Source organism: Amblyomma maculatum, chromosome 1 (genome assembly GCF_055883805.1).
Source record: "Amblyomma maculatum isolate TAMU_Amacu chromosome 1, ASM5588380v1, whole genome shotgun sequence".
Classification (NCBI taxonomy): Eukaryota; Metazoa; Arthropoda; class Arachnida; order Ixodida; family Ixodidae; genus Amblyomma; species Amblyomma maculatum.
In genome coordinates, this window is record NC_139344.1 from 9,706,607 (window position 1) to 9,778,695 (window position 72,089).

At 45.0% G+C, this 72,089-nt stretch overlaps 1 protein-coding gene across 1 annotated transcript; it reads left to right on the plus strand.

Annotated features, from left to right (window-relative positions):
• Nucleotides 1-2,845: 2,845 nt before the first annotated feature.
• Nucleotides 2,846-55,096, plus strand: LOC146201625 (nose resistant to fluoxetine protein 6-like). The gene is made up of 14 exons (XM_084598817.1): nt 2,846-3,152; nt 11,045-11,256; nt 14,650-14,761; nt 19,434-19,518; nt 24,941-25,104; nt 26,162-26,255; nt 33,884-33,970; nt 35,103-35,268; nt 42,648-42,730; nt 49,902-50,009; nt 51,650-51,785; nt 52,635-52,824; nt 53,026-53,168; nt 54,746-55,096. The coding sequence occupies exons 1-14, from the start codon at nt 2,846-2,848 to the stop codon at nt 54,971-54,973; spliced, it is 2,115 nt and encodes a 704-aa protein (XP_084454943.1). The 3' UTR covers nt 54,974-55,096.
• Nucleotides 55,097-72,089: the final 16,993 nt, after the last annotated feature.

Consider the following 72,089-nt stretch of genomic DNA (forward strand, 5'->3'; position numbering starts at 1 on the left):
AGAAGTCCCATCTTTTACGCTACGCTGTACTGATCCCTTAGGGTCACGTTGGATTTAATCGAAATTTCAGACCCAGGCTTTATGATGCATATAATTATGCTTCATTCACATGACCGACTTGACAGCTAGAATGAAGACGAGGCGTATAAGCGCACGCTATCATCGTGTTCGTCCCTAGCTGCTCTGAAGCAATTTCTGCTCTTGTCAACACCCCTGAAGCTATGCTACATTAGTTTGGTCAAGACGTGCGGACAGCACAGCTTGCGTAATTTTGCACAGCGTTCACTAGGTATTCATATATCGGTTGGGAAATTTGGGTAGGGTAACTTAAACATAATGATTTAGCTCGATAGTTGCAATGCGCTAACAAGATCAGAAATAAGCGTTCCTTTTTCAGAGATGCAAAAAAAAAAACAAAAAAAAAAAAACAGAGTTTGCTTTTTTATTGTGGTAGTTGCTCAGATTAGGTGAACTTGAGCCGTGTACTCAGAGGGCGTCAGAATGCGTCAGATAGACGGTGTTCAAAGCATTCAATGCTGCACTGCGGACATTCTGGCTTCATTCGAAGAACGGAAATATGCTTCCCAATTACACATGCTCCTGCTATGTGTGATCTCTTTTGACGGTTTACATTTTTCCGTGGTTCAAATGTTCTTCCCATGTCGAATGGCTTGATCTTTGAAACGGTAACTATATTTGAATAACTGCATTAATAAGAGTGTAAACCAGCCCTAGCACTCTTAAAGGATTGTCAAGAATACTGCGTGAGATTTCGTCCTGTAGCATCTAGAAGTTAATTATTTTGAACGTTTCACGCAGGTGGCATAGGGGCATAAGCCGGAAGAAATATTATTTCTTAATAATGGAATATTGTACCAACCACATACGTCCTCGGGAAAAGTTGAAGTATTTGCACGAACCAGATTTGTGGTCGTGTGTTGTAGCCAAATGGTTGAAGTTAAGTGCAAAAACCTGATACACTCATCCGATAAAACTTGTTTTCGAGGAATGAGTCGCACGATTTGACAGGCTGCATAATGGCAACTAGAAAGGGGCAAGTAACAAGTGTCGCAAGGACGAGGGATAAACTCGATCTCCGTTGTCGAGTGCAACAATACAAATGCAGCATGCTGCATTTGTATTTTTTTCTCCACATCATTCAGCTGCTGTGACATGTAATTGTAGCAGGTTTGTTAAGTTTTAAGGGCCAGGTGTCATATAGCTTTTGAAAAACAAAAAGAATAATGTCCAAGGGCTCTGTCAGTCAGGCCACTGCGCTGTGCGAGGCAGCTGCGGACACCTGCTATAGTAGAACAGGAAAGCGGTGAGGTATCAAGCTCCCCAGCGCTCTCCCTTAGCTTTGCCCAGGGATTAAAAAAAAAAGAGAAGAAACTGGCTATTCCTAAAGGTGTGAAATTTTCCATACCAGTGCGTTTCCACTCTGCGTATCATGTTCGATAGGAGGTGAGAGATCTGCCAAGCTTTTTTTGATAAACTTTGATGCACTACATAACTTTTACTCTCTTTTTGTATGTCTTGCATGTTGCTCAACAGTACCAGATTTTTTTCATGCCACTTTGGGCAAAATGTGCGGGTACCTCGCCGAACTGTATAGAATAAGTTTTTTGATGCGCATTACACTGAATCAGGCAAGTAGCGTGATACCTGGCGGCATGGAGCGGAAGACTATGGAATTAACCCATTCGCAAGATTCATGTCCCATTCGATCGACTTTTTTTTTTAATTGCGCAGATTTCGTCATCTTAAGCCCATCAACTTCTGATTTCTTTCTAGGAATGGACACATGACTGGCATCTGCAATCACCGACTATCTCATCTCGTCGGCGTTATGATGGTTTCGTTGCAAGCACTATAGACTATATTGGCCACGCAGGACTAATGAACCTATTTCTGGCGCAGGAGAGAGGTAACCAGACGTTTCTCCGGCGCGAAATAATTTCTGCAGTATACTTCATCTGAGCGCGTATCAGTGTCACAAGTCAGAATAAAAACAAGGAGATAAGATGAACTAGATCCTCTGCTGTAACGCTTCCTAGCCAGCAGCACTGTGCAAGCTGTGATGCAAATTCTCAGAGAAATCTGCTATCTGTAGCACTGTATAAGCACCTCTAAGCCCTCGGACGCAGAAAAAATAGTGCCAAATTAGTTTTGCCCATTTTTTTATAAATATTTTCCGGCATACGAAATTCTTCCAGAAGAGAGGGTGAGTTTAATTGCGTAGACCACCTGCTTATTCGTTCTGCTTGCTTGCCACTGAGTGACTCGCGCATCCGTTTGTCTCACGGCCATTTGTTTACAGCAGTCTGGAAGTTGTGCCCACTGCTATCAATATTGCAAGAGCAGACATTCAGACTTATTCATGGTAACTGCGCCGATCGTTATCAAGCAAAAGGGATTCGAGTGCTGATCGCTGCATATCAAATAAACGCACCGAGCATACGGTATACAGCTCGTGGCTGTTTATGAGGTGGATTCAGTTGGCAGCTTCCAACCGTGGTAAGGAGGCTCACTCTCGAGGCAGATCGCAGAACTGTCGGTAGAGCACTCCCACGTGCTTTCTGCTGTTGGCGAAGGAGTCGTGCTGCTTTTGCTAAAGTGGCATATTTCTTTTTCTTCATAAATCAGACACTAGATTCGGTGAAAAGCTTGAGACAGGCCCCTTGCGTTCTAGAATACGACACGCCCTTGACGTTTACGTCCACCATCTTCGTGAGAGACAGGTGGCTAACTGTGCGGTAAAGAGTCCAAGTTCAGTGTCTTTCTCGCCCACGTAATGATCTCCCTGTCATCAATGCTAACTAGAAGAAGAAGGTGGTCCTTCACGATGGCCATTCTTTTGACCACCGGCTTTCTTGGAGAGCTGGCTATTGGAGGTGCGCGAGCTCAGGAAACGAACGGTCCCTGCGAAGAAGGATGCACGAAGCGCGTCCCGCCTATCACAGATGAAACGGACGTACGAGATGACACCGACTTCATAAGACTTCTTCGGGACGTCGCAGACAGCGGTTTCGGCAGAATATCTGCTTTTCTGGGTCCCAAGCTGCTCCAGGCTAACGTGCGGACAGAATGCAGCCTTGCTCTACTTCGGACAGCACTGGCTTTCAAGAAATTAGAGCCATGGGCGCTAAGACGTAAGTAAACACGCGCTTGCATGGCTTGGTGGGAGGCCTATCGCGCAGCTAGTCTTTTGCATTCTATCCCTTCAAAGGAAAGACACTCTGGCACGAAGGAAGCTTTGTGTATTGATATTTCAAAACTTCCCTTTCTCTCTGGTGGCGATTAGAACAGTGGCAATTCGAACAGGCAGCGACTAGCAAAGTTGGAGACAGCGCTTGTCGTATTGTGCATGTACGGTTTCTCGCCCTTTAAATCCCTGTACTCCTATGCTTTTAAACAATGCTCAACACATCAGTCCCGTAACGTGCCCCGATGAAACAACCAAAAACGGAGCTTTTATCACCGAACCCCCCCCCCCCCCCCCGCGCACGCACGCACGCACGCGCACGCACACACACACTTTGGGACGTTAAATCCCACAACCCAAACCCAACCCCCCCCCCACACACACACACACGCACGCACGCGCACGCGCACGCACGCGCACACACACGCACACGCATGAACAAGCACGCACGCACGCGCGCGCGCGGCCGCACCGCTGCGAACCGTGAAACCAAAACCGCAAGAGCCACTGCAGTTTCGGTTGAGGGTTCAAAAACTGTGCCTATTTGCTTTTTAATTAAATTTCGTATAGCACACAATAAAGGAGGTTGTTAGAAACTGAAAACAGTTATAAATCTAAATGTTTCAAACAATTCCGGAATTTAGTGCCAATTCGCATCTCTTGAAGTTTTCTCGTTTTCAAGGGGCGGAAGAGTGGAAGTATACGAGTACACGAGCCCGCAATCCTATCAATACCGGTCCATTCCTCCGGTAGGGAATCGTGTAATACTTTAGAGTATCATATGCAATCGATCGTTGATTGAATCAGTGTGTTTCAATCTCACAGTCACAGCCACTCTCCTTTCTGTCGCGGCGGCGGCGGAGGAGGAAACCGCATGACGGATGGAGCGGCGCGATGTTCAAACAGAAAGGGGCGCCGGACACCGGCAAACCTTTTAGGGAGGAGCCTCGCTACTGCCACTTGACTCGACGTCAGCGCTCTTTACTTATTTTTTTTTCTCCCGCGAAAAAAAAAAAAATAAAGAGCGACGGTGGCAGTGGAAGCGTGGAAGTCGCCTGCTCCCTAATGCGATAAAAAAAATATGCGATGCTCTTTCACGTGCTCTAGCAGCATTTTGGAGCGGGATGGCGTTTACATCTCCGCTTCAGTACAGTACAAACACCGCGCGTACTGCGCCTAAACGAGTGGATGTGATTATTGCAAGCCAGTATTATAGAGCGGCATGAATGCCCACTATAGTACCATTATTCTTGGCAATAGGAGAAATTGGAGTCCAGGAACATAATTAACTCTATTATCAATAAAGGAATGGTTGCCGACGACTTGGCAGATTGCTTTTGATACAGCAATTAAAAAATGGAGCTAACAAGGCCCACTGAAACAATATTTTACGAAATTCTGTCGAAGTCGCGGTTAGCAGTGACGCCCGTATATTGCAAAATGAAATAAAGCTGGCATTTGTTGTCAGTTTCTCGCATTTTGATGGTCGAACACGTTTTATCTTAGCTTCAGTAACTGCACGCAACTCCTCAGTTTACTGAAAAAAAAAAAACAAAACGCGTCTACAGTGCAGAATCAAACGAATGCGCATTAGCAATAGTGTAAATGCGCACTGTAGTAACATTATATACTCTTGGTAAGCAGCGAAATCTAAGAACCCCAGGAGCATAAGAACTCTCGCCAGAAATTGCGAGAGTGCTCTCAAAGCGCCGTTCAAGAATTAATGTACTTGAAATAATATTTCACTGGTGTTGTGCTCATCAACGCGACATACCACACCGTTGGCTTCTGGACTGGCGCCTGCTCGTCGAGAGCGCAGCTGCGGGGCGTGCACTTGAGAGCCGGAGCGCGGTGCGTGACTTTTCGTTCATTTCCCGTGACCCTGGATCGCGGATTGCCTGGCTGGCGCGGATTTCAAGTCGCCGACGCAACGCCGCCCGCAAGACGACTCCGGATGTCCCGCGTCGGCAAGGCGAGCAGCACTATTCTGAACCACAAATCATCCACGGTGTGTGGAGGTGTGTGTTTGTGTGTGTGCGAGCGCTGGGCTCTTGTATAAAGGAGCCGTGGAGGCCAGGAAGCTCATTCCCACGGGACTCGGGCTGTCCGGCAAGGACGTACGTGACCACGGTGGCGGATTTGAACTCTGGAATGTGCACGCGTGATGTGCGTACAGGATGACTGGTGTGAGGAGGAACTGTGCTGGAGCCTATTGGCCCCGCCCAGAGAGTTTACTGCGTCCCTATTGGCGTAATGATATGATCTTTGTTTATGGAGTCTATTTAACGAGCTGTCAGGGGTGATTTGAAAAAAAAAAAAGAGGAGAGACCAGTTACAATAAAACTTGCTGTAAACCTGGTTCCACTGCGGGCTCCAAGGTGCCCAGCAGGTACAACTCAACAGACCGCCGGTCAGCGCAACCGGGCACGGCGGGTGAGAGGAGAACCCTTTCGAATGCCAGCAGCTAAACAGACCGTCGCCCTCTGGACGAGCACGGCGGGTGACAGCGTGGAGAGCGGCTTCGAAACTTTACTGGTATCGGCAATGAGGAACAATGCGGCGTTAAATTCCGTAACAACTATTGAAAAGCACTTCCACCGAGGCTATAATGAGAGGAAGTGGTAAACAGTGTGTTCGACGGGTTCATTACTGGCATTCCTTTCTACATTTTAACGCGGTAGCGTTAAGGAGCTCGTGTCGCAGAAAAGCCGGTGTCGTCGGCGGCGTTGGCCGTGAGCGATAAATCCCGGCATGCACTTCATAAATAAAAAGCAACTTCCAGGATGGGCTGGGTGGGAATCGAACTAGGGTCTCCGGAGTGTGAGACGGAGACGCTACCACAGAAACGTGCCGAAGAACGTTATACTGCGGTGTATATCGGTAATTATGAGCATGTTACTTACAGAAGTCGCAGTTACACGAGTAGCGAAGTACGTTTCCGCTGCATTTCTTCTGCGTTCTGCGCACATGCAGAGCCATCTTGCGGCAAACACAGAAGAACCCCTCCTCGCAATGTGCGGCGCTGCCCCGACACGTGGCGCGCCACTCGCCCCTGAGACGTTTCGCCGTGCACCCTCACGGGTTGTAGAACCAAGCGTCTTTCCTTTCTTTAGATCACTATCTTCGCTCACCCGCTTCTCCCCTTCGGGCCGTGCGGGTACCGGTGCGAGGATGCCCCAATACCCTTGCGTTTAATAAGTTTTCTCGACGAGGTGCAATAACGCTATCGCGTTCCACTCTTGAAGGCGAAGCTTAAGCGTCCTCCAAATTTCTTTTACTTTGCCTTTGATGTACTTTTTCGCTATCGCATTTCTTAGAACTCCTCCCTTTACGATATTTTCTTCAGGCTAGCCGCTGCTTGTTTTCACGCGATAGCAAAGGGCCCCGTGTTGCACAAAAACAAAAACCGATGTCGGCGATGTGGTTGTAACAAAAAAATCAGAAGGAATTAAGGGATCAATAAAAGTCTTGCGGAAATCCGCAGAAGAAAACACGGTTCCTTGGCAGTGCGAGGCGAGCACGCAACCACTCCGCCATAGAACCACATTGTTTTGCTCGAATAAAGGCGGACCTAATGTACGTATTGCCTTATGACTGTCGGCTGATGTTTAATTGCGTCATTAGAAATAAACTGATTACAGTTAGGCGAGCAGCAAAGAACATTTCCGCTTATCTTACCTGCGTAGCGGCGCTCATTAGAAAATTCCTTCGATCGTACGGCGGGGCCGCAATAGATGGCGCGAGCCGCCGCCAGAATCAAAGCATTAAACCTACGTCCATCGTCTTTAAGGTTTAAACGCTATAGCGTTAAGTAGACGAAGATTAAGCGTCCGCCAAGCGTATCGGTGTCTCTTGCTACTGTCACGTGGCTACACGTCATCGCATGTAGAACCGGCTTCTTCCTGGTCGGGCGCGAGGTCAGCGGTGGCGATGGAGCGCGGGGGCGCGGGTGTGTGCTTCTCGATGCGCGCTTCCTTGTTCAATAAGAATGCATGGGTGGCGCGCCTGCCTAGTGCCCCGCGAAGCACAGGCTTCCAAGAGAAAACAGACACCCATTTTATTTCATTTTTTAATACACATGGTGTCGCAGCCAAACATTACTCCAACAAAGCTTTGCAATGTTCCAGTTGGTGTGTTTGGTTGTATTTTTGAATGGCTGGTGCCAAAAGCAATCTCGCAAGTCCTGGCGAACCATTCCTTTCTTGACCAAATAATTCATTATGTAACTGTAGGTTTCTTCGAATATTGGCTTGCTATATTGGTATCAATTTGTTTTGGCGCAGTACACACGGTCGATATAGCTCTGCTCTCCCGTGCGAACTATTTTAACGGCACCAGACGTCACATGTCACGACGCTACTCGGCTCCTGATTGGTCAGTCGCAGAACGATCGGCACCGACGATGCGGTTCAATTCACCTGTTGAAACCTCATCAGCAGCTGGACTCACGCTCGCTCTGTGGCTAAACCAACGAAAATCGCAATGTCGCAAGGCAAAATTCTCAGCATGTGAAACGTGTCTAAGACGTTCCAAACATGTAGAGCGTGTGGCTCACAAGTTGAGCTAAGAGCCATAATATAGACAGTAGCACTACGCTTGCTTGCCGAAGTTCGCAGTCCCAAGAAGCTGCAATACATAAACAGGTGAATAGAAAATTGAAACCATGCGGAGCATGAAACAGAGATTGAGCGAAAATCTGTAACGTACGCGGATCCTTAAAAAAAAAAAAAAAAAAAAAAAAGAACTGTCGGATATTTAGGGGAATCCCCCCAAGGTGAAGCAGATTTGTAATAAGGAAGTAATTACTATTGGTTACGCCTGGTGGATGTCCATGAGTAAGTACTCCCTTATTAAAAAAAAAAAAAACTGCGGCAGGGCGAATGGAGCAAACAAAGAAAGCTTGGAATAGCAACGGGAAGTACGGAAAACCGGAAAGCTCCAAGTGGAAAAGCGGAAATGACAGCCATTCAGGTGAACGAATAGAAAGAAAGGTAAAAAAGCGGTAATATAGGAGAAGAAAAGGGGCAGAGGAGACAAACTGAACAAAGGAAAGAAGAAAAAAAGAGGCGCTGAAAGGAGCCTCAGAAAACATCGTAAAGGGGAGGAGTTCTAAAAAAATAAATAGCGAAAAAGTACATCAAAGGCAAAGTAAAATGATGAAAAGAAAGACAGCAATCAACCCGCCAAACAGACTGTTTGTCGCTCCCTCTTATGAAAATTGCGACGGAACCGCATTTCAATGGTTGATACGGCTCTTAACGCCGCATTGTTCCCCATTGCAGATACCAATGAGTTATTATTTAATGTAATTTGGTAGATTAATTCCTGAATGGCGGTTTAAGAGCACTCTCAAAATTTCTAGCGAGAGTTCATTATCCTCCTGGGTTTCTTCGATTTCGTATTCTCCTGTTAAGCTTGCACTGGAGGCGAAACTCTAGACGCTAAACCATTGATTCTCTTTCCTAAGCTGGAGACAATTATTGCCGCTGTTTTGTTTGTGATTTCTTTCTGTTTACCTTCGCTTAATTGCTTGAAGGAAGCGTTTTATTTTGTCAGGGACTCGATCCAGATATTTTTCACTGACTGCTGCTACAGTTCTTCTAAGTAAGTCATGCATTTCAGGCGACGATCTGAAGGCCATTAAGAGGCTGTTGAGTGTGACGTTCCTTCTAACCCTTTCAGACAACATGTTTTGCTTCCATCGAAGAGAGACATTTTCTTTCTACACAATGTATCTAGGGCTCAAAAAAGAAATTTAAGTTTCCAAGCTTGAAATTTGATTGACTGGACTGAACGGAGCTAAAGGACGAGCGAAAAGTATGCGCTCATAAGCATCTGCAAACTTTTTCGCAATGTAATGTCTGATCTAAATAGCGCAATATATAGATGTGAGGATTTTCGAAGTAAACACTCGAAAAACACGGAATAAATGTGTGCTTTGAAGGCACATATTACTTTAGAAATCGCGAAAAAACTGATGAATTACTGCTTGCTAAATCTGCATAAATTGTGCCCATTGTATGTCATTTGTGCCCACGTTGTACATAGTTATGTACTATTGCATAAATTGTGCACAAATTCCCTAAAAGTGAAAACTTGAAATGCGAACTAGTTCAAGAATAGTATCCGCAGCCGACACATTTTTTTTCTTCAGTCATAATGAAAAGGCCTGCGTGCCTCCGTTCTACTAGTGTGTTGAGAAAGTCAGCAGTGTTAATTAAAGTAATTTGTTTAAAGATTACGGTGCCAACATTGTGATTTTGTGTTTTACAGCCTAAAGGATCAGCATGGGGCATGGAACAAAATAAACCCGTGACGTGTATTCCAAAAGCGTTCGTTATTTCTTAGTACTTCATGGAGTCACCTCAAAAGAACATCGGAATTCCCATCAGGAGATGTTTTTGGAACGATAACCGGTTGAGGCAGAATCCAAGATGGCGCCTTATTTAAACTTTTCCAAGCTCTGCACAACACAATATCCTAAAATGACACTCAGTTTTTTTTATTGAAGAACATTTAACGGGAAACGATGGTGGTGCTATAATTTGGTGAGGTTTTGCATTTTCTACTCTGTTGTAGATTCTGAAGATAGGTTTTTTTTTTTTTTTTTTATGATGATCAAGAGAGGAAATTAGGAATGGACTATGAAAAATATGAAGCGCTAGATTGGCTGGATTCAAGGTGTATGTGCAAGATTCTCTTAAGCTGCTACCGCGCCTGCACCGCTGTTATAACGCAGGATCCCGCGAACATGCGTTCACGGTAAAGAACAAACCTTGGGTGAATTTTACCCAGCATTGCGAGACGCTCTGTTGCATGCTGCTATTCGTGAATGAAGTACGTGCTCGTTAAAGTGCCGCAGGTCAAACGAAACATGGAATCGTCGAGGAGTACTTCGTCACCGAAGAATGAAGCACATGCGCCTGTGCGGATCTAGTCAGTCGGTGGTAGAGGGCTGGAATTCTTGGGAGAGCATGTGGGAGGCCGGAAGTTGCCATTTTAAAGCATTTTAGGAACTTGAGGCTTGAATTGAAACAACACATATCTTCTGGCAAAAGTGGCATGTATTATTATGTCCAGAATTCAAGGACACCTTCTAATTGCGAGGCAACAGTGAGACATTATACGATACTTTTACATACATGCACCAGGAATGCTCCCAGTTTTCGGTTCGTTGCAAAATTTTGCTTTCAGTGTTTTCCCTGCACACGAAGCGAGTAGTGAAACCTTCCGTAGAAAACCAATGGGCTGCGTGTTTTAAAGATAACTGTGAGGCAACAGTGGAGTATTACAATGCGCTCCTAAGAACATTACGTAAACAGCCTAAGGCTCCATTTCGTAGCGAGATTTTGCTTCTGAAGCTTCTGCAATCACACACAAAAAAAAAAATAGGTCAGATTGTCAAATACAATCATTAAGGCATGTTGTGTAAAATAGGAAAAAAAAATTGAAGCCTGCCGAGGCAAGAACTTCGGATATATTGGTTATTGTCTTAAACAGCATGTGAAAAAATTTAATTTCAAAACTTTCCGAGAAAATGGGCAAACTATTTGGGTATGCGAAAACAGCTACGTGCACGTTGCGCATTTTTTTTACAAATTAACGCAAGAATATGATCAATGGAGAAGCAAAGACAGAGAGCGAGGGCTGAACTGCCAACCAACATCCATTAGCAGGCTTCGCCTACATGCATGCGTGACTAGAATATACACAATAACCATCAGATTCCCTTTTCCACCGGTTGTTAGGGAGCGCGACCAACGTAGTTAGGTAACGTTGATAAGCAGTCCTTCGTTAATTGCAAACCATTTAACGTATTTCCTCGACACTCGAACGCAGTATTTGATGCGACCGGCAAGTACCCATCCGGCCTGTTGCAAATGTCTCGCGTCGACATTGGGGCCTTCGACGAGTGCATCGAGACAAAAGTCCGCGACAACAAGGGGAGAGTCCAGTCTCGTGGGCAGTACTGCAACCTTCAGATCAACCTGAAGAACCAAACCACCTTCGAGTGGTTTACGCAATACTTTGCGAGCGCTATGCATCCGAAGGTGAGCTGTGCCATGCGAAACGTATGGCATCACGAAGCAAATTTTGATTGTAATACGAAGCGAATGACACAACTATTGGATTAGAATCTACATCATGAGTGAATATTGCCATGAGATTACATTGAGACTAAAGGTACAATCTGACTGCTGCGTCCGAGCTTCGCAGAAGCCCTGCGTTAATGGACAGGTCCTGTGAGGTGCCAAGGAAGCGGCTCGAGTGGAAAAGGCATAGGAGAGGTGGATTTTGAGAGGCTCGTCGCCAGTAAATAGAACGCATAGACCTGGATCAGCTCAATTCGCCCCCGTCCCTCCCCATCCCATACCCACTCTTTAAATGTTCTCCCGTAGCAAATTAGACGTGCATGCCCATTCATGGTGCGGCGGGAGGTGACCGGGGACGTCGCATTTGTACTGTTGTTTTTCGTCTGACACACTCAATCTGCGCATTTAGTTTTTCTGAAGTGAGAACAACGCGAGAAAACTCACCCGAAATCTTACTAGCCCAGCCTGTAATTAGACATGACTTGTGCCTTTGTACATTCTCTTCGAGGAATTACAGGACTTTGAAGCTATTCGCCGAGAGATCAACCTAGAGGTAGCGCCACCGCCGCTTCGATAGTGTGGATCGACAGCCGGAGGCGCTCGCAGAAATGCACGCGGCGTAGATCTGCTTCCGAGTTTACTGCGGGATGGTTAGGGATGAAAACGCCTTCTGTAATGAATTAGCGATTTACAGTTTAGAGTGGTCCAATACTGCAGAAAAAAACAGTGTATATCGCTAATATAGCAAAAGAAGTGCAGATTTTAGGCAAATAAGGCACGCAACCACCCGTCTTTTAGATTTACTTGCGTCGATTTGCGCGCCTTTTGCCTTGTACCGCGCTCTCGGGCCTGATACTTGGGCCTGAAGTGTACCACTTGTCTATTGACAGCTTTGTTTCTCTTATTGCCTTTTCAACAGTGTGCTCATGTCTTATACTAGTGAGATTGGCCAATTTTGCCAAACTCACGCAGGAACAAGTTTCGTGCTCTGACATGCAGTACTTTAATAAGAATGAACCTTGACAGCCTGGTTCATTATATCGTACTTGACTCGAGGATTGAGCAGGGTAAATGTAGCACAGACAGTGTACTGCCCAGCAGGTTGCCATAGGCTGAGTAAACATCCACTGTGGCTAGACAACAAGGCGCAAGTATTCTCCAAAAATGAAATTACCCTGACACGTACTGTACAGGAAGCCTTACCGCACAGGAAAGGTGACTGTTCACGTGTAGAGCGCTGAGTGGATTGCGTTTGCCGAACTCACAACAAGGCGGATGCTTCTTGCGGCAAATGTCAGATAATGTGATAGTGTGGCATTGTGCTAATTACTATAAATGATTTCTTGAAACCGAGGTAATTATAAGGGATTGCTAATGTGTGTGATGTTGATAAATAGTAAATTAGTAGTGTATGTTTTTTACAATGCCAATATATTTCACCGACTGAGAGAACTTTTACACACTTGACAAAATTTAGGACTGTCAGCGATTAATTTTCAGTAATATTAAAGTGCAAGCTACGAATCCGTCGCTGCGAAGGCGTCATAAAAACTGCGCGTGGGCGCTGATATTTCTGGCAAGGAATTTTGAAGGCTGTAGAATTGTCACTGTAATTATTCAGGAGTGATTCAATCTTATGCGAAGCAAAATCTTATCGTATACTACCGAAAAAAGTGCCGGATACCAAACTATCACAAAAGAAATGGAGTCCATTTTATCTTGCGACTATAACAATGTATTTATTCCCAATTAAAAACCCATATGAAGCCCTTATGAAACTATATTTTACTCCCTTTTTCAGAAACAACGAGTTTGCTCGAAAGATAGCACAGACGAAAAGGAATTGTAATGAATCTAAGGGCTACCAGTGTACATTGACTTATGTTTGGTTTGGTTTGGTTTGGTTTGTGGGGTTTTAGCGTCCCAAAGCGACTCAGGCTATGATAGTATTATGTAATATTTAGTGTAACAGATGCTGGGAATATTTGTTTCTTAAACGTTCGAGCATTTCTCTAAAGCGAAATTGCTTATGCCCCTTTTACGGATGCGCAGAAGCCTTCAACAAAAAAAAAAAAAAAGAAAATAGATGCACATATGGGTTTAACGCGCCATGCGACGTCGGCTATATGATGGATGATGTAGGGGTAGGCTTCGGTGTTGTTTATAACGTGGGGTTGTTTAACGTGCAGTCAAATCCCACAACCGAGGAGTGCCTTTCGAAACGGCCGGGGTCGAACGCCCCGTTCTCAAAATCAGCAGTCGAGCGCCCTATCAATCAGACGGAGGTTTAACAGCAAAAAAAAAAAAAAAACAAAAAAAAAAAAAAAAAAGCTTTCAGACAACTCTATCGGGCATACAGAGGGTACAGAGTGGCATGCTCAAACTGTATTCTGCTATACAGCTGTCTGCGGTCGTATCTTTCAGCTAGTAACTGCAGTATTCCAAACAGAAACGGGAATATCCAATTTCTGAGCGTTTGCATTGAGTTGTATTGACGGCAGCGACATGTTTTGCTTTGACACGGCGCCTAACGACCGCACCACTTCACTTGAGAACCCGCGTGTCAAAGAATCTCAAGCGCCGAAGACCGCGACTGGTGATGTCCTTTCCAGCGTGACATACTCGATTATGGACAAGTATTTTTTTCTTTTAATGGAGCGTGGGATTATAGCTGTTCATATTTCTTTTGCAAGAGGCAGATAGGTGAGAAAAAGCACACAGGAACCGGGAAACAACAAAAAACACTTTTGTACACGCGCGCACGTAAATCACTGCGGGGAAGCGCGCGACGCGAACACTCATCCACACTGAGTAGGGATCGCCGCTGCGCTGCAAGGTGGCGACTATACTCGATATCGAGGAGACTCGGCTGCATTGATGCCAATTAGCATCTTAGTGCAGAAGTGTGTTTCGCTTCATAACCTCTAACCTGAGCCTGACAGCTGCTAGGAAGGGAATACGCCGTAGAAGTGTTTCATTGGGACTCTGTGCCGGGAATAGCCACCCCTCTATTCTTCAGGTAACGGGGTGCAATGCCCCTTATACTGCGTCTACGAAGCTGCGAAAGACAGGGGCAGCCTGGTCCAATCAGCATCACGCGCACTATAATAGGTAATTGTGCTCCGACGCGCCTTTCTAGCCTTGAATGGGCGGAACGACACAGCGCAGGAGCACATTTATCTATTATAGTGCATTGGGGCGAGAGGCACATGGATTGAGCTATTCGCACAGATTCAGCTTTTCGAATGGCCCTTCCGTTCAGCCACTCATGTGAAATCAATTTCTAATGTGACATGCGGTACACGGAGCCATATTTTTGCTCTCACACTGCTGGAGCTGTTTGTTTTTCAGATAAATGAATTTAAGGGACTCATGGCAGACATCGATGATCATCTTATTCGCATCGGAATATGCTTCCTTGACGACTGCAACGAAGAAGATTTGCAAGTTGTGGTGGACACTAGTACGTATAGAACGTAGCTTATATTACAACTCCTCATGAAGTGAATGGAATAAACTGTGCACTGCGAGTGTACGTTTTTTATTGTGAAAGCGATACTACTCTAGGTTTCGAGCCTTTAGCGTAGCGCGGCCGGTATCCACGTCTTACCCACGTGATGCTGTGACGTCACACCCCACGTGGGCTGGCAGGGGCTGCCAACTTGGGTCTCTCGTTTCCCATGGGACAGTTATGTCAGAATCATCCTGCTAGGAGCCTGGCATTCACGCTACCCCTATAGGCCACTAAGGCATGTTCATACAGCTTGGTTAAAGCGGGGTTTTATATGTGGGCTGAGGAAGAAGCAAAAGAGAAGAACGCTCGGCCACCCGCAGCTAATGCTTTCGCTCAATATTTGCTTCAGCCGCGTTGAATCCTTGTAATTATTTTCTTCTCACTAATGATGTGTGTAGCGCTACGCGAATAAAGCTTAAGAGTGCCGATAACACGAAGCTGACAAAAAGGGTACTGCCATCAGTATAGCAGTTTATATATATATATATATATATATATATATATATATATATATATATATATATATATATATATATATATATATATATATATATATATATATATATATATATATATATATATATATCTTTTTCGCCTATCGCAAGACTTTTACACAGAATACTGACTCAGGTATTTCAAGGGCAATTTGTGTGAACAGAACAACAGACATTTCCCAACATGCAAGAAAGGAAACATTGATAATGACAACTGTTCTGGTGTTAAGATTACCATTTACCAAGGCCGGTAATTGTAAATAAGATTACGATTGAAAATAACCAAGTTGAAGGTAATAAAAATTACTAAGTCCGGTACCAGTCGGTGCTCTGGAGCCATTTTCTATGTGAGCGTACTCAGGTCTCTATGCCTATCATTGCCGTTGGCGCTGAAGAACCATAAAGCTTGCTACCCTGAGTTCAGCTGGCATTCAGTATCCCTATTTTGCACTCTGAAGCGCACAAATATGTTTGATCTGTGCGAAATAAGCCAGATCCCTTTCCCTCCACTTAGTGCAACGTAATGAGAAAACTTGAGCGCAGTGAGCAGGAAGAATCGCGTGAACTAAGAAAACATCTCTCCGCGTTTTCTAAAGAAGAGCCTTTAGTTGACTCCCATCCATGGTGCGCAGTAAGAACGAACAAGGTTTCAAATCTCAACACACAATCATGGCCGCATTCCTCTGCATTCAGTTTTAGCGCGCGTGAATGGTAGAAAAAAAAATTTCTTGAAATACAGGACTTGGCTGAGCCCCCCAAAATTCTGCATCAACTGCCTCATAAAAACTGGATTCACCAATGATAGCAAGAGAAGACAAGCGAAAGAGAAAGCTATCAGTGGCTTCACCAATGTTGGCCCCATACGTTTTGAGCTTCTTTTACTATGCATAATGTATGTCCCTATAGAGCATTGTTTTGACTTTTTTTTTAACTGTTACCTGCCACTTCCGTCATATAGTTATGGTGTAGCCGAAGATGTCGCAAAGACGACGAGAATGTTTGGACGTTGTGTGAAAGGACGATCGACGACGCAGAAGCTGAAACTGTTGTGTTGGTGTTAACTGGTATCTCGAAGGTGCTCCTGACTGACGTGAGACTCTTGTCGCTCGGCAGTGCCCTGCAACAATATCTGCAGTTCAGCCTTCACTGTGGGAGGGTGGCTTACAAACAGTGGTCAAAGTTACTGATATTGTAGCACCTTTCAGAGTTCCAGGGCATCTATCGTCCATTATAATAGCCCCAAATTGAAACGCACTTTCTTGTGTGCAGTACACATTGCCAGAAATTGACAGTTAACGAAATGCTTTTGTTGATGCGATATACTCGCCGCGGAACTGCTGGTGACATTTCCCTTCTCTTGCTCGAGCACAGACACTTCAATTATTGTTAACGACACGTGGAAATCCTTAAAACCTACTTTTGAGCATTACCTGTTGCTCTATGGGCCTTCAATAGTAAACAAAGTTCGAAGAAATAATTCATGGATCTTCCTCGAAATTATCCACATGAAACGTAAAATATCAAGCATAACTGAACGTTAAAATAAGTACCCGATACCTCTTTATAGATACAAGGGTCATGAATCATCACGCGCTATAAACCAAGCTCTAAAGACTGCAAAGCATATACGTATATGTGAACGTCATTTTAAAGAATTTTATACAAACATCTACGAAAACATTTTAGCGTTACCTCAATTCACGTAAACACAAGTTAAGCAACTTACCTGAAAAAGAGTCCGCTTAATATGAAACATCAGTCATATTATTCATATTACTTAATATCAATGCAAAAAAACCTAGTGGACCTGATAATATCCCAGATCAATTTATGAAAAGATATGCAGAGATGGGAATCTAGATACCAGCTTCTCATATACAAGAAATCACTAGAAACTGCCGATGTACCTACGGAGTCGAAAATTCCTAAAATAATTCCCATACACAAATTTGGACACACTAGCAACCCAAAAAACTACCGCCCAGTTTATCTTACTTCTACACCATCCAAAATTGTAGAGCATATCATACGCAAGCACATCGTGACTTACATAGAGGAAAATGAACTGCTTAACAAAAATGAACCAGGATGTAGAAAGGGAATATCCACAACAACGCAGCTAGTGGAAACCATCCATGACAGTCTTCGTCATTGATTAATCCGGGCAAACTCATATGTTGTCCCTTACCTCTCAAAATTCAGGGGGCACTTTGACGATCTAAAGTGCGCAGAGGCGAAAGCCTTTGACCATGCACCTCTGGCGATGCCCTCTGCTTGGCCGCTGCTTGATTTTGTTTGCCGACTATTGCTGCTGTCTTTGGCACATTATAGGCGCGACACAGGACCTAAGGGCCCCGTGTCGCTGCGCTGGAATGCATTAATGAGACCTGTTTCGAGACGAGAACTTTATTGACAAGTATCTATTGGAAGACGAGGTTTGGGGGCCACATCTGCAACCATTCCTTTGTGGTCCAAAAAGTGGTTAGAGATGTACTCCACTGCGCATGCACAGTGTGCGCGTTTAAGATGCCCAAAAAGATTGTTAATTAAATAATAATTGACTAAATAATTGATTACAATTTACTAAATAACAAGTTATTACTGACAAACTAACTAATTAGCCTCGAGTTATTAACTAATTGTCGCTAACTAATGTTTATACACCTACTACTACATCACTGATTAACTATCTGTACTGAAACCTACTTAATTCTTCTGAAGATGATTGACAGGTGCCGCGGACGCACGGACAGGCATGCAGGCGAGTCATAAGCCATAAAAGGCTTTCGACTTAATAGCTTTTGGTTATGTAGCACACCCCAAACTGATCTTCGAAGTTCAAAACATTCTCGGCACTAACCTAATAACTAACTGTATAGCAGCTTATCTTTCAGACCACCGACAGTTCGTCCATTTTGAAGTCTACGATTCAGGTAACATTGAAGTAAAATCAGAAGTTTCATAAGTACTAGCGCCAATATTGTTCTAATCTACACAAATGATCTCACCGGTGATACAGACGTCAAAGTCCGCATGCTTGCCGATGACTCCATAATTTATGAAGAAATTAATGCCCAACGAAACAAATCCCAGCTAAATAATGCCCTTGAAAAAACAGGAGCTTCATGCGACGAATGGCAAATGGTACTGAATTTTTAGAAAAATCAGTGGCGAAGAGAGTACATAAAAGGCCATTGCCTTTCACTTACAAAATTAAAGGCACGATATTACAGGCTGTTAACGAATACCAGTGCCTCGGAATAATTATCTCCACGGATTTTACATGGGACAAACCCGTTTCACACGTAACAACAAAGCCACTCGCCACCCTGGGTTCCCTAAGACGTTCCATAGGATTCGCTTCACCTGAAACCAAATTACTTGCATACACATCCATTGCACGATCAGTCATTGAATGCAAAATACTATGCTGGTTTCCTCACACACAGCATTTGATATCTAAACTGGAAGGAGTGCAACGCAAGGCTATAAGATTTGTTTTTAATACGTATCGCTGCCTCGATTCCCCATCTGAACTTCCAAGACAAGCTGGACTTCCCGATGTTAGTTTTCGCGCGAAGAATACCCGCGTAAAATTTATTAAGGCTCTTTCCTCTAGAGCACTAAACGTTAACCCTAACCAGTACTTACATCTCTGGACAACGTAAAATTCTACGATGCAACATTCTAAACACTTAATAGAATATCGAACACGCAGCGTTACCTTTTAGTTCTCGATTTTTTTTTTCACAAGCCCTTCGAGATAGGAATTCATTGCCAGAGATTACCGTTAAACTTGGATATCTGAATGAATTTGCTTCGCAGTTATCTGGCCTTTGCTGAAAATGCAGCGCTCTTTTCGCTTTGTCGCTGTTTTTATTTTTTGCCATGAATTTACTTTGTTTGCTGGTGGTAGGTTTATCATAGCTGCTTTTATCCTTGTTCATTTATGATGTCCATTCATGTATATTATTCTCCATTATGCGATTCTGTTTTTCTTCGCCCAATCCTGCAAGAGCCTCGTTGAGGCCAGCGGTATGTGTGAAATAAATAAAGTTAATCTGAGCTACATCTTATTAATTCCCAGAGCTTATCTCTTTATGAAATTATCGCCTGTTTTATTTCAGTGACTCCTTCACTGGTAAGAGCTGAAGTAGTGAATTGTGTCACAGCGGAACCCGAACCATGGAGCAGAATGGAAATAGTAATTGTGTAAGTGTTAATACTCACTCATTTGAGTTGGCATGCCACTTGCCCTGAGTAACACATGCTGCGCAGGTGTAAAATGCAATCACTGAAGCCCGACTGCGGTAAACTTATTACGAGGCTGCGATCACTCCACAGGGAATACACGGAGTAGGTGTACGCCTTGTGTTCCTTCATTTGTGGCGTTGAAATTGCGCTAGAGGTTCCCCCGAATAACATAAATAACAGTCAAGTAAATTCTCGGCACGTGAAATGTAAGAATAACCGGACGGCAAAGACTAGCTCTGCAGATGAAGAAAGAATGGTAAGGAACATGCGCAGCGCCATTCTTTCTTACGATGCAAGGAAACCAGCTGGCCCAATCACCCGCCTTGGTAGAACAAAGCTTAAAACTATTTCTTTTTATGTTTCAGCTAAAACGACTCTATAACTCGTTTCAAACGTACGGTTGTGTTTAACTCTGCATATGTACCAGGTTTCTCGGCTAAATGCAACTAAGCTTTTTCCAAAAACAAAAGGGTTTTCTAGCCCTGTGAAACCAACTGAGAGTTGTTGAGAGGCGCTTGGCCTAGTGAGCAGTATTTTTTCGGTTGCCATAGTTAGCAAATAACTATTACTAAACTTTTCATTCTTTGGCTTGAAGCGCAAATTCAGAAGTCGAGGACGTTTTTAAAAACAGTTAGCTGCAATGCTTGAATCAAGCTACAATGTACGTAGCTATATTTAGTGGCCTCTGTAAAAAACCATGCCGTGACTAGCTCTTGGCTAGTATCTCTCACCAAATGCACGCACAAGACTCTATCGGTAAGAGCGCTGCAGAGAAAAGTGATTTGCTTGAGGCGTACGTGTCTCGGAAAGCTGAAGTGGCACCACTGTTGGATGGAAACCTTTCTTATTCTGTCGGTTAAGTTAAGAGCCATAAGAAAACTACTTCACGTAAACGTTAGATTTGGGTAAACATTTCAGTCAGCTGTTGCTCCAGAATATAACTTCTCTACTGTCATATTTGTTCCTGAAGCAGATAACTAAAATAATTAGCTCATGCGTCTGTGCTAATCGGTCACCTTTGACGAAAGAAAAAAAAATACTGAAGTCTATGCCACGTGACTCTCAGCAGTGCTCATTTGGTTGCACTGGGCTCTGATTTGTCTTTTTTTAAAACAGTGCTAACGTTCAGCTAGGACAACTGCATTAAGATAACAGGGAATTATTTTTATCGTTTACGAATAATTTGTCAAAATTGCGAAACTATGTGAATGTGATCTCAACAAACGGATCGTACAGAAAAGCGAACATTACGTACTACCACTATAATTAGAAATGCGAGCAGGCGCCGCGCTATTTGCATTTCTTTTGATCGCTCCTATACTTGACCGAGCTGAAATAACAGACGGTTAGTTAAATAATATTGCCAGAACTTTTGTAGATTTATTTTTGTGAGCAAGAAGTTAATATGAAATATAGGGCTATTGAACCTAAAGATGACCCAAGTTTTAAAGTTTTTTTTTCTTTTTAATCACCAATGGAGCCGACAATACAGGAGGTCAAAACACGTACGCATCGCAAAGCTCGATCCCGCTTCGCACATTATAAAATGATGTGGCTGCGTCGTAGTATCATCGCCGACGACGAATACTTCTTAACTGTTTTAATTTTACATACAATACATAAACATCACCTATATTGCTACGTTTAAATTAAGGCGACGCCATTTTATACTTGTGCAACGCTGGAAAGCTAAACCAACGAACTTTCGAATGAGCATATTTGACGCTCTATATTTCGAACCAGAATGTCGGATCAGAAATTTTATAAATTGGACTCGCCTTTGATGTGTATGGTATTCAGTTTCGCTAAGTAAACTAGCCCTTTCAATGTATAAAAAATATGTTTATTAGCTCATTAGGTTAATTAAGCGTCCAATTATTTAGCTCTATCACGTACATGCTCTCTATCTTGTTGTACAAACCAAGTGTGCCAACCGCCCCTACATATATCTAGCAGCTTTTCAAATAAATATCTGGAAAGGATTTCAAAACAAAAAAAAAAACGGACCTTGTATTTGGCACCTCTACTACTCGTCGTTTTCCAGAACTATCCTTGGTTTTCTAGCCATCGTTGTATGCTGCGCAACGGCATTCGATGTTCTAATGCTGTCGAACGAAAAACGTGCGGAGAGAAGCGGTGAGTACGCACGTTGCCTTTACCGTTGTATCGCCATGCTCTGGGAGGGGGGGGGGGGGGAGGGGGGGAAAATACGATTTCCCTGTCGCATACATTGCTTTAAAACATATAATACCAAGCGTACAATGACCAGAACCTATACTCCGTTTCATACATCAGGTGCAACGTATCGAAACCTACGCAAGTAGTCCGCAAGAAAAATAAGGAGGCGTATCGCGCTCGTTCCGTGGCCGTGTAGTTTCTGTGGAAACGGGCTCCATTCGGAGCATACACGTTTGCAATAACTTGCTTCGCGTGCCTGGACACCTTCGCAGTGCGGATCTTAAAAAAAAAAAGAAGAAAAAAAAAACAAAACCTGCTCCGTAGAGGCAGTCGAGGTCGCTGCGTTGCACATCACGGAGGGCACCGCTGACAGGGTTGCGGGGCAGCGAAAACACGACACGAACGAAAACGACAAGCAAAACATACAAATTCACCGAATCCGATGTTTGCTCCCTAAAAAAGTGCATTTTAGGGAGTTGATGGCAAATGTAAGATGTATTAGGCTTGCAGACAAAGCAACTATTATTTCCTCTCGTCAAAAGTAGGCACTATTTTTCATCGCGGATGTGGGGAGCGCGAACAAGAGCTCTAGCTTTGGCAGTGTTGCACTTGATGTATGAAACGGAGTATAGGCATTTGAATTCAGTAGCTTGTGTGTTCAGCAGGAGTATCAGGGGATCTTGGAATACAACACAAAACATAGGTGATCAGTTAGTACATGATAAAGCATCGAATAATAATTGTGTATTGCAGGAAAACAGTATGCTCACATTGCGTGTACGGTACGCCAGAATGTATCTGTAATAGCCCTAAAAACGTAGTAAGCTCGAAACAAGCACTGCATGCAACGAGCACATAGTGAAACAAAAAATGGCGTGGGGCTAATGCACAAAAAAGGATCAGACCACTGGACGAAAAAAAACTGTAGATGTTGAAATATCCTTGAACCGAGGTTCACGAGGACATCTGCCGCAGCCGCAGTCGCTGTGATCTTGGCTCACTTCTGCGCTTGGTAAGCTTCTCGTCAACGGGATATAGTGTGGCTTTCCGTTGTTCGATTGTCTCTGCAGCCTGTTTGGCTCGTCTGCGGTCTCAGTCTTCAGCCAGATGACGTATGTGCACGGCATATAACCTAGGCTAAATGAAGGAGGGGCGCAAGTGAAACTTCATGAAGACACGAGGTTCAATGCACAGCGCAACTGCTTTGCAGTTGGAACTTGATGAAGACGGAGTTTATTGCACACCGCGAGAGTTTTTTGCAGTTTTACACGAGGCGTGATCGGCTGCGGTGATCGCATAGTGCTCTTGTGCATGGGAACGATGAAGACGACGATGTTCGCTGCAGAGCGCAAAATAAAGACGACTATCTCTGCTGCACAGCGCCAGATGAAATATATGTCCCTATCTGTGGAACTCATGAGGTACTAGGCGCAGCAATAACGCAGAATAGTGCGACACTGGCAAATGAACTGGGTATGGCTAATGCTGTAATAAAGTAAAGATAATTCTAGTCATGTTGAGATGATTAAAACAGCTATTTGAAACATGAAAAGAAAAGGCGATTGTAACAATGCGACAACCTCATGTACTGCAGATTATATACAGGTGCGGACATAAGTAAACGGAGCACGCTTTTCCGTTCACTTAAAACCACGCCTTCTGCACTAGAGGTAAGAAAACAATGTTTGCGCGAGTGAAAGGGCAGTGGCGTCTCTTACCGGTTCGCAATATACTACGACTGACAGCTTCAATTATGCAACGCGTGAAAAAGTTTAGAAAGAAATCGCGTGCTGCGTTTACTTTTGTCCGCACCGGTACATTTGTATGATTGTCATGTGTATTTTGAATGGGACGAAGATTGTAAGCATTGCAGTTTCTCGCAGGCAGAAAAAGGAAAACGAAGCTGGAGAATACGGATGTATGCAAAAATAGGTACTTCCATAGTTTCTTTGATAAAGGCAAATTGCAAGCGGAAGGGGGTGAAAATATAGAATTTTTGTATCATGTTTCTAGACGAGTGTAACACCTGGTGCTCCACACAATTGTGTTATGATGTCAACAAACATCATGGTACCAAGCTTGTGTCACATTCATTGTGTTGTAAAAGAAATCCCGTATTTCAGCGCGTACTGTTCAAAAGCTTTCATAGAATATCTTTATAACGCCTGAATGGCGCGGGTCCACTCGAAAATATTCTACCTTACCTATTCGCACTATTGTTACTGATCGCGTAGAGAGCATTCAGGAACCAAATTTTATAATGGTTAACAACCTGCCTGCTTTTATATAACTGTGAATTTCCGAAATGAAGATCGTACTGCTATCTGAATTTATTATGAACGGAAGTATACAATCAAAGAAAATGTGAATATTGCAGAGTTTCAGCAGGAAACATCGTAAGAGGCATCCTTGCCGCATATATGTTCGGATGGATGATAAATATATGAAATAAATTTCTATGAATACCCGCTGACATTTTTTGATTCACGGCTCCGACAAGTTGCACAGAATATATTCAATTCACATGATCATGCATTCGCGACATACGGATATGTCAAACTTAAGCGGAACCACCCCATTCTCAATATCAGCTTTCAATTTGGTCGTCTTAGCTAGAATATTTTGCAGAAAATGACTTCTGCCTTGATTCAAAGACAATGTGGCCTTAAACTGCTGCCTAGGGAGCCATGAACTATAGGCAGTGATAAAAAAGTGCTGTTAATTACAGAATAAATTTGATTATACTCGCCTTATTTTCCACCCTTTGAAATTTATTGAGAGATATGCTTCAGTAATTATTACGTACTATGTCCTCTCTTAAGTCAAGTTTGTCCATAGATTATTATTCTGCATTAATATTGTTATTTTAGCTCTAACCGGAAGGGCAAGATTACAATATGACAGAAAGAGAGCGAAGTGTGTGCGCAGCGAAGGGACGGACGGATAAATAAGTAATTGAAAGACAAAACAGAAAAAAAAAAGGATGGATCTTCAACTGCCGCTTCATGTCCTATAGCTTCTCTATCGAGGCGTAAAATGGACAGAAACGCATATTCCAAGGAAAGAGAACGCCTTCAAGACGGCATTAATTAAAAACGGTGAAATATCGGGACCTGTGCGTCTACATAATAGTAGCTGTACCGCAGTGCATGTATTCATGCGCGAATAACAAATTAAACTCGGTTTCAGGCTTGCTCTTCAGAATTGTGTGTGGTTTCTCCGTGGTTGCCAACACTCGACATCTGTGCACTGCCGGTGAAATTACACCTGGACGTTACTCCCTGCGGTTTCTGCACGGGATACGTGCTTTAAGCATGACCCATATCGTTTTGGGCCATTGCTACGCGGTCTCATGCGACATTTGGGGTAAGTCAGTTGTGTAATTCTATTCATAATGCCTACGGACTTGACATATCTGGTAAGTCTTCTGCTAATAAAATACGTTGAAAACGAAGGGACAATCTTAACAAAGCTCACAGGGTCAAAATGAGAAACCGTGAGGTCACTTGTTTGAATCTTACCTTTATGCGACTGCATACCGATATATGCCAAAATTTTCAACCTTGGCAAAGTATTTAGGCTACATAGTTTGATTTTCAATAGTGTAGGGGCGAACGTGCCATATTCCAAAACTCTACGGCAAGGTGAATGGAAACTCTGCCCTCACCATTCTACACTTGCGGTCGTTAGGCGTAACAGCCTCACTAAAGGCTCCAACCAACAAAATTGAAGGAAGGAAAAGCTGCGTGCAAACTTATTACCGACGTAGGTCTTAAGCCCGCTGGAACGGCTTGTGTATTATGCACCCCATCGTCGCTATATGTTATGTCAGCTATCACCGTCTTGCGCCTCCCACTGCCTTGCGCATCTCTAACAACTTTGGTCTATAAAGGGCCCCGCCGCGATGGTTCCGTGGTTAAGGCGCTCCGCTACTGACTGTGCGACCCGGATCTGATGCCAGCCGCGGTGACCACGTTTCTTTAGAGGACAAACTGTGCGGTGTCAGCGCATGTTGTAGAACCCCAGGTGATCTAAATTATCCGGAGCCCTCCACTACGGCGTCCCGCATAGCCTGAGTCGCTGACACGTCTATGAGGGAGAGACGTCGCAAGTACCTGCAAGGCGTATTCTTACGCCAACAGGAAACATGACACGAATCAAGCATTCTGAAACTTTGCCAAATAGGCTGACACAAAGAGCTAGAAAAAGCACCAACGGCGAGTTTTTACAATAGGCAGCAGTATTAAACGCGAAGTGCCCACGATTACGCCGCTTTATGCATGACTACTAAAAAAGAAAGAAAAAAAAAGTGTAGGGCTGAATCTTCTCAAGAACTGAAAGTACCGTATTATTTTTTACTTTTTTTTAAATTATGAGCATATGAAGCTCAGATGAAATTGATACTACTGTTATTTTCTTTCAGCGCGTGAACTGAACCTCCTTATTTTTTCGGAGTGGTGGCCATACATGTGGGCAGCTGCTGGATTTTGCAGTGTTGATACGTTTTTTTTTCTGAGGCAAGTAAATAAATTTTCTCAAACAAAATTATTCGCTTTTTAGCACGTAAAACGACAAAATAAGAGGAACGCAGCAGGGATGTAGCGAGGTATGGAGGAACACCAAAGCCTAAAAATAACGTAGCAGTGTTCAAGTCATCGGCATGATGTACCCGTGGTGCATAGTCGCGCTCAGCATGACTTGCAACCTTCTTGTGACAACGTTACCTGGTACGCTTGACGGCGAACGAATGCTCTGCACTGCACGCTAATAGCAAACAGGAGCGACTCACTTTGCTGCGTGTAAGCTCGTCCCAATTAACAGATGTGTGTTTTATACAGAACTGGCCGCGATAGTGAAAATGTAATTGGAAAAATGTTACGCAGTAGCATGTGAGAGCCAGAATAACGGACTCTTCGCTGAAGTGGTATATGATAGTCGAAAATGGCGGTGCAACAAGAGTAACACAGGAGAAATAACAGAACATGTGCGCACTGCCAACTGTTTAGTTTCCATAGAAAAATGCATATAAATGCGCAGCAAGCCTGCGCCTATGACATATCGCTCCGCATACAGTCGGCAACAGGATAACATTCGAACCAAACGAGAGAAAAAAACGAAAAACAAAACGCTGTTTTTTTTTATATTCCCGAAAGCATTATTGCATTAACTAAACACGACAAAAATATCTTAGAAAATGCAGTGTCAAAAGTTTTCAACAAAAGCAGTATCATTCATTCGGTGCAAAAGCTGTCAACCTACTTATACGAAAGAAACAAAAAATATGAACGAAGCAAAATCAGCAAAAAAGCATAAGCAAACACTGATGCCAATTCCAACATCCCACTACGAACGTTTATACTGGTGCTTATGCTAATCGTCAGTAACCAGTGGCGTCTAAATGAGAACATAAAAAAGTATTCAGAAATTTTCTTCTGGGGACTACAGCGCTGTCAAAGCACAAAGGCTGCTTTTGTTTCGTTTGTCCGTACCTTTATTGTGCGTCGACAATTCAAGGCAGTAAGCGATCACCATACGCTGGCTCGCCAATTTGAAAGGCCCCTGCGGCCGCCTTGCTTGATGGAGCTTACGTTTTCAAGAATTCGACGTCACAGTTGTCTACAAGTCTGGCTGCAAGCGCTTCGACGCAGACTGCTTGCCACGAGCTCCCGTTGACGCCCCGCCGAATGAAGTCGACGATGGCGCATTGTTGGGACCAGTAAGCGCCAGCCGTTTCGCACAGCAGCAGCGCTCGGACCCCGAGTTGAAAGGCCTAGTCGCTTACCTGAAGGCAAGACCGCTTCCCCTTTCGCTGTATTCAGACGTCATTTGTTGTCATTCACCTTAAGCTATGATGTCCTCGTGAAGAACTTCGCGCCCAACGGGGCCCTGCAGCTACTTGTTGCGCCCAAAACCTCCAGACAGCAAATTCTGCAAGCGTTGCACAATGAGCCGACAGCAGGGCATCTCGGACTTCAGCTACATGAAGTATCAGTGGCCACGGTTACCAGCCGACGTTGCTCAGTACGTGAAAACGTCCCGTGAGTGTCAGCGATGCAAGACACCCCAGATAAGACCTGCTCGGCTGCTGAACACGATACCACCCCTGACTAACCCTTTCAACAAATAGGGATGGACCTGCTCGGCCCTTTCCGAACCTCATCACCGGGCAACAAGTGGATCATCGTGGCCACCGATTACATAACCCGCTACGCCGAAGCGAAAGCTCTGCCTAATGGTTCCGCAGCTGGTCACGAAGTTCTTCGTCGAACAAATTCTCTTGCGACACAGCGCCACGAAGTGCTTACCACGGATAGAGGAACAGCATTTAAAGCGAAGCTGACTCAAGTCATTTTAACCTACAGGTCATACAAGCCACTGACGTACAACGGCGTACCATCCGCAGACGGACTTACAGAACGTCTGAACAAGACCATCGCAGACATGATTGGCATGTAGTAGTCGGTGCTGAATACAAGAAATGGGACATCATTCTGCATTACGTGATCTTTTCCTACAACACCGCCGTCCAGGAGACTACCAGGTCGACCCCGTTACAGCTTGTGTGTGGCAGTCATGCCCACAACTCTCGGCGCAATGTTGTCGCACGTGACCGACGCTACAACTTGCGACTGGGGTGGACGCCGATTCGCTATTTAGGAGTAAGTGAAAAGTTGGTACGCCGATAATTGAGGCCACGCGAAGTCCTTCACCGCGTCGTACAACTGGACTATGAAGTCATGCCCGACAGCGCGACAGCATCCCAGCGGCGCCGCGCGCCCGGAAACCGTGCATGTTGTACGCCTTGTAGCTGCTTGGATGTGGCGTTTGTTTCCAGAAGCCTCCATCCCTCCGTTTCTTGGTGTGCCGATGTGGAAACACATGGGACTGATCACATACCAACGTACATATGCATCAAGTGGTTTGCACCTGCCACTTCACCTCGTGCGCAATACACAGACTGGCCCGCCTTTAGGGCAGCGGTGGAGACTTCCAGCGTGGACCTCCAGTCACCATCTCAAATAGAGGGACTCATTACTTCCTCTCTCAGTGAGAACACTCGATATGTTGGTGTGCCGGTGTCAGTGTCCAGCATCGACGTGGAATTCGAGCGGCTTCGCGCGATCCTTCGGTGGGCTGAAAGGAAGTACCGAAGAACTAAATCCGCGCAAGATCTCGCACTTTCTCGCCCAGCTAAACGACAAGTTTTGCGCCACCTGGAGAGGTTAGGACGACAACGTTGGAGACAGTTCTGCTCATCACTGGATCCCCGTAAGCCCGTGTCGCGTATCTGGCATGTTGCGAGAAGCTTGCGCACACCTCCGCGAGAAAGGCACCCTTTTCGTGCCCTGGCCCTTTACCAACGCCGCAATGAAGTTGACGTAGCTGAAGATTTTTGTAAAATGGTTGTGGGCACAAACCAGGCACAGTTATCAATTTCAGAGGTTTTTGCACCACCTTCGCCGAATGATCAATACGACGTGCCCTTTAGAATAGCTGAATTAGACGCCGCTCTTGCTTCTTGCCGGCATTCATCTGCACCTGGTCCTGACGGGATTACTTATTCAACCTTATCAAACCTAGGCAAGGATGCTAGAACTGCACTACTTAATTATTTCAATGATATATGGGCTTCTAGTACTGTTCCTGAACACTGGAAAACTATCCGCCTGGTTGCTCTTTTCAAGCCTGGAAAGCCTCCTCTCGAACTTACCTCATACCGGGCAGTTGCCCTAGCAAGCTGTGTTGGAAAAGTTATGGAGCTCATGCATGGTGCTGGCAAGACGAGTGGTATCTAGAGAGTAATGATCTTTATCCGAATATGATGACTGGATTTCGCCGCGGACGCTCTTCCATTCACAGCGTCATCGACCTTGTGGCGACAGTAGAACACGAAAAGCATCACCGTCGACTAGTAGGTGCTGCATTTTTAGATATAAAGGGAGCTTACGACAACATCCTTCATGAAGCTATTCTTGATGGACTTGACGACGTGGGAGTTGGTGGCCGGCTGTACTTGTGGATTGTAAGCTATCTCAGCGGCCGCTCTGTTTACATGACTACGCCTGCAGGAGATACTACCCGCTTTCAGGTCGGTCGTGGAGTTCCACAGGGAGGAGTTCTCAGCCCAACTTTATTTAACGTCGCGCTAATTGGCCTGGTGAGTGAACTGCCAACTAACATCCACATAAGTGCATATGCTGACAACATCCGCATCTGGGCCTCTAGTTCGACGCGCCCACAACTACGTGCGAGACTGCAACGAGCTGTGTCATCAACATCGATGTACTTACGGCGTCAAGGTTTATACTTAGCTGCAGAAAAGTGTGCAGTGATTGCGTTTACGGGAAAATGTGTCAGCCGCTACCCGATTATCCTTCATGGAGTGGTAATACCATACGTCTCCAGGCACAGATTCTTGGGAGTAATTATTGACCACCGACTCTCTTGGTCGAAACATATTGCTATGGTGAAGAAAAGGCTAATTAATTTTTGCCATGTACTTCGTTACATAGCTGGCATCAAATGGGGTCCAACTGAGCGCTCCTTAATACGGCTTTACGAGGCTCTGTTTGCTGGCTACATCCGGTACAGTCTCCCAGTACTCTCTAGTATGAGCATTTCCTGCTTGCGGACTTTAGAGAGCGTGCAAGCGCAGGCACTGAAAATATGCCTTGGACTGCCCAGATGCACCTCTAACAAAGGCACAATTGAAGAGGCACACGCTCGCCCAATGTCCATATACTTGTCACACAAACAACTTCGTGTATATTTACGAGCACTTACAAGACACCGTTTTCACCCACTCAGCAAGATTCTGGATGAGAGGCCGGACTGCAGTTTTACAAGTGCACTCCGCTGCCATCAGTCGCAAGTACCGACAGGATATGCCCTCCCATATCGTCCCACCCAACCACCATGGACGATGGATAAACCTTTGGTGCACCTTCGTGTTCCCGGTATACTAAAGAAATCAATGGTGCCAATTAGTGGACTCAACAACTTATTCTGGCACACATCTGGTCAGAATATCCCAATTATATTCCCGTATACACCGATGGATCTTTGTCAGCACAGGCATCCGCTGCAGCTGTGGTCATACCAGCTCAGAAAACGACTCTGCATTTCCTTTTGGGACATACCTCTACATCAACCGCTGCCGAACTTGTAGCCATTCGGGAATCTATTCGCTATATATGTGGGGAGCCACCTCAAGAATGGTGTATATTCACGGACTTGAAGACTGCATTACAAATTTTGGAAAACTTCTTACGCCACACTGCCTATCAGTCCCTGGCACTAAACATTATGGAGCTCATCACATCTGCCCAGCTGCAAGGCCACATGATAATGTTTCAATGGATCCCTGCCCACTGCGGCCTCCATGGGAATGAGCAGGCCGATGTCGAAGCGAAAAGCGCACTCATCAACGGCTTCCAAACAGCTGTGCCTTTTTCAAGAGCGGATACGACGTGTCTTCTAAAGAGTTGTATGAATATTGCTACAGCACACTGGGCTCAACCAGACGCCCGACACATCCGTCTAAGAAGGCTCGATCGAACATTTAAATTTAATGTTCCGCGTGATATTCTGCGTCATCAGGCATGCTTGATACATAGACTTCGTTTAAACGTGGCTTTCACGCGCAAGTACTTACATTTAATTGGACAGATGGACTCACCGGAATGTTCAACTTGTGGCATCCCAGAGACTGTGAACCATGTATTATTGGTGTGCCCAGAGTATGCGAACGAAAGAAATGTGCTAGCTGGTTCCTTGAAGCGTTTAGACAAGAGGCCTCTGTCGGAGGAACTGCTGCTGGGCGCTTGGCAGGACAAGGGGAAGGGCGTCCAGGCAGTGCGTGCTCTTTGCCGTTATTTGAGCGCCAGCGGACTTGATTCGCGCTTGTAAAGCAAGCTACTGTGTCTTTATATAGCTCATATGCCTTCTCCCACATCGTCACACATAATGACCTTCTTTCTTCTCTCCTTCCCCTTCCCCAGTGCAGAGTAGCAGGCCAGATTTGAATTATTCGGGCCAACCTCTCTGCTTTTTCCTTTCAATAAATCCATCTATCTATCTATAATGTTCAAATTTCCTAATGTTTATGTTTTCATTTTCAGTTTACTTGGAACATCGCGGCGTTGCTCTTAAAGGAGGAGTAATACCGCGAAGGTTACAAATTTCTATTAGTTGTTTTCAACAGGGGCCGACAGGCGTCCTTATCACTGCGATTGCAGCGAACGGAACGGTTGTGTGCTCTTTGTTTAGGCCCAGTGTCATGGAACGGGGCTATATCATTTTCTTTGTAGCACGGGATGCCTCGAGATTAGTCTGGAATTGTTGCAGCAAAGCACAATAGTTTCCCTGTTGTTCCAGACTTTTCCAGTATTATTTCCGGATTATGCAGTGGTTTCTGCGCTGACTTGAAATTGAGCACTACAGCAAGCAGCGGGCATCATTAGTTTCGACGGCCAGCGAGCACGTTTTCTGCTGTCGCCTCCACCCAATTACTTAGTTTTTACGGGCGGAATTCACCCCAAAAGTTTTGGTTTCAGTCCTATTACGTCTGTCCTCTCTTTTGTGTCTAAGGCCTTGTCACTACCACGCGATAATATGGTAGTCTTACTACTATCACCTGTTAATATATTTATTAACGATGCGCCACTCGCTGGTGCGCACACTCCCAGACACCCTTAGAGCGCGGAGGGGGGGGGGGGGCGGAGGGGGTAGCTGTTCCGGTCACGCAAGAGATGCCCTCTGCTTGCGCGACAAGCTCGGCCGGAATTAAGCTACATGTAGTGAGAGAAGGGGGTGGTCGTTTGGTGCCCAACTTTCGCTGGTTCAAGCCAAAGAAGGTCGGAATCAAAGTTAAAGCGCAAAAAAAAAAAAAAAGAACATTATACAGCGAGGCACGATACAGAGAAATTCACGCTAATACTTAGAACACGTATACACAAGGTTCACAAAAAGAAGTACACGCAACTAAAGAAGCTTTTATACAAACAGGGGTTTAACAACAATAAACAATACTCGAGAGAGTGAGAACAAATAATCGCCAAATTGTTCACCGGGCACTGTCCCAGAGCGACATCTAAAGAGTCACGCTTCGCCATCCCGTAGAGTGGCGCTGCTCCCTCCCATATCTGTGGCTTGAATAACAGCAGGCTGACATTGAGAGCCGAGCAGATGCGCTTACGAGTCAGCTGCAACACTAGCTAGCTGATTGCCAAAGTAACGTGACCTTCATTTACAGGGCCCGCTGCGTCTGTCTGTTGCGCCGCGCCAAGGCAGGCGCGCACATACACGTAACTTTTTGCAGCACAGCTATCCTCCTTCTTCCCGCCGAGAAGCGTGTTGTCATTGGTCAGGCACAGCAGAATATTCCAGAGAGTACTAGCGGCTTGTCCGCCGGGCAGTCGCCGCTAGTAACGTTGGTCACCACGGCCTCCGAATAATGTAGGGAGGATGATGCGGTGACGCCCAATGCGCCCGAGGCTACGGAGAGACACCTTAAGGTTCTCAAAGAGTCTACGTGACGACGACGAACGTGCTTCCTTCGCGCCGCGTCGGCTTAACAACATCAAAAAATAATAATGTGTGCCGATTTTCGTGACACTGATTTATTTTCTGTGAGCGCAGCACAAAGTTCAGGATGAAATCGGTTAGATCGTTTTATGAATGCGCTAATAAAAGTACCACGAAATTTTTAGCAGTTGCCTCAAAATTATTTAAAAACGCACCTCTTCGGTTTTTCTTTTCTTGTAAAAAATCGTTTAACTTGTGAGTGTAGGTCGAGCCTAACAAGCAAAATTTTGCTGCGCATCGAAAATTTAGACCACTTAAATTAATAAAAATATCTTGTGATATACTACAGCTGCCTCCGAATCATTTTCATAAGCTCAGCGTATCGGTTTTCTATGATGTATTTAACTGCTTGCCGCCAGCACAGGAAAAACGCTGACACCAAAGTATGGCCACACATCAGAGGCTTAAACGAATTGCATCAAGTGTGCGTAACGATATCATCCCGCAGCAGCGTCGCAATTAAAAGGCGTCCCATGTCCCAGCATCTTGGACCTATTCACTGATTTGCACGGTGTTTGGGCTTTGCTGGTCTGAGGTGAGATCTTGATTGCCGTTTCAGCGGATTCTTACTGGCTCTCACTATCGCAAAACGGAAGAGAAATGGGCCAGTTGTCTTTCTCATCACTGTGGTTCGGAGGCTTATCAGGTAAGAACGTCGACTTTGAATGGTTTAAAATACAGTGTAGAGAAATTAGTCCGCACATTAATTAGAAGCGTACCTTAGAAATCCTTTAGAACCATTCTTCTTTAGACGAGAACGAATGGTATGACATGAGAAAAAATTACTTCATCACTTCGAGGTTTTCACATGCCTTAAATGTCAGGAGCTTTGCTTAGCAGGAAACATGTTCTCTTGTGAAATCTGCCAACTCCAAGTTTTATCGCTAAATTTAGCACAGTGGCATGGACGGGCATGAGAGAGTAGATGCCTGGTTGCACAATGAGACTACCTTGTCAATGTAAAACTCAGCGGTGAACACAAATGTGCAAGTCAAAGGATATTGCCAAGCCACTCAAAACGAAGTGACAACCAATTGTGGGCAGTTGCATACGATTCTTTTAGCGGTCACTATGCCCAGAGGTACAAATACCAAGGCCAAGTTTACAGAGCTCCATCAGCACCGCCTTCAAGTAAAGCGTGATGTGTTAGTGATCATCGCAGAGGCAGATATGATTGGGAATGAACGGAGCAGAGCAGAGGCGAAGCTGAAGCCAGATAGCGCTGGTCGCTCTAGTGCCCCGCAAAACGTGAACTTCTCGAATGTATTGATGCAGAAAAAGTCGTCGTGATTAAAAATATAAACACGACAGCAGCCACTAAGCATGTGGCCTAATAGTTAAGAGTCAACCAAGAATAGGCTTCCGTGGCCACTTTAGCATAAGAAGGCAAGAAAATGCATTGATTCTATGAGAAAAGCATTGAGTTGGATTGGGGCACGGCAATTAACGAAACTTCTGTGTCCGGCTAACTAGTTACTTTTGAAATAGCACTGCTGCCGGTACATGATTTGTTTATGATCCTTGTGAGGAAAAGAAATATAAAGACTCAGAAGCCTTCCTGAAATCAAGTAATTTATTATTTAATATGAAATCGATACGTCTTCTGATTCAATTTTTACTGTGCATACAAACGCATTATTCTTCTCAGATTATTCTCGCGAATCAAATACTATTTATCTGTGAGGGTCGCTAGAGCCCGTAAATTGCACGCAAAGTAAAATAAACTGCACTATTGCAGAGAGCTCATCTCATGTTTAAACACCTTCTCTCTGGTACAGGACATGTGTTCCGCTGTTCTTTGTCATCATGTGCTTCTGCGTACTTCCCCGTTTCGTCACCGGACCAGATGTCAAAGAATTTTTTGCAAAGTTTTACGGCGAGATTGTCAGAGACTGGTGGCGCTTTCTCATTCAAATCAAGAATTTTTCCGAGCTGTCCATGCAGGTGAGATTATAGCGCGACGCTTTCTTCTTTCAAGCTCACTTTTGCAAACACACTTATGCTTCGTTAGCCGATTATGTTGAAAGACGTCGATAAAGTTATAGTTCTGGTGTTATAATATCTGCCTTAAAGTGTACGCTGACAGCAAATTTAGTAAAAGTGAAATTGTTTTTATTGGTCCAAGGGCAAAAAAATAAAGACAAGCCTGTGACCACTGCACATCGTTTGTCCTGATCGGCGATTCGTGCGAAGACCTAGAATCTCACTTGCTACTCATACCAGTGCCGCGTAATATAAACTATCATAAGCATCTGGCTCTTCACAAAACGAGGAAAAACTGGACTATTTCTATGATTTTAAGTTTTTCCTTGATATATAGTGTAAAGAGACAAGAATGCCCTGTTGAGCTATTGAAGTTTCGTCTGTTAAGTTGAACAGTGATCATACGTGAAACATTAAGGAATGTTGCAAAGTTCCTTTGAAGAACAGTTTCAAATTCCCAGCTTATTTGGGTTTTACGCCATTGCGCGTGATCAGCGTACTTCACTAGTTCACATTTTGCTGAGACGGAAGAAGCAACATTCTGACTCGATGGCACATAATACTGTGCTTGTTTACATTAACACAACTGGATGCTCTGCTTGCATTCACTTGTCGTTGAATATAGGCCCGCGTTCAGCATGTGAGGGATTGAAGTACTGGAAAACAATTAGTTAATAATCCACAGTTTGCGTATACAATAAGCGGAGTTTTTCAGTTCTCTTCTTTGCTTTCCTGTTCACTTGTGCTGTTCTAGTCATTCGTAAGTTTAGCGGCGGAATATCCAGAAAAGCCTGACAACTTTTGTGCTCGGGCACAGTTCCGTTTCTACGTGCATGAGAGTAACACCGAAAAAAAGGCAGTTTCGTCTTTACTTCGCATTTAATTTTTTCCTGATTTGGCTGCGGACATTGTCGAAGACGGATTCTTCAGCTACGGATGCATGTTCATTAAAGACATGCAGCCGTCGCAGAAAAATTAAACCTGAACTGTATAAAGATTGACGCATTGGTGAAGAGAGGTATAGAGGCGCATTTAAAAATCAATCACAAATTTACTCACAGCTGCTGCCGCTTACCAGTTAAACAGCTCGTTATGGCTGTGCTCGTACATGTCATATATAGTCAAAGCCTTTCTCTAAGAACAAAAAAATATTCGCGAAGACCAAACAAGAAACACGGGATTATCGCCTTTATAGCCGCACCCTATCTGTAATTCACATTGTACAAACGTTCAACTTTGTCCATGTTTCGGCACTTGTGGCGTAGCGCCATAGCTATATCAGATGTCCCAGCTAAAAGCAACCACGCTTTTGGAAAATACGGAGTGTCGCAGTCGTTGAAACTGGATATTGAGAGTCGCGTGGTCTAGTGGGCAGCATTTTATGCTGCCCACTAGGCCACGCTAATGCTGCCCACTAGACCACGCTTACTTATTCGTCATCAAAGACGAATAAGGAAGCTTTTCAATTACTGACTCCTAGAAGAAGGCGTCAAATAAAAAATTACAGGTCATTTTAACAAACAACTAGCTGAGTAACTTCTACCAAGCTACCAAACACGCAATTTATTGGCGGTCTCAAAAGGAAGCTATCATGCGACAGTTCCTGACGCATGTCTCTTGCCCATTGCACCACCGGGTGGCAACTCCAGAGAGAACATTGGCTCAGCAGTGGTTATTGCGCTCGACTGCTGTGCTCAAGGATGCGGAATCGAATCTCGGATGCGGCATCCACTTTTTGATGGAGGCGAACGCCAAGGCGCCCATGTGCAGTGAGATGTCAGTGCCCGTTAAATAACCTGCAGTGGTCGAAATTTCCAGAGCCTTCCACTACGGTGCCTCTCATAGCCAGAATCGATTTGGGACGTTAGACCCCAATAACCAAACCAAAAGAATCCAAAACAAAAGAGTACATAGCTTCAAAGACACCTCTTGAGAATATGATGCAGCCTGCTGTCATATGAAAGCTTTTGTATCATGCGAGGGTTCCTTTAATGTCGTTAAGAAAAACTGATGCTGAACTTGAACGCCAACCTGAAGCAAGGCCGGACTCGAGCGGCGGCGGCCGTAGGGCCTGCGCACAGGAGTGTTTCCTGTCTCCGTTGCTGCGAAATCGTGGCGCTGTGACCCTACTCGTCCTCCGCAGACAGAACGGCCCCTCAATGCGGTGCGCGTTGGAGCGTTTGCTCTGGGACGGCGTAATTGTGCGCAACAAACTGAAAAAAAAAAAAAAAAAAAAAAGAAAACCAAGCCTGTGGCCGCATGCCTACACATTCTTTATGCATTCACTCGGTTGTGATATACGCGTTCATTCTCCCCACCGAGACGCCGGAAACTTGAGGAGCGCTCATAGCGTAATTTTTGCCGCATTACTGAGCATCGCAGATGATGGGTGCGCCGGCCGCGAGCCATCTTTACAGGCTGGCTGTGTATCAGCACCTTGCTCAAGAGCCAAAACCCGGGTAAAAACTGTCACGTAAAACACAACTAAATTGTTTGCAACACAGTTCTTCATCACTCGGGAAATTGTGAAATAAAACACCGGAGTCTTCCCAGACCGGGACTTGTACAACGGAGAGCAGCAGTGAAGCATGGAACTGTATTTACATACACTGCAGAAGGAGGATCGAGTCGGGGCACCTAGCAAATCACTAAATTATTCCAAGCGCAGAGGCATCACCCGAGCATGTGCGTGTACATCATCCAGCGGAAATAAAGTTTAAACGTGCGGCAGAAAACGTACAGTCGTGAGCAGCCTTGCCTAGAGCGCACCGACGGCGCTTTGCGGATCAAGTCAGCGACATCTAACGTTAGGCTCTGGGTTTGAGCTATGCGTCCCGTGCGCATGCGCGGCAAATCAGAAGGATGCCTGCTCATCGCTTCCTTATCCAGCCCCCGCCTTGGGAGTACGTTTCTTGCCGCTAGGGTCGCATTGCCTGCATTTGTGATAGGGTGCCTCGATGAGCGCCCGCTGTCCGAGGCACCCTAATTTGTGAAGTTGTTACGGTCGCCAGATCGTCGCGATTACGCCGTGTTTCTCGAGTGTAACGAGACGGCCAGGCAAGCAAGCGTGACTGATAGCGGGTTAATACGCGTTCCTGCATATACGCACCACTCACAGCCGCTGTACTTTATCGTGGAGGAATTCAAGTTCCTATATCTGTAGGGATACCAAATGCTGTGTCCATTATAGCTGATAACCCGGCCCAAAGACACTCCCTCAAGCGAGACGCCTGCAACGCATGGTGCGTGGTTGTAACCTTATACGGACAGGACGAAAACATACACCTAACAGCCAGCCAGCCCCAATTATCACACTCTTTGATATTGTTTGTTCAAAACGCGCGATCATCCGCTATCACTTGCAATTGCTTCTGAACTGAGTGATCACCCGATATGTCATTGCACTTGCCTAGCCGCTTCGTGATTCGCGCGAAATGCGTTAGTTTTCAGGTCGCCGTTACATATTACGCGATCATTACGCGCTTACCTGGCGGCATGAAGCGCAATCACTGAATGGAAACGAAGTCGAGAACACACGAGCAGGTACTGCTTTATTTTGGCCATGCATGTGCCCGGGACGCATAACTCAAACCCAGAGCATAACGTTAGATGGCGCTGACTTGGAGCACTGTCGGCGCGCTTTAGACAAGGCTGCTCACCACTGTACGTCCGGATTGAAAGAAATGCCTAAGGTGCACTGCGGTTGAGCAGCTCAACCGTTGTGGCGAAGTCAGCTTCTTCGTTACAGACTATACGCACGGTTTAGCAACGCAGGTGGCAGGCAAAGACATGAGTCAAGAGGCTTTTCGGCTATCCGTATATGAGGACGGTAATGACAGTCGTCGATCCGTTACCCCGACGCGATGCGCACGCCTCAGAACAGAAAGGCAGGTTACGGTGAACGCGCCGTCCCGAGCGCACACAAAGTGCGACAAGAGTAAATTTTTCCAACTTGCGCTGCTAACAAAACTTACAACGGGTCAACAACTAGCCTGACTTGGCTACATACACGTGTGCGGCAGCAAACAGAGATGTGTTCAAAAGCGAAAAAAGAAAATGCTGTGGCTCTGGCCTATCCTTTGAGATAACGCATGTCAACAAAACAGGTGCTCCTCCCCGTTCAGCCACTAACTGTAACTGGCTGGCAGTATTCTGTCACGGCCGCTCAATGGAGACGCCTCCATTGAGCGGCCGTGAATCTGTGCATCGCAGTGAATGAAAGACGCGACGAAAACAGCTATGCAGCGCTCTCGCTTTGTTTCCGACAACAAACCGACCTGAGAGGCCAAAACGCTCATGCGATAAGTTCTGTGCTCTTGCTGCCTTGTCATCGCATTTTTGATGAACGCCTGTTCCCCTCATACTTTGAAGGAAACAAGGTTACCGCATTAAGGAAAAAAAAAAAAATCAGCTTTTGTACAACATTACGGGCTGACCTTAAAATAGTGCGTTACTACTTGGCTGTGGTTTGTGGGGTTGGAATAGGGGGGTAAATGCGTTTTCTCCGCTTAATAGCGGTTGACAGTCAAAACAGGCGATCCCATCCAGTGATCGCGTGCGCTACCGAGCTCACGCCGACCACTGCGGGATGTGCTCTGGGGAACAAAGGAACAACACGGGCTGACAGCAAACAGGCATTTATTGCTGCAATAACAACCACGCCAGCTAGCAATAAAACACGCTGATGGATCTAGGTCGTCCGTCTCATCAGCAGGCCTACGGGTAAATGTTCGCCCACGCTACCTCTTGATAAGCTCCGAGGCCGCGATAAGCGAAGGGATAAGCTCCGAGGCCGGACAGGGCGGGCAGGCGGGAAATGTCCCGTGAGGCCTTCGCCTCGCCGGCGACTGAAGAGTCGCGCGAGGATGCGTTCGCTCGCGTCGAGTTCCCGATGCCGAAGAGAAGGCTTTCCGGCGTGGGCAGGGGGGAAGGCTTCCGTGGCCCCCCAGCTGCTGCGATGCTGGCGACATCTCTCGATAGTTAAAGTTAACTGCCATTGCTGATGCCATTTCGCTATAGCTAGAGTAACTACCTCGGGGGAATGCAGACTTTAAACAGGACTCGTTGGGAGATCCTTCAGCACAGTTTGCGACGCAGGGCAACTACAAGAGAGAATGGGGTTTTCAGATCGTGTTTGTGCGCTGTAAGAAAACACAAAGTAAATATTACTGTTGCCTAAGCCTACGCTGAATCCCTTTTACGCACTCAAAGCATAATCTCCCTAAAGATTTCGCTCATTCCCTAAGCTGAATACATGCGCAGGGCAAATAGAATTCATGTTCAGTTAAATGGTTAGCGGCTCATACCATTCACACAGTTAAAACGATCGTTACTGTCAATCTTTAGATCTGTCAGTTGGAAGAGCACTGGACGCGATATTCAGAGGTCGTGGGTTCGACTCCCACGATCGGCTCGTTGTTTTTCCTTCCGATTTGGATTTAATATTCTTATACCTAAATTCATCGTAAGACGAATTCTTGTCAGTAACAGCATCAAAACCTAAAAAAAAAAAAATAACCCCAACGTTTGCCTTGGACTCGTAGACTGTTGGCTCATTCAAATTCTTTCATGACGAGCCCCTGGATCATTTCCCCTGCAATTGTCTGCTTACGAACATAGTTACCTTCTGCGGTGTTCGCTGGTAATATATACTCCGTTTCATACATCAAGTGCAACACTACCAAAGCTACAGCTCTTGTTTGCGCTCTCCGCATCCGCGATGAAAAATAGTGCCTGCTCTTGACGAGAGAAAATAATTGTTGCTTTGTCTGCAAGCTTAATACATTTGACATTTTCCATCAACTTCATAAAAAGCACCTTTTTTGGGGAGAAAAGGTCGGATTCGGCTAATTTGTATGTTTTTTATGTCGTTTTTGTTCGTGCCGCGTTTTCGCTTCCCCGCAACCTTGCCAGCTGTGCCACTAGATGGCGCTGGCTGTGCCCTCCGCGCTGCGCATCTCTTTTTGAGGAAATGGTTTTTTGGTGCGCATTTTTTCTATAAGATCCACTCTGTGAAGATGTCTAGGCATGCGAAGCATGTTATTGCAAACGTGTATGCTCGGAATAGAGCCCGTTTCCGCAGGAACCACTCGCCTACAGAACGAGCGCATAGTGATACGCCTCCTGTTTTTTTTGTTTTTTTTCTTGGGGACTACTTGCGTAGCTTTCCTTTCGCGGCATTGCACCTGATGTATGAAACGGAGTATAGTGATGCCGCGAAAGGTTTCGAAAATCCGCATATGCGCTGTGAACGAAGTGTAAGTCAAAGGATGGAAACATTGAGTCTTCATTCCCCAATTGGTCGCGTTCATTTCTTCACACTTTCAGCGCCTGTTCAATTCGGCATGAGTTATGCTTAGCGTCCACTTATTACGCGCTATATAAGGTGATAAGTACATGAAATAAATCAATGTTCAGGGTCTCCATTTACGACCGCAAAATGTAATACATACTCGGTCTACTACGAGTATATGTTATACATGGAGCCAGATGATTCAAGGGATAGGGAGAGTCTCCCATGTCGCCGACCTAGCTGCAAGTCAGGAAAAGTGAAAAGGCGTCGGAGGCGGCTGAAGACTTTCTAAGCGAGAAGACGAGCGGGTTGCCCTAAAGCCGGTTGTCCTATGCTGAGGAACGAAAGAAGCGAGACGCGTTTAACGGGCTTCCCAGGGTAGCACAGAAAAACAGAAGAAAAAAAACTACTGAAAGCGGCAGCCCGTAAAGCAACTGAAGCAGAGGGGGTACAGCGGGCGCGCTTCCACCTGAAAGAACAGGAGCTGGAGGAGATGGCAGCACGTATAGAGTCAAGGAAACTGGCCATCTAGCTATGAAACGTCGTGGAACGTACTACGCTCTCCCTGCAATGATTTCCCTTCCTATATAACTACTTTCGACGAAAGAAATATCCTGAGATTGGGCTGTTCATTGACTCGAGCCTTCCTGCAGTAGCCCAGATTATATTGGCACTTTACCTGCCCTGACACGTCACCAGACATTACATCTAAGCAGGCAGCGGAAACGTTTGAAAATGGCCTGGGATTTTTTTACGCTCCCCAAAATACACACTACCACTACCACCGTGTCTGCGCGACCTGTTTTCTTATAAACGCGAGCAATTAAACTTTTTAACGACGTTAACGATCAACATTAGGAACCAGATTTTCACAAGAATTTATATGCAGCAGGCAGAACCATAAGAAACAATCATTGTAAAAATAACGAGACACGACGACATCCTGTTCTTTTCTTTGTCACCATCGTTTGCTTGCCTATTTCAAGCACTTACAATTTATACTGTTATCGACCGTGACTTGACGAGAATGTATTTTTTCTGATGGCAGGAGATGTTCACACACGTGTGGTACCTATCTGCAGACTTCCAGCTTTTTGTCATCTCTCTTCTAGTCTTGTTAATACTCAGAAGGTGAGTTCTAGGGGAAAACAGGAGGAATTGAATTGATAACAGTAGGTCTGGTGTCGTTTACAATAAATTAGGCACGCCGAATATATACAGTGCCTTTCTACCACAATTGCTGCTCTAGCTGTTTTACATATTGAGGTAGTAACAATAGAATAAAAATTAGTCTTTACGGTATCATATGCAGTTTTGTCCTTGCTTTGTTTTAATAAAAAAATTATAACTTCTATCCTCTTTTCAGACGCATGGTGAAGTGTATTAAAAACGCTGTTACACTCCACCAATTCCAATACTTGTATCAAGTAAATGACGTTAGCCGGTATTTATTTATTTATGATATTTGAGTTACATGGTAATCTTGGCACTAAGCAATTGTTTTTCAATACTCAGCCGAAAATAAATGAGCTAATTATTCGTCGGGTTAGAGAATCTGAGAATGGCGCCTAGTATTTGCAAATGGTTCTAATATCCAATGAAGATCTCACAAGCTTTTATTTGCTTCACTGTCAATTAGCCTTCAGCGATGATCTTGATTTATGGTTGAACGGTATTTGCACCAAATTCTGGAAATGGACGGACTAAATGTTGAAAAAAGAGCATCGCGCTCTTCCCCATGTCGTTGGTTCCTGTGTTCACGTGAAAGAAAGAAAAAATTGCGCTCGCTTCGAGAAAGAGTATGTAAAAGCTAGCTTCAGCTGGCCGGCCATAAGTCCACGAACTCAGCCGTTGAAATCAAAGAAGGACACGGCAGAAAGGCGCGCGCGGCTCCCAACTTCCCCGGCAACCGCTCATTGTGTGGTGGTCGATCGCCCGAGTAGTAGTAGTAGTAGTAGTAGTAGTAGTAGTAGTAGTAGTAGTAGTAGTAGTAGTAGTAGTAGTAATGGTTTATTATTATTCAGTAATCAAAACGAAGGAAAAGAGTGTTGCTGGCCGCTGCAACTGCTATCTAAATCATCTGAAAAACGAAGGAAAAGAGTGTTGCTGGCCGCTGCAACTGCTACCTAAATCATCTGAAGCACCTGAGCGACTGCTGGCAGGAAAGAAAAAGGGATAGGGAGAGGATAACGAGGGGAAGTATAAAGGGGAGCAATAGGAAAAAAGGACAGGGGGAGCTTTGTACATTATATACAAAATACAAAACGATCAACGACTTCGTGTCGCTCGCGCGCAAGCGTCGCAGCACTGTCCACAAATGCCTGCGCGCGAGCGGCCACTGCAATTGTTTACAATATATATATATATATATATATATATATATATATATATATATATATATATATATTGTAAACAATTGCAGTGGCTGTCATATATATATGCGCCCGTGTGCTGTGCGATGTCAGTGCACGTTAAAGAACCCCAGGTGGTCGAAATTTCCGGAGTCCTCCACTACAGCGTCTCTCATAGCCTGAGTCGCTTTGGGACGTTAAACCCCACAAACCAACCAACCATATATATATATATATATATATATATATACATATAGTTCCATTGATATATATATATATATATATATATATATATATATATATATATATATATATATATATATATATATATATATATATATATATATATATATATATATATATATATATATATATATATATATATATATACATAGCCGCGCGCACGTAGCATCCTATCGCAGACACATCGCGCGCGCGACAGAATGCACAAGCTGCCGGGGAGGGGCGCCCGGCAGCATATGTCCAAGGTAGCACACACGGAGCGTTCGGGTCACGCACGCACTACCTGGCGAAGAGCAAGCGAGGCTTCAAGCCCGCCTGCTCGATGAACGCACAGAGGCTCACCATTGTCCGGTCACGGGTGCGCGCACAGCCTCGCAGCCATAGGAGCGTCTCGATTGTTTCGGGTTGATTCCGAGCGCCCTATAAGCCGCGAGCATCTCGCGACGTGGCTCTGCGGATGCGGTACAGCGAAGCAGCATGTGCTCCAATGTCTCCACTGCACCGCAATCACCACACACGTCGCTCGACAAAAGTTCGTGGCGCACCCCTCTTACCCCGGGCCACGAGCAGCCGACGCGCACTCGTATGATCATTTTATACGCTGTAGGGGCGACAATGAGCGCGCGCCGACGAATGGCTGCGGGGGAAGCCACCGCGGAGTGGCCATAGAGCCCGCTAATCGCTGCCAGGTCCGTCGGGACCGCCTATCGGGCGCCCCATTGATCAAAAGAGAAATCGTCACCTTGGAGCGCGGCACTTTCGGATACCAAGTCCTCTTCCAATCTGTCAACGGCAAGCGTCTCGAGCAGGTACTTCTGACGGAGGTTCGTAACAAACGTTCAAAGATGATCTAGCTGGTTAAGAAAAAAGCACAGAACGTGTATATTGAGGATTTCCCACGGAACAGGCGACCAAGGACTATGAAAAGGAGGCGCCGTGAGACTGATGCCCAGAAACACTAGCGACAGCCGTCCTTGGAAAAGCGAACCACAGGGAAGCGAATATTGCCGGACAGAAGGGATATAGCCATGACGACGATGGTTCTCTTGCGTGCGACAATTGCCTCAATCTTAATAGACACCACCGTCGAGGAATCCTGGCGTGGGAAAGGGTCGGTCTGTCCGCACCTGTTTTCTCTTGCCTCTGTTAGCAGAGAGAGGGTTCTCCTGCACTCCTGGGCGGGGCTGGCGGAGCCCAAAACGTGGTGGGTCAATCGAGTGATGGTCGTTGCTATAGAAATTTGTATTATTAAGTGAGTGTTATCGCACTGTATACTTTGTGGAGAGGGTTGTGTAGCTCACCAATATAAGAGAGGCGTGTAACCTTTGTTGTGAACCAGCCATGTTGCACGTTCACAGTGACTGGATGTTACATGATGCGAGCAAGGCTTCTAGGCCGGTAAAACGGAGCCTCAGAGTTCGAAAGAGGGCTCTGTGCACGGTTTAGATCCTCTGCATATTCGGCTCTGCCGAGGAATTAATATTTACTGGAAGCCAGTTCCACCCTGTTTCTCTGCTGTAAATATTTTAAATCTTCTGTGTATAAAGCTTCAGTTTCTTCTCTGTACCCTCTGTAATCATCATCATCATAACCATCAGACGGACTGCATCCACTGCAGGTCGAAGGCCTCTCCCATATTCCTCCATTTAACCCGTTCCTGTGCTAGCTGCATCTATTTGACCCCTGCGAACTTAAACTCATCCGCCCACCTAAATTTTTGCCGCCCCGTGCTACGCTTTCCTTCCCTTGGAATCGAATCCAAGTTGTTACCCTGAGCGACCATCGGTTGTCCTGTCTATACACACTACATGCCCTGCCCATTCCCATGTTTTCTCCTTTATTTTGCACTAGAATGTCATTAACTCGAGTTATTTCTCTGACCCACTCTACGCGCTTTCTATCTCTTAAATTACACCTACTATTTTTCGTTCCATAGGTCTCTGCGTTGTCCTCAACTTAAGTAGAACCCTTTTCTTTAGGCATTTCAGCCACGTAGGTGAGTACAGGTAAAATGCAACTGTTTTATACTTTCCCTTTAGCGATACTGGCAAGCTGCTAGTCATAATTTGCGAGTACGTCCCAAATGCGCTCCATCCGAATCTATATCCTCTTAATTATTTCCCTTTTATGTCCTGGATCTGCGGTTGCTACCTGTCTTAAGTACACATATTCGCCTAACAATTGCAGGGCTTCGCTGCCTATTGTGAACTGTTGTTCCTTCCCGAGGCTGTTGAACATTACCTGAGTCTTCTGCATATTGATTTACAAGCTTACCTTCCTGCTTTTGCTGTCTAGGTCATCAATCATTCTTTGTAGTTCATGCCGTGATTTACTTAGTAAGGCAATGTCATCAGCAAATCGCAGAGTACCGAGGTATTCTCCATCTGCCCTTATCCCTAACTACTCCAATTCCAAGTCTCTGAATACTTCCTCTTAGCAAGCTGTGAACAGCACTGGGGAGATCGTGTATCATTGCCTAACGCCTTTCTTTATGAAAATTTTGCTACTTTCTTTATGCAGAACTATGGTTGCTGTGCAGCCCCTATAGATATCTTCCAGTACTTTCACGTGCGGCTCGTCTACACCCTGATTTCGCAATGCCTGCATGACTGTCGAGGTTTCTACTGAGTAAAATGCTTTTTCGTAACCAATGAATGCTATGTACACGGGCTGGTTATATTCCGTGGATTTTTATATTGCCGCGATATTGCCGGTTGATGGTAAGGATATGATCGATAGTAGAGTACCCTTTCTAAAAACCAGTTTGATCTTTTGCTTGATTTAAGTCTAAGGTTGTCCTGATTACGTTAGCGATTACCATAGTAAATACCTTATACGTAACAGATAGTAAGCTTATTGGTCTGTAGGTTTTCATGTCCTTAGCGTTTCCTTTATTATGAATTCAGATAATGTTAGCGTTCTCCCATGATTTCGGTACCGTCGATAACACCAGGCATTGCGTATAAGGGTAGCCAGTTTTTCTAGCACGATATCTTCCTCGTCCTTCAACAAATGTGTAGTTACCTGATCCTCCCAAGCTGCGTTCTCCCTTTTCATCGTTTTTAAAGCTTCCTCCACCTCGTTATTCGCCACTGGCGGAACGCCTGACTGCTTTTCACTACTGCTTATCTCGTTATTGTTCGGACTACTTTAGCTACTATATAGATCAGTATAGAACTCCTCGGCTACTTTGACTGTCCTGTCCATATTCGTGATGACATTTCCCTCCTTGCCCTTTAGCGCATACATCTGAATATTGCCTATGACCAATTTCCTCTTCACCTCACCGGTTTAAGACTGCTCCCCTTCTTTAGGGCCTGCTCAATTTTCCTCACGTTATACATCCTTACGTCGGTCACATTACGCTTATTGATTAGCTTTGATATCTCTGCCAGTCCTACCTGTTCTTAGTGGCACTGGCAGAGGCACATTATTTTTCCTTACTTCTGGCCTGCCTCACCATAATATATGTCTGTTGTGTTGGAGACTCTCAGACTTTGGTGTTTCTTAATTAAATTTTCGTCTCCTTAGATAGCTTCCCGGTATCCCCTCTAACTATCCTACCACCTACTTCTACTGCGCACTCAGTAATGATATCTCTGACATTATTGTTCATTGCTTCTACGCTAAGGTCCTCATCATCGGTTAAAGCTGAATATCTATTCTTTGACAAGATCCTGAATTCTTCTGCCCTCCCCCTCACTGCTAATTCGTTGATGGGCTCCTTTCTTACTAACCTGTTCCGTTCCCTCTTCAGAGCTAGACTAATTCGAGACCTTACCATCCTGTGGTCACTGCATTCCGATTCCCTCTACATCCTACATAAAGCCGGGGTTAGAACACAGTATGAAGTCAATTTCATTTTTAGTCTGTCCGTTCAGGCTTTTCCATGTCCACTTCCGGTTCTTTTTTTGCTGAAGAAGGAATTATTTTTAAGTTACTGCGCTCTGCATTAACTCAACTAGTAACTCTCCCTGCTATTAATACTCAGGTAGTACAGAATGTGGGGCCCTAGTAGGTCCGATGTAGGCAAGTGGGGCTGGGGCAACCATCATAAAACCTGCATTGGTCCCCGATGGGGCAAAAATGGGCAAGCCCCATTTGGGCTTGCCCCTGCTCCTCCCGCATGGGTCCCATAGCGGCGTAGCTCGGGCTAATGCAGAGCACATTCCTGCATCCAGACCACGAGGGTCCCTTATCGAATATTTGAGGGCAATTCAACCTAAATGTGGACTGTTTATGGGAAAGCCCTCATAGATCCGAAAAGAGGCCGCCACCATTAAATATTTGTCAAACCTACATTGGCCGTAGTGGGGCAAAAGAAACGGACATGCCCTCATGCTGCCCCAATCGACCCCTTGTAGGTTACATGAGGGCAAGTAAAATATGAATAAGAGCTCAATTTGGGCAAGCCCACGTAAAGCCCAAATGAGGCAGGCTTAGCTAAACCGCTTTAGGTCCCACATAGGATGTAATGGGGCTGGAAGGCGGGCATGACCGCATGGTACCAAAATCGGACCCTTGTGGGGAATTTGAAGGCACGTGCAACCGCAGGTGGGCTTGAGGTTCAAAAACAACGCCCAGCCCAATTGCGGCTGCCCACACAAAACAGCTGTAGGTCCCACATCGACCGTAATGGGGCTAGAAGGTGTGCGTGCAATTGTGTAATTATTATTTCCAACCTTTATTTGTATTAGATGGTGCCCTATATAACTATCATAAATGATTTGTATAACAGTTGTTGCCATGTTTAGTCGGTTAGAAATATTACATGGCTTGAGGTTTCGCACTCATGCAGATTGGGATAAAATACTAAAACATACTGAGTGCTAACTGTTGCTCCTTATGTGGTTGCTGTGGACAGCCTGCAACTCTCAGCACAATATTACTGTTCAGAACACACATCGCCATAGCCTGAACAAGATGTACATGAAGTCATTTTGGCTAGATTAATGTTATGAATGATTGTAAAATTTAATATTATGGCTGTTTAGAAAAATCAGACATGTATAAATTGATTTCTTAATTATGTGCACAAATATTGATTGAGAAAACATGGACTAGGGCTTCCCGTCAATTTCCTGCGTCAGACCCCTATGAGAATAATGTGGCCACGCCCAAGTGCGGCTTGCGCTATAGAACCTGCATCGGTCCTATGTCATTATCTCGTAAACCTCAGTAAACCTCGGAAAACTCAACCCGCTCCTGTCGGGTTGAGTTTTTCATCCTATAGGTGAGTTGATTAACGTCAACTCGCGTTAATCAACTCCTATAGGTGAGTTGATTAACGCCGCTATAGGTGAGTTAATTAACAAGCAGTCGTTTGGGCTGTGCACCGAGCAAAAGCTTCTGAAAGCTTGAAGAGTGGCTTTCCTAGGTACTTGCGCCGTTTGGAGAGCATGATGGCTAACGATCTCGCAACTGAGGAAATCAAAATGCAGAATAATGAACTGAATTATTTTACTTATACGATATATCAATTCATTATGCTCGTTTGAAGTATACACAACTGTTGGACAAGACAGAGTAGCGGTACCCGCAACATCCGCAGAAGCGCAGTGTTTCAGAGTAATTCAAACTGAAATTCTGTACAGTTGAGCTCATCTGATCCTTTCTCATTGTAAGTAAATGGTGCTGTCAAACGGAGGGCTTATTGGCAAATTGTCGCGGTTTTTCCTTTCGGACACTGTTGAAATGACATCCCACAGATGGAAAACGATGATGCTGGGAGCGTTTGCCCTGTTGTCTTTGTTGGGCTGTGCCGCCTCAGCGTGGGTCGCATCTGACTCCGAGATTCTACCATTCATGACTATCCCAGCACGAACAGCAAGGTGAGAATGCTCAAGGGACATGTTGTGCACTGACAAGACCTGTACAGCATGCGCTTGAGGGATTCAGTGCGTTGCACTCTTCCTTTTTCTAGTAATACAGCTCATTTTTATTTAAGAATAGTAAAGTTTCTTGCGCTTTGCTTTCCGAACCTACAGACATGAGCTATTAGGCACTCTACTCACTGAACGGCATCATATGAATTTTTACCTTCAGTGTTTCATTAAAGGGCGTCGAAATCGCAGTTGCAGGCATTTCTTTTTTTTTTTTCATTTTCGACTTCAACCAAAACGAGACTTTTTAGAGCAGAATGGAGTGCATTAGCTTGTGTTCGGGATAGCAAAACAACCAGCGTAATTAAAGGAAGAAGATAATCCATAAATGGCTGAAGTTTAACCCTGTTAAACCTAGTTAGGCGAAGCGAAATCATGGTTTTTCTTGGTTTTAATTTGGTTAATTAGGTTTAGACATGAACAGACATGGTTTTAATTACAGCGATTAAATTGGCGACTATGGAGTCTAGGATGCCTTCACCTACAAGCGGTAACACGTGATGCTGTATCTGCCATCAAAAAGTCAAAGCCAAATGATAAATGTCAAGGTCAAAAGTCAAGTTCAAAGGTCAAGGGTGGTACACCATAGGTGGTACCACGGTTAAGCTATATTGCCACACTGTGACCTCTGGCTCGTTGAAGGTTAAGCGACCGTGCAGGTTGACCTTAGCCGATACAAGGAGTGGCGAAGCTTTCGCTTCAAAAGACGCATGACACTTGCATGTGTGAGTTAAAAGCACAAGCTCAATACCTATGTACACCAAACTTTGTGGTCGTCCGTGCTGTGCATTATACTTAAATTCAATATGCGTTTGAAACTCAGCTTCTGCCGGTTGGTTTCCGTTATGAAATGAAATATATACTCTTGAATTTTACGCGAACGTGTAAAATTCCTAGTGTTCTTTCATTTTTCACTCATAACTGCAGTAAAATAGCCTTTTAATTTGAAAAATTAGCCTAGCCAACTTGAGATTTATGAAACTGAGAACGCATAAAAATACGCAAAACTGCGCTGGTAGCTGTGAACCGATTTTTTTTTTTTTTGAGAAACGAAAGGAAGAATTGTTCAATAGCTTCAAATATTTCCGTAAAACCCATCATTCAAAAGCACACCGCTGGTTAAATGACCCCACTACAGGTTTTTCTATGGAACAACATAATTTTAGGCAACAAAACAAAAGGGGCATGCCCTGGACGGAGATATTGTCAGCAGATGCTGTTTTAGTCCCGCTAGAGGGAAATTCACGCCAGTTCTTCATGGTGCAGGTTTTTCATCTTTTCGCGAAACGCAGCAGGACTAGTAGTCGCTTGCGATACCTTAAGCGCATAGAAAAAGCGCAACGAACCCAAATTAAAAAAAGCAGTGGTTAAACAGTCTAAAAATGTGCCTCATTCTAAAAAAAACTGCACATTATTATTATTATTATTATTATTATTATTATTATTATTATTATTATTATTATTATTATTATTATTATTATTATTATTATTATTATTATTATTATTATTATTATTATTATTATTATTATTATTATTATTATTATTATTATTATTATTATTATTATTCGTGCCTGTTTTCCTTGTTTCAGCTCCATGTTAGCAACCTTCACTTCATATTACGTGCGGCCTTCCTATCATGCCGTATGCTACTTCAGCGGTTGCATGACATTCCTTCTTCTGGACGACTTCAAAAAATGGCAAATGTCAAGGGTGTGTCTCCATTTAATATGATAATCTTGCCATTGTCTGCTGTACTGTTGTGCGTATGGGGCCTCTTCTAAATTTATGTCCTCCGTTCGAATAAAAGCTATTTTTGTTTGACTACCAGAAATAATTATAGTCGAATGATATCGTTCTACTCATCTGCTGACTAACGTTGATGGAAGGGAGTGCTGACAAAGATCTGCACTATGATGATAACTAGAACAGCGCGAAAACACTAGCGGGAAAATTTGAAAGGTGATAACAATGAATTCTCGACATATCGGCATAAGTATAACAAAACACCGTTGTTTGTTTGAGTAGTTTCCTCAAAAGGGAATTCAACTTTTTGGACCTCCTACTGAAAAAAAAAACAACAAAAAACTGTCAGAAGGCGAGTAATGCAGAATATTTTTTGTAAGAACTTGAGTGCTTTCAGTGTGACGCTCGTGAAATATATGTAAAGGAAGTCATTATAAGTAACCACCCACTATAAAAAGCACTAATGCATTACAAATCAAAACTATTCTTGCGCTGGCCTTATACTCCTATCATGCAATGAACCGCAAACAAACTTCGGGATGCTATTCATCGTTAAGCATGTGGTCAGCAAAATGGCCAGGCATTACCCCTTTTAGTTTCTAGACACCGTATATAATTGAACGTGCCCCTGCATGTGCTGTGTGTTAAAGAAATTTATCTGCACTACGATAATCCTGCGCACCGAAAGATTTACTGAGGCTATAAAATATTTATGAAGCATCATGCCGGCCATAGTTGCTGGTCGATCTGCAGCGTTCGTAGTTTTTCCGTAGTCAACGCTGATTATGCATTGCTTTTTTTCTCTCTCTCTTTTAGGGCATACAGCTTGTAGGCTGGAGCGCAGCAGTCGGTTGCCTTCTCTGCTCGGTCTTCATGAAGTTCCCCTGGTATGCAAGTCCTGATCCCCCATTGGGAGTTGTCAAACTGCTCGCGGCCTTCTTTGATCGCATCATGTGGTCGTTCTTCCTCGCTTGGGTTGCACTGACCTGCTCTGGAGGCCATGGTGGTGAGGGCCCTTGAGTATTTCTGTCGCAATGAAATGCTTGCTCTGGAGAAAATCTTGTGTGATATAAGCACTACCAGAGTTTTGCTCCAGTCTGTTTACAATCTGTTTATAAAACGCGATTCTACAGCATTTTTTTTTTCTTTTTTTTTTTTTTTGCGCAAGCGAGAACCATGCTTATCACGAATTCGTTTATTCTCGCAGGAATCTTCACCCGGTTCCTTTCGTGGAACGTTTTCGTGCCGCTGAGCAAGCTTACGTACGGCAGCTACCTCATCCACTACCCTTTCCTCATGCTCATGCTGCACGCATCGAGGGAACGTTTATTCTTTTCCCCGTTCACTCAGGTAACCACCTCTGGTGCCGTGTACTTCGTGTATTGAGCTTCTGCTACGGCAGTCTTGGTGGCGTGCCCAGCACTCGCTTAAACTGTACCTGATCCCATAGATTCCATCCGTATGGCTCCAACCATTTCTGCACAAGCCTTATTACACGAAATCTCTGATACAATAATGAAGGTTCTCTGCCTGCAATACATCCTAGAAAAACGTTTTGTGCCTCTGTATAAAAAGGTAAAAACCCGATTGGGACGAAAAGCCGGCGGCTGGGCCAAGGTTGGTACAAAGAAGAGCCAGCTGCGACCGGCCGCCTCTCACAGGTTGGCAGATGGAAAAGCGGAGAAAGGAAAGCTCCCTGTCTTCTGGCAGAGACCGGAAGGTGTTTTCCGCGGGAAAATGAAAAGCGTAATCAATTTAATGAGCATGTGTGATGACGCATTGTGCTATGTGCAGTCGTGCACTGTGTGTGTGCGTGGTAATGCATGGTATGGGTGGTATGCATGGTATTTTCTTATGCCGTCTCATTGTCCCAGCTAGCGGTAATTAAAGGGCCTCATAATTAGGGGGCCTCCAAGTTTCTCATTCCTCAGTCTAAGCTCCACTGAACCTGTGTTTTCAGGCCCTTCAGACAGAAGCAGGCAAGCATCTCCTATACCATTGCTGAGTAATGTGATTTTCAGTGAGCTCTAATTCCTGTTGTTTTGCTTTCTTGCGCACTAAAGCCATATAATACAAGCTTGGATACACTTATAAGAGAGAACATTTCGCCGAGCATAACATGATATATAACATGAAAGCACAAGGTGTGGGCACATATTAGCTTGCGGTTAGCGCAGTCCTAAAAGGTTTTCTTTGCTTTTACACTTACGACAATATCATATTTAACTAGTCGTGTTCACAAATTCACAAATTCTCCTTTTACATATTGCTGCTTTCTTAAAACATATATTTCCGTTACCTGCGTAACTTAAGTGTTCCGCATAGTATTACCGCATTTAAAACCACAGAGCCGAAAACAAAAGCAGTTTACGTATGTCGTGACTTCTTTTATAGATGGCAACAGGTTCGTATACATTGCATAAAAGTGAGATCTCTCGCTTGAGTCTGCCCAGCTGCCGAGAGGACGTACTTGACGGTGCACGATAAATCAGAAGCAGCTCTCTGCATCGGTGAATTGGCACAGTTCGCTTAGAATAGGTTTGTGATTTGGGGACTTAAGCTTCAGCCCCTAAGCTGCAGCTAGGCTTGCCTTTTCTTTTGACATTTTCAGTTCAAAATTAGCGGCATGCAAATCGTTCGTGATTTTCTCTGTGCTTGCGGTACCATTTAGGCGACACCAGAAGTCTTTATGAGCCTACATTGTCAATTAGAAAACCGTAAAGTAAGCTGGCTGTAACGGAAGCATATTAGGAATACAAAAACGGTGGAGGCGGTTCTTTGCCTTTGAGAATACGGAAACAAACTTGGAGAAAGCGACAGAGCTCAGGAATAGTATGTCGTTATTTTTTTTTTGTTTTTTTTTTTCGTGCTTTCATGCGCCTCTACTACACCTCTTAACGCAGCACACACCTCCTCTTTCATTTCAGGTAACCCTGTTTTTCTCGCTGCTCGCCTGGACCTTGTTGCTCGCATACGCGCAGTTCCTGGCCTGTGAGGCACCGGTAGCCGCTGTGGTCAAACTTGTCTTCGATGGACTAGCCCCTGGGGAAACATCGGCGAAAAAGACGGAACCACCGCCACAAGGCGCTGGAGGAGAAGACACAGGGGGAATATCTGAAGGCGGCTATGTACCGTCCCTTTGGACGAAACTGTGACCACGGCTTTTTTTTTCTTGCTTCCGTTGATACTTGTGCGCCACGATGATGGTAACCAATATTTCGCCCGCGTGAATGAAACCTTCTAAAACTTTACTACAGCTTTTTTTCCCCTTTGCTGTGTTGTTTTGTGCGCGTTTTATATCAGTCTTTAAATAAAGAGAAATATGAATTTTGTGTGGCCTCTCGCAGAAAGTGACCCATTAAAGGGATCATGAAACGCTGAAAATGAGGTTAAGCAAAGCGGAAGACATGTGGGTTTTCCCTCACTATAGTCATTTCATCACAATAGTTTTGAAACGAGAGCTTGACTGCGTAGGTAGAGCCGGTATTTGCGTGACAGTAAATTAAACCTACATTTCACCTTAAATGAGAAGCAGAACGAACTGTTATTCGGTTCAGGTGTATATAGAAACATGCGACAGATACTGTGTTTTTCCTTTCCTGAAAAATTGCCCAGATTACGTTACTTCCTAAGGCGAAATTTGAAAGCAGCTTATCAGCTATTTCACCTTTTCGATAGATTAAGGCAAAGATTTCGAGCAAGACACGTATGTACAATTACAGACTTTTTTTTTTTTTTTTTAATTTGTCACACCTATTCCATTAAGAAACACTCCACTAACAGTTCTTGGCTGTCATGAAAGAAGCTTTGTGGTCGGGGAAAAGAAGAGAGCAATTGAATTATCGGAAGGTTGCGGGAAGCAGCGCGCGGACCCATAGGAACGTTGCGCGATGAACAGATAGCGACTAACTGATGCCGCTGACGCCGCTAGCGAGTGAGAACGGGATGCACGCACCATGATGCGCTTACAGCGAGCCGGCGTTTCGGCAATCGGAGAGCACCCTCGCCGCCATGCAGGAAGAGGGGGGACCCCCTCCTCCTCTTTCTGCATGGCGGCGACGGTGTTCTACGCAGTCCCGTTACAGTGAACTAGAATATATCGGAGGTCACTTCAAGCGTTTGTTCAGTAAAGGCCAGTTCAGGCTCTTGTTTAAGCTCCCGTCGAAAGTGAGTATTCACTACAACCATAGCCTCCTTTATACATAAAGGAGGCTATGCTACAACACGTGCGTCGGTGTATGCGTGTTCTGCTAGGAGATCGGAACTCTTTGTGCTTTTCTTTCGCACATAATGGGGTAAGCGGACATGTGGCCTGTACTAACCGGTTGCTTCACTGTGACAGACTTCTAATAATAATAATGATAATAATAATAATAATAATAATATAATAATAATAATAATAATATAATAATAATAATAATATAAAATAATAATAATATTATTCTTTATTTAGTATAGTTAAAACAACATACACATACGGAAGCGACGAAGCCACAGGGGGATTGTGCGGCGACAACCGGCAGCCGCGGCAATCTTCGCGCCACATCAGAACTCCATTACAGGCAAAAAAAAAAAAAAAGAAACATTTGGCACAACACACTATAGAAAATACATCGTCAGGTAATTCGTTGAAGATGGCTGGAACATAATTGCGTCTTCTTGCTTTACCGTAATGAGTGCGCACTCTCGGTTCAAGATAACGAGGAACGGTACCGGTTTCGTGTTTATGTGCCTGTATGCACTGATCCAAAAATATTTTAGTACTACAATTTGTTTAAAAATATTGTTGAAAGATGGCGAACCGGCTGTTCTAAATACACTGCTGAGCAAATTCTCCGGTGGCATGTAGAGGACGCTTGTAGCGATGTTTTTCAAAATCATATAAACTCGAAAATTTCCATGTGAAAGAGCAGTTAAAAAAACAACACATACCATATCTTAAAACACTATACCCCAGACCATGGCCTATTAGTTTTCTAATAATTAAACAACAAACATGCAACACTTCTAAGTTTCTTACAAATGTGGGTCAACTGAGTTTTGCACGTCAGATCACTCTCTATGTGCACACCAAGATACTTAACCGACGGGACGCTAGCTATAGGTTGACAAGAACACAGAGAGAAATATGAGGGGTGTAAATATATGGAACCTACATTTGGTACATCTTTGTGCGAGTTACGAAAACAGACAAGTCGGGATTTGGTGCTATTTATTTGTATTAGGTTTGAGACAAACCAATCACTAACTTTAATAGCGTCCTCCTCAAGGTTAACCAGGGCTATAGCCTCCTTTATACTCTGTGCCTGTCAACGCGCCGCGCGAACAATAGAGTGGCGCTGTCGGCTAAAGTTGCGCGACGCTGCCGCTCCCCACGCTGAGGGCGCCACTGACGTAGGGGTCGAGGCGCCCGGGTCGCACGGCCGGGTCGCACGGGTACGAACGTCGGCGCGAGGCGGGAGCGCTGTTATTCGCTAGCGGAATAACTGTTGCCAAGGATGAATTGTGCATATTCAGCATATTTATTTGTAAGGCCGACATCCACTAAGCATAACAAGTGATCATGATACTTGTTAGGCAATAGCACCAATGCTATATGGCATTTTATGTCAGGCAGTTTCAAGAAATTGCGTATGGCTCGAAAAGCTGCATGACTGCTCCGCTAGAGCCCATGGTGATAGAAAAATTACAATGCTATTCTACGCTGCAATAAAACAAAATTTAAGAAGAAAGGCATCAGCATTTATTTACACATTTCACAACAGCGATTGTGCTACAAGAGTACCATGTAGAAGTGGTGTGATGAATAGTTGCCGCAAGTAGGAAAAAATGTTCACGGTGACTGCTGTCACTGATAGCACTTCGGAAGCCAGCTTGATTTACAGATTATTGGAACAACTGCATCGCAGTATGCCATTGAGGTCTGTAAGGAGAACAATTTTGGTATCAGCTGTTACTTTCAATGGTTCAGCTAGTCGTACAAACGTTTTTTTTTTAACTTGAAAAACAAGGAAAGACAAATATACGCGTTGCATCTTTCTGTTTCGGTCCCTTAAAAGTAATCGTCACATAAGGCAAAGCTAGTGCTTTTATTTTTTCACAGAATTGCTCACTTAGCGAAACAAAAAATACTGGGCTGGAGCACATGTAACATACAACACAGACGAACTAACCAGGGTGGAAGTTAATTAGCATCCCAGCCCAGAAAATACACGTGCACATTTATTATTATTACCCACTGACACGTAATAAACACACTTCTGGTGCTGTCCTTATTTTTTACAGGCCTTAATGCGGATGAGTACGAGTTTTGCGGTTTCCGGTGCTAGAGAGGGACAGCGATTTAGTTTTTAGATAGGCTTTGCACGATTCGGTTTAACTCACTTTAAAGTAGTCATCTTCAGAATAGGTAAATATTATGTTTTATTTTATCACAAAATTTCGTAATTAGCGTATACTGCAAAAAAAAGCTTCGCAGGAGAACACTAACACACTATGCAGACGAGCTAGGCAGGGAAGCAATTAGCATTGCAGTCCAGAAAGCACAGGTGCACATCTAACATTACTAATGCAGTATTGACGCTTAATAAACACAGTGTTTGGTGCTGTCACTATTTTTTACAAGCCTCAAAGCAGCTGAACACTACGCAGTGATCGCCGGAAGGACAAAGCAAAGCGGGCACTTACCAGTTGATGTAATGCTGTATATTCTTGCAGCACCCGAAGGCAGAGAAAAGTAGAAGCATGACCTTGCACACTGCAAAACAGTCCACAGAACAGCGAGAAAGCGGCAGCGCGTGGCTATCCGCACCTCTTTGCCACACGGCGCTCTCCCACTCGCCTGGCGAGGGCGACCCTACGTCGCTGTCGCCATCTCTCGGCAGCCAGCGGCGTAACTTGTCAACGGAGGAGGAGCGGCGGCGACGGCCGCGGAGCGCGAAGTTGCCAGGCACAGAGTGTATAAAGGAGGCTATGCCAGGGCGCATGAAAACTCAGGGTTGCTTGATACTAGCAAAGTGTCATCGGCCTAAAGGAATATGGTGGATGCATTCACGTGGTCACATATATCATTCACATATAAGTTGAACAAGAAAGGAGATAAAATAGACCCTTGAGGGACACCGCACAACAGACTTACCGCGTCACTGCAGATCGGCCCAAACCAAAATATGCCGGCCCGTCGTCAAAACCATTGCTACGAGCCTGGATGCAAGACTGGCTAATGTGCATACTAAAGGGGGCCCAAAAAGAGCCCTGTTCGGGATTCCCAAAGCTGACGCTCTAAGGAAGCAGTGGGAGATCAATCTCCGTCATTCGGACAAGCTGCTGGATGAGAGCTGTGCTGTTTGCGAGCTTCATTTCGAATCTCGTTTCGTTTTACGGGACTATGTTCATATTGTGAACGGGGAAGAAGTCCGCATCCCTCGTGGGAAGCCAGCATTATCCTCCGATGCCGTACCGACGCTATTGCCGAATCTGCCGGCCTATCTTTGAAAAACGATACCGAAAGAAAGACAACAAAGAAAGAGGAAACCCACTGGTGTTGAAACTCATGGGCCCTCGAAAACAAAAATTTCAAGTCTGCCTGATATACCCGCAACAACAGAAGAGTAGGAATCGGCCCCAGACGAACAGATTCTGAAAGTATTCTTAATGTTTGGAAGTGGTTGAGAAATAGACTGCATAAAGAAGTTGGTTGCCCCATTCCCGCAGAAGGCCGATCTGAAGAAGTAATAAGGTTTTATTTAGTCACCAGACTGCAATTCAATGTGAAAGGGGTTATTTCAAAAAGGCAGAAAAACGAGAACGGGTGAAACACCTCAAACTAAGCCGGTGGTAACGCTGCTGTGAAGTGCTGGAGCAAGTGAAGGAAATAAGCGACAAAATGCGTGAAGATAAATATATGCAGCGGCGACAAATCTGTTCATATGTTTCATAAAGCAGTGACTTTATATGTCTCTCCAAATAAGTGTGCAGTAGCTGGTAATGCTGTTTGAAAACCTTGTGGTGCGCCTCCTGTTCAGCAAAAAACGCGAATTGTAAATAATGCATCTCCCCTTTTACTTTGTTAGAATTACATGCATTCATTCTAACTGTCATCTCCATGCCCCTCTTGTTTTTGTGTGCTGCAGCTTGGGTGCTTGTGAATGAAAGTTGTTGCGGCCGACACTCCTTTATTCCACGTTTGTCCCTGGCATGAATCCCATGCTATTACTATTAACGTTAAGTATTAATGGAAAGAAATGTATAATCCCCTGATATGCAGAGCATTATAATTTCTTTCCAGGGAAACAATGCAGGCACGAGTGATATACACTACGTGAACGTCCCAACGAGCCAACTGCATTGATTAACGTTGTTCGAACATGTGCACAGCGCAGATGTAAAGTTCAAGTCAAGGTCCGCTTAGCCATTTCAGCAGAACTCACGCAAGTGTCGTGGTAATATGTCAATTTGTCGGCGCGGTTACTGCGACGCCGGCCTAGCGCGGCACTGGCTTGTACCCGCCCGTGGAGCACGCGCGCTCCGAGGCACCTACCGTGGAGACGCGCGCCGCCGCTCCCCGTCGACACCGACGGGGACACCTCGAGCGGCGCCTGTGAGCACACTACCCAACATTCTAGTTCACTGTAGTCTCGTTCTCTTGAGTCACCAGCGGCGGCTGCGGCATGTCAGTCGCTTCTAGCGCTGCCTCCAGCAACCCCCCCCTCCCCCGCCATTCCTTTCCACGTGTCCTCCGGTTGCTGCGCGCGCTCCTGGCCTCATCGTTCACCGCTGAGTGTACCTCTCTCCCCTCTTCCTGCGAGGCTCCGGTTGCCGAAGCGCCGGCTCAAACTGGGGGTATGAAAGGGGGGCGGGGCTGGTTACGAGGCCGACGCGGTCGACGACGCGAAACCCAGGAACGGGCGCTAAAGAGCTGCGCTCTAAAACCAACATGCAATGTCAGCATGGGCTAGCGATTGAGTTTCAAGCAGTCACAGGACAACGTGTGGCTCTAAGTATACTGTGCCTTCCTTTCCCCCAAACATCCGACCGCTTGAAGTGTAAGCGTGTGACCCACATTGATGTCGCACCACAAGGTCATGAATTTGACCCTTTGACATTTAGGTCACATTTGAACTTTAAAACTTAGAGCTGAATAGAGAGATGAAGAGGCCGAGAACATGATTAATCACGTGGGTGACGTCATGTCGCGCCATCGCGTGATGAAAACAGCCATGACGTCAATAGAGCCAGTCATGGGCGCCAGGGACGATGATGCTGGGATTAGCGCGCCGTACTGAAGCCACTTAAATCGTGCTATGAAAGAGTTCTATCAAGCGAGACATGCTGTGAAGCTTTCGCTGAATACGATGTTCAACTATGCAAAACCTCTACCAATGTTTTAGCTAACTTCACTAACACCGCAGACATCGGCGATTAAAAATGGCGCTCATCTCTCTCAACTTATAACTTTGAGACCCCAGGAAAAAAGCAGCTCGAAGACTGTGCCCTGCTCATGAAACGTTGTCGGCTGAAATTCGGTTTGTAGACCGCCGGTTGTCGCGCCTGTTTTCACGAACGTGGATTTTCTCCTTCCGACACCGCCGACACATTCATCGGCAGAGATGGGCATTTAACCTCAAAAAGTGCAACCTCACCTCAACTTCAATAAAAATTTCCCGACCTCACTCAACCTCAACCTCACGCTTTGAGGTTGAGGTTTGACCAGGTGACCTCACCTCAATTTTTCTGATGCCACCACCGACCTCACTCAGCCTCACCTCAAACTCAAAGTGTGAGTTTGAGGTCGGTTGCTCGACCTAAAAAAAAATAGAAAAGGTTTTTCACTTGAGAACACTAACTATAAAACTTCGGGGCACAAGTTCTGTGCAGTGACACGCCAGAATGATGACAGAAATTTTAAATAACATTGAATATGATGAGGCTGACTCGTAAAGTAAAAAAAAATTGAAATGAACATTTGTCGGTGGGGCTACTGATTTATAGCAGGCTGACTTAATAACGGCAGCATAATTGGTCAGTTTCAACTCCTTAAATTTTATTTTTATAATTTGTTTTGATATGGTGACTTTTGACCTAATTCCCTCTGTAATGCTTCTGTGTCCTTGGCGCTGCTGGATGCGAACACCCGAAGGTCTACAGTGAAACGCCGCACATATCCGTAACCGTTAAATAGTGAGTGTTTCCTTTGACAAGCAAGTAATAATTTCTTGGTGAAGACATTTTTTGCGGTTTGAAATCGAAACGGATGACAAAATCAGAAGCAATCTAATGTTTCTTCAGTGTTACGTCTCTGTTACAAAAAAAAAAAAAATAGATCGACCACTTACGTGTATATGGAAGTTGTAGTACCATAACTTCTCACGTGGGACTGATCACAAGACGCGGACGGAACAAAATGTTGCCATATGCAGAGATACTTAGTTAGGAAAAGGTAAAGCGTGCTTGACTTTTGACTTTGCGCTACTTTCGATAATCCTGACGAGTGGGTTGTGCTGCATGGAACAAATGGCATGACAAATTATTGGAAAGATTACCCCCTCTTCTGCATATAATTACTCACGGTGAATGTGCAGCCCCAAAACAGTCCTTTTTTCATTGATGTAAATTAAAGAGAGATAATTCGCACATTACCTTGAGATGCTGAGAGAAGCTCAACTGCTGGTTCCCGTGTCCACACAGCTTCATGTCGTAGTGAATGCATTCCAAGTTTAATTTGCTTTCGTTTCTTTTGCGTGGCTAATGTAACGGAAATGGCCTTCGATATCTGTCAATTCGACAACTCCGCGCGTACACATCATTATCGGCATATTAAAGATTTTTTCGCTATATCTGCCATAACCACACTGCCATAACCGCCACCACGTCATGCACCCTCGATGCTGAACGCAACAATGCGACTGACCTCGAAGAAGTAGGGCAGACCTCAGCTGGAAAGGGCGGCAACTTCCGTCATAAATTACAGCAAGTCGCCGACCACGGCCATGGCTGCGTCTCTCCGCTTGAAAAAGACGGCCACGGTAAATGGCGAACAACACAGGATGTTGTTTAGATGCTGCCTTTTTTTTGCCAATTTCTGGCGGCTAACCGACACCGTTTGGGGGTGACTTTCAAGCAGACGTTCTAGGAATGATTCGTGTCGATGAGAACGTGGGGTAGCCTCCTTTGCTATGGGCTGAGACACCAGCTTCTAGTCGCGGCGAGAGAAGCACGCCCCCTGGAAGGATGAAGCGCGAACACTTAACCCATGTTACGGGAGTTGTTTCATTTTTCTTCGACTGCATAACATCAGTCAAGAGAGGAAAGCCAGCGGGTGGTGAGCAAGGTGGAGACGAGTCTACGAGGAAAAGCAGAGTTTGAACACTGACTGGCGTGTCCCCCCTGCGAAACGATGAGATGACTGCATGGTCGATAAGAGACAGAACTCCGCGCAGCCTCCGCGGCGTTCCGAGAAGCGAGAAGGGCCTGTCTTTATATTTTTTAGACCAACAGGAACACGCCAGACGGAGGTAGCGCACAACCAAAAGACAAATAAGTAAAAGAAATAAGAATGCCGCGAGAGAAAGGATCGTTTTTTTTTTTCCTTTTTTCTTTTCTTAGGGGGAGATGGGGGGGAGTGACAATCGGCCGTCCCGCAGAAAAGCTGCTGGTTGTGAGTAAACGGGTGCACGAACGAGAGAGGGGCACTGCTAAGTGACCACACAAAACGAAAATAGGAAAGGTGGAAAAATAGGGGTGTGCAAGTGCACTGGAAAACTAAAGAGAAGAGAAGACGCTGATCTTCACTCGCGGATTCACACGCTCGAGCACCGCGCACGCATCTCGCTCTCTCGCCACACTGCCACTGTCCTTGTACCTCTCAACCCCGTTGACAGAAACGCACTTAAAAATACCTAAAGTTCACAAACTCACTGAAGGAACACCCAAACAGAGACTGAGGCGCGCGTATGTTCAGTGGCTTACTTTCCAAGAAATGCCGAGGGGTTCACGGGACCGCGCTTCGTCCGCTAGTTGGGATCGGACACCGGCTGCGGAGCCGAAAGAGCACAAGCCAGCTTACGAAGCTTACGAACAAAAGGCGCGCCCGCCACTTTGGCTGCAAGCTATAAAATGGAGGGGAGGCCCTCGATAAACAAACATGCAAATGAAAAAGGTGCTAGCTCTCATAGGGTATGAGAAAAGGATGACTGCAGGCAGTCGTCAGTCACCTGTTGGTTTTAAGTTTCAAGTTTATATCATACATACATACAAAAAAATAATACAGTAAGAGTTGTACAGAAGGAGGTCCCGTAGTACAAGACTGTCGGGGGGACCTCCCATAACAAAACAAGTGAGGTAGAAATGTAAAGCAAAAATGGGAAGCAGTGTAACAAGTAATTAGTATAAAAGTACAACTTACAAAACAACGTTTAGAATATACACCAATAAGAATAAAGTAGATAAATATACAGATCATCAACTTCAGTGCATATAGCAGACAAAATAGCACATTCAATTGTGAACTATAACGGTTCTTCAATGATTTTTCAAGAAGGGCACATATAATTCATCTTTTTATGTAAGGGTTAGTTTAATGTCTAGTGATAGAAATAATATGAAAATAATAATAATAATAGTGAAAGAGTGAATTGCACAGATACATCCAGTCCTATTGCTGTCCTTCGCGTTAACTCTACAATACATAATAGCAAAAGCAGATTTTATTTACTAATTCGTGGGGCGACTTCTCGTCAAGCCATTCATCTCTCGTTTCTTCTGCATCCTTGTTCTTTCCATATGCCTCTGTGAAACCTCCTCTCTCGGGCCGCCCTCCCCAAGCAATTCCTTGGTTGCTAGATCTTGCGCTACAACTCTTTTCTACTATTCTAGTTTTTTTTTCTTTTTTTCCGAGAAGTCGACACACTCACGTAGGTCTGGAAACCCTTCGGACTTTCTTTACTTCCCAAACTTGCTCGGAATGGTGGCGGGACCTTGTTTCACTTTCTTTCGAGTTTGCAGCCATCGTCCGACCCAACTTGTTTGCCGCGCTGCACTTTACGCCCCCCCTTTTTTTTCGTGTCGAATACAAACGCACAGACGCAAACCGTTCGTTAAGTGCGCGTTGGTATAGCCAAAAGAGCGTACACGACAGGTATTATGAAAAGTGTTTTGCCGGCTGTTTTATCTCTGTGGGAAACAGTAATTTCGGTTCACAAGCCGACCTCACTAAGTTACGACCTCACTCAATCTCAAACTCACGCATGAGGTTGAGGTCTCATTTGCTGACCTCACTCAAAAATATTTCATGTGTGGCCGACCTCACCTCGACCTCACCTCACTGCGTGAGGTTGAGGTTGACCTCATGAGGTTGCCCACCTCTGTTCATCGGTCTCTGGCTTTCTACCTTCTCGTCTTCGTGGTTAGCTTGCATGCGTTTCAAAAGGCTCCTCTGCTTCTGCAGACGGCTTCTGCAGTTTCTTGACCTTTTGAAATTGTGTGCGACCACGGTCCGAACAGGCCACTCGCGAGGGTCTGCTTGTAGGTGGGCAGGCTGCTGTCGACATTCGCCGAGGAGGATAACTTCCTTTCATAGCCCTGTCGTATTGAGCGCAAATTACCGTGCACTCCCACCGAGTGCGGCTTTCCAAATTACCCCTTCTCTCACACTGCCCGTCTGCCTCCCGTGTCTGTAGCGTTCGTACAGTCTTGGTTGTGTGGTGTGACCGGCGGCGGCCGGTTTCCTCGCCCAGTTGGCGCCACACCAAGCAACGGCTCTGCTCGAATGCTGGCAGACGAGCACACGAGTTGCACGCTTGAACATGCCGCCGTTTTTTCAGCCAGAACGAGCGCTTTCACGTTCGATGATTGGCGACAGGCAACTCTTGGGGTGCGTATAACGAAAGAAGTGTACGTATCATCGACGTGAGCACGGATTGGAAGGGAGGAAGGTTGGAGTTAAAGAAGAAAGAGAGAGAGAGAGCTCCTTTCAGATGCGCTCGCAGATACGTTCGCTACCAGAGTGTGTTTGAAGGACATAGATGATCCCAAAACATCGACGTCTTACGCCGCAGCCGAAGAAGCCCAAGAGATCCAGAGTTACTTGGATACTTCCGACAATGCCGGGCGGCCGAAACCGAAGAGAAATGAAAGACGAGACAGCAGAGCGATCGAGAACGCAAGCGAGCTCTCATTTCGGAGGGAACCGAAGAAGGAGAACGACATGTCTTTAAGACGGGGGTGGCATTTTGGTTGCAATATGTACAGTGAAATGTTTGTCAGTGTGTTTATCATATGGGAAAATAAACGAACAAATTCGTATTTTCATTGGTGTACCTTACTTAATCTCATTCATGTCAATTCTAGTAAACCAAATAGCTAACGCTCGTTACTTCAACAGCTTCCGGACGGTGGCGACATCTTTTTTTTGCGCTTTACCCTTCTAAGTTGTCCTACGTCGTGCTTAATTTCTTGTTTATGCAAGCGTGGCTACACCACGCCAGTGATGTTCCATTCAGGCAATTCCTCTTCAAAGAGAACGTGGTCTACACTTAGGCATATAAGTAAATCAGAGTACTGATGAGTTTTCATGAAATATTAAACATTAGCCACAAAATGGTGGCAATTTTAGTTAGTCTGGAGGTTTTTCCCCAAAGGAAAGTAAAACGGCGTGAGCAAAGCGGAAACTCACTTCTCAACACAGAAGAGAAAGGAAGCGAGCGACGTAGTGCATGTAAGTACTTAAACTATTTTATCCAGCCTTCTCAAACACGACGGTTGCTTCCACAGATACTTGGCAAAGGTCACTGGCTAGAGGTTCGAATACGACTCCGATGTAAAACTGGTACAACGGTGAGCAGTAACCTATCTCCTTGTTTTGTCTCAGAAAGGGCGTTCCCAACGGAATTGTTTCTCTGTTCGATAAATTACTTACTATCGATGTACGACGGAGTTGATGGTGCAAATATATATGATGTTAGCAGTAAATAATTACAACCAAAGAAAAAGTTCTAGCACTGCAGAATTTGCCCTGGAGGAATGCGAAAGCATGAGCGCCCGTGCCCGATTGTTCTACACGTACTCGCACGTCGTATTCCGGGTAAAAGAGCAGCGCGGAACGTGGCATGTTTCACCGTGTCCAGTCATGCACATGTACTGTACCGCCAACATCTCCCCGTGGTATTTTGCGGAAATCCAAGCCTTCAAGGGAGGGTTTGACAAACTCTGAGGGTGATTGACCTGCTTGTGCAATAAAGTTAATTACCAGTGGTGTTAACTGATCCATAAATACTGGTCATTGTGCAATTACATGCGCATGGCGTAGAATGCTTCCACCAGCTGAACAGATGAATCCTTGCAGCTCAATGTTCGCACAAAATGGCATCTTGTAGTCAACATACTTTTTATACCCGATTCGTTTGGGGTGCGTGCCACATTGGATCAGAAGTCGAATGCTCCCATCGTCTATGCCGAAGCCAGAGAAAAGAAAACTGCTGTCCCAGCGCTGGAACCTGTGGCTCCACCTCGTGTTGTTTACAGGAACAAGGACATACTGGTTCAATAATGGAGCGTAGGCAGTCAGAGTTGTTTTGCGGAAAGTTTGAAGAGCTATCCCTTACAAAAATGCATGTAGGGTGTCTATAGAAATTCGGATCAGATGTGTCAACATACGCTGTTGAAACTCTATCGGTAATCATCGACATCTTTGAAGGGGCCGTGTTGACCCCATGTTGAGCTCTTTTGGAATAGTGGCCCATGTGTTTCTTAAGAGCGCTTTTCGAATTCGCGCCACTGAAATTCTGTTGATTTCAGGCTCAAATGCTTCACAAACTCTGCAAGTGACGCTTTTTGATTTTCTGCTACCTTTCTACTCCTGAACAATAGAAAATAGTACACGACCATCGGTTTGCCAGGAGCAGACACGAGGTGATTTTCATTAATGCAAAAGTAGTACAGTACATCTCCTAGCTGTGATAAGTCACCACATTCTATGTTCTGCCCGACCAATCAACAATCCTGTCTGATCAGTGCTGGTTAATGATAAGCATAGTGAGGCTTAAAATAACAAAACAGATCTTGATCTTTTAAGCCCCATTATACTTACTCACTCATTAACCTACACTAAACTGATTAAATTGTCAATTGATTGGTCGATCAGAACATAGAATGTGTTGACTGACCGCAGCAAGGATATGTGCTGTGCTACTTTTGCATTAATGTAAACCACCCCGTGCCGGCTCCTGGCTAACCATTGATCACACACCATTTTCTGTTCCGCAGCGGAAAGAGAATACAGAATAAAAATGCGCGTTAATGAGAAAGAAAACTAAGGATTGCATCTTTGGTGAACCCATAACATGAGCTGAGTTGTTTATTTTCTTTATTTCAATTCATGTTCAAGGTATGACGCCAGGCTGTTCTTTGCGTAAAACGCTGATACGTCCGGGAACTCCTCACATGTGATGCTGAAATAAACAATGGAAATCATATTTAGGTTGCGGTATATACTAACCTAAAAATAAAGCAAAGACATTTGTGCGCTGCTCCATGTCATAGCTCAAGACATTTTTTGTCTAAAATGAGTTCTCACTGTCTTTCACTGCTTAGATGGCATCGACCGCTGCCTCCACAACTCGGCAGCACTACCACATCGTTCATTTCTCCCTGATAAACAATATATGCTGCCGCCAAAGATCCAATTGTGAATATAAATAGCAAAGCGCAGGTCACAAGCATTACTACCCAGAAAACGTCAAGCAAAATTACCAACTACAGGTACTGAAATACGTGGAAACAAAAAACACTGCAAAAATGGTGGAGCTGCACAGATTCAGATAACCCACAATGTGTGACAGAGGCATATTATGATCTCAATAATGTGTCCGTCTCAGCGCGAGTAACGTATCGAAAGAGTACAGCACTATGCCGAACAACCCGTCAAAAACGGTCACCGTGTAAAAGAAAGAAAATGTCGCCATCCCAACTGGCGTTCCATCGGCCCCATCGTCCGCGTTAGAGACAAGCCTCGTTCTCTCTCTCTCCCCCTCCTTTTTTTCCGACGAGGCTAGCTTGCCTGCTAGAAATATTTACATGCTCGCTTCCCCTTGTAGCACACATTGTACAAGACTGGCACAAACACGAAAAGGAAAAAGTAAAACGCTCACCAAAGTGCAGACGCTCCGCCCGCGCTGGCTTTTCGCCTAGAATCCAAAACGCCTGCGACTGTTGAACATCTTAAACACATCCTCCTTGCGCAGAACTGCCGCTACGTACGCGTACGTCGCGCTCCAATTTGAACAAAACGATCTTCGTGATAATCACCAGCGAAAAACCTACATACGGTGCTTCGCTCACAGTGCAAGATGCGACTACGGTGGCGGGAAAACGCCAACTGAACTGGCACATCGCCGCACTCAGCGTACCCGCGTCGGCGTGCAAAGAAAACGGGGCGCAGAAGAACAGCTTCGGTGAAAAGCCGCCACCCCCGCTGAGCGACTGCTGAAGCCAAGGTCATCTCCGTGAAAACAAACTACGGAGAAGGCAGAGAGCGGAGACCGAGCGGGAGCAACCCCTCCTCCCTCCCCCTTTTCCCCCCCAGCCGACAGGAAGCGACCCTCGACCTCTCCGGACATGCTGGCGCCGTTCGCGGGGCACGGGGGAAGTGGGATGCGGACAGGAGCAAGGCGGCGGCCGAATGCTTCTTTGAAAAGAAGAGTCGCCGTTAGAAGACGCATGCAATCTTGTTTTTTTCTTCTTTTTTTTTATACGCGAATGTTTTTGCTATGCGTGTTAACTCTATAGTATCCGTGGGATCAATCGGTGATTATTAGAACCCCTCAATGTTTAAAGTGACTTCATTTTAGCATGGTGTCCACTTTAAGAAAGGAAAGAAAAGAAAAAAATTACAGTAAAACTCTCCAAAGACATAGAGCGGTGGAGGATTCCAATACAGACTGCACCTCATTTTGCGGCAATAAGCTACGGTCAAAAACACCTAGGCTTGGGCAGAATGTCTGACCCTGAAGCATATAGTGAACTTTTCAACTGGTTTAAAAAAGCTCTGTCCTGCCCTACGTAGTAGGTTCAGTCTAGGATCCTGTTTGTTGGTATGATGACTCACTGAACTTGTTTTATGATAAATATAAAATATGTCCTACCACTAAAGTTACCTTCTGCGACATACAAAAGCTGATCCATTTCGGATTCTGATTGACATTCAACGATGTCTTTGCAATATTAGTGGAGCCTTTGCCATCATGAAGTTTTTAGGGCATATTTTCACTGTGTTGTTGCGAAGTTTGAGCTAAGTGTTCACTGTTAATATTCACTTTTATATAACATGAGCGAGCACGCAACTGCATGCTGCTCTTATATTTCCCTTTGCAGAATGTGGCCAATAGTTGATTACAAGTGAGATCAAAAATGCATAACGAAATTGTTACATCATGTTCTTATCATTGGTGCCTAAAACAACTTAAAAACATGGGTCAGCATGAACAGTATGCGCTGATTCTTCGTGAATGTTAAAAACTGACAACAAAAAGCATATAGAAAAAATAGCACAAAAAATCTATTGGGTAAAACACAATGAAAATTCTGTTGGCCCTGTAAAGATTGCACTCAGCTGGGGTTGAATGTCTATCGAAATTCAATACATTCAAAAGACGGTCAATAGTCCAACAATAGAGTTTCAAAACTCATTTTTGTAAGGGATACCTACTTATTCATGAACAAAAACATGCAAGAAACTACACTAAATCTGAAGCGTTTTATTTATGCATCTCAAAAAATAGTTTCGAGCTCGCAATGCAACGAGGTGGCGCCACCAGTGCCAACGCTGTGGTAGCGGCTTATTTTGCATCGTTGCCACCACAGACAGTGCAAACATCCACACTTCTGGTCTAATGAGGCAGGAGGAGGAGGAGAAAAGGCAGGGATGTTAACCAGAAAGAATTAATTCCTGTTGGGTACCCTGCACAGGGGAAGGGGAATGGGAGATTAAAGGGGGAGGGTAGAAGAGGATAGGAGGTGAGAAAGTCACGGTCTGTCAGTCAGGCTAGTCTCTCTTACAAGCGAAGAAGTGCATTGTAGGCTTTGATGGCAGATGACTTTTGTGGGCATAGTCACAAGACCTTCCCTTCCGTTAAGGGGTGAGTGTCCAGACGATCCATTGCAGTACGCAGCGTATGTCGTTCAGTTGCAAAAACAGGACAATCACAAAGGAGGTGTTCAATCGTTTCATTAACGCCACATCGTTCACAAGCAGGGCTGCCAGCCATCCCGATCAAGAAGGCATATTTGTTTGCGAATGCAACGCCTAGCCATAGGCGGCACAGTAACGTTGTTTCACGACGTATTGTGTGGTGGGGAATGCGCAGGCGTAGTCCGGGGTCCAATGCCTTGAGGCGACGGTTGGAGAACTCTCCAATGTTCCACATTGAATGTGTCAGCTCCACAGCAAACAGCGAAGCCCGCTCGCTGCATCGGCTCTCGTTAACGGAATTTGGACCAGAAGTCCGTCGTTGTGGGCAGAACGGGCAGCGTCGTCAGCCTGGTTATTTCCTGCAATGCCACAGTGTCTTGGAAACCACTGGTAGATGATGTCGTGGCCTTTCGATACCGCGGAGTGGTGCAGCGTGCGGGTCTCTGCAATTAGTTGTTCATTTGAGCCGTGACGTAGTGCAGCCTGCATGCCTTGAAGCGCTGCTTTGGAGTCGGTGAAAATTGACCATTCCTGGGGGAGTTCCTGGCTGATGTATTCGACTGCAGCCCATAGGGCAGCTAGTTCCGCGACAGTCGAAAAGGTGAGATGTTAGTCTTTAGCTTTATCAAGACGGACCTTGCCGTACCTTCCGTGTACGCATGTATTCGGCGATTGTGCTTAGAGTGAAGATGATCTAGCGTCATTTGTTGCAAGGCAAGCATTGGTACCCCAGCTTTCTTCTTTATGCCAGTAATTGATAGGTGAATCTGAGGTTTATGTAGGCTCCATATGGGCGCGCACGTTCTTGAAGCAGGGGTGAACTGCGAGGGAAGATAAGTGTGGTGAGCTGCAATGGTTTTGGAAAAGGTCTAGTTGCTGGGAGATTTGCTAGGTAGTGATTGGGAACTCGTGCGAGGTGTCTAATGTGTGTTCTCAGTGTCTCGACGGCAACATAGGCAGTGACAGGATGTTTTCCGGCTAGAAGAACAGTTGCTGCGGTTGAGGTGCACTTAGGCAAACCGAGGCAGATGCGGAGAGTTTGCGCATGCACACATTGGACAGTCCGAATGTTCGTCTGCCTGATGTTG

Bases quoted from the DNA above. Each gene is read 5' to 3' on its own strand.
- LOC146201625 (XM_084598817.1), top strand. From the start codon at position 2,846: ATGGCCATTCTTTTGACCACCGGCTTTCTTGGAGAGCTGGCTATTGGA. The intron at 25,105-26,161 runs GTAAGTCAGTTG...ATTTTCTTTCAG, and splicing joins GGTCTCATGCGACATTTGGG to CGCGTGAACTGAACCTCCTT. The intron at 53,169-54,745 runs GTAACCACCTCT...CTTTCATTTCAG, and splicing joins TCTTTTCCCCGTTCACTCAG to GTAACCCTGTTTTTCTCGCT.